Genomic DNA, 70858 nt, shown 5'->3' on the forward strand with positions numbered 1-70858 from the left:
GAGTCGGGGTAACAGAGGAGCTGAGGAAGAGGGAAGTAATTGCTGGGAAGGAGTCTTGGTGTGAACTTGGAGGGTTGTTGGGTGTGGGTGGGAGAAGTACAGAACAGGTTTTGGGGTGGTGGGGAGGGATTGTTAGGGAGCCTTCCCCGTGCAGACCCTGGCTGATCCCCCAGCCTCTCCCATTCAGTCAGATACATCTGCCCCGTCCCCATGTATCCCTGCAGCCCCCTCCATTCCTGTATGTCCTTGCACCCCGACTCAGCCACCACTTATCTCCCATCCCTATGTGTCCCTGCAGTCTTCCCCTGTCCTCATGTTCCTCCACCCCCCAGACTGTCTCCCTGTGCTCCCACCCAGCCGCCCCATTTCTTCATGTATTTCTGAACCCCTCCCCCTGTCCCCATGGGTCTGTGAACCCCCACTCAGACACCCCATGTGTCCCTGCACCCCTGTCCCCATGTGTCCTTGCACCCCCACTCAGCCACTTCTCCTCCCCATCCTTATGTGTCCCTGCACCCCTCCCCCTGTCCCCATGTATCCCTCCACCCCCACTCAGACACCTCCACTCAGAGACCCCCATGTGTCCCTGCACCCCATCCCCATTTGTCACTGTGCCCCCACTCAACCACCCCCTTCCCTATGTATCCCTGCATCCCTGTTCAATGAGCCACATTCCCACATCCCCATGTGTCCCTGCACCCCTTCCCCTTGTCTCCATGTGTCTCTCATACCCCATTCAGCTGGACCCCCTAGCCACATGTGTCCCTGCACCCCCTGTCCCCAGTGTGTCCCCATGTGGCCCTGTTCTTCCACTACCATTCAGCCCTGCCCCAGTCTGTCCTCCCCCAGTAGCCCTTATGAATCCGTCTGTAACTCTCCAGCAGCCCATGTGCCCCATGCTGTCTGTCCCTGGCCCACAACTGTGAGGAAGACAGCCCCTTCTCTTCCCTATTGGCAGCTGGGTTTGGCCCAGGAATGGCTGCTCTGTTCTGGCAACACAGCAGCCCCTGGTGGGCAAAAGGCATAACTGCAACAACTTTGCAGCAGAATTTATTTTGGAGGGAAAAAATTCTGCTCGACACATAAATTATGCATGTGCTCAGTGGTGCCGAATTTCCCCATGAATAATGAACCTATTGTGATAGATGGGGTAATTTTCAAGGGCAACAAGGTTGTAATACCAATGAGCCTCCAGAAACAAATGCTATAGAAGATCCAGGAGGATCACTTAGGAATTGAGAAGTGCAAACAATGATCATGAGAGGTGATGTTTTGGCTGTGGATCAATCACTACATTATGACTGGAGTAGGAAACCACTTTTCATACTTGAAATAAAAGCCATGCCAACAGACAGAGCTGCTGACACCTCACCCAGTTCCACAAAGGCCTTTTGAGAAAGTCGGCACTGACTTATTTACCTGGCAATGAAAGGATTATTTAATATTCACATTTTATTATTCTCTGTATCTAGAAATTTGCACACTGCACAGTAGTAATAGTAAGTCAGTGACAGCCGGCATGAAAGGAATCTTCTCCAGACGTGGAATTCCAGATGAAGTCTTTAGCAATAAGAGGCTGCAATTTTCCAGTGCAGATTTTAAGTAATTTGCCATAGATTGGGATTTTCATCACAAAACATCAAATCCAAATGATCCCCAATAGAACAGACTTGTGGAAAGGTCTGTGTGGACAGTAAAAAACCTTATGAAAAAGACTTTTGGTGGTGAGGGTGATACGCATACAGCTATATTGATTTACTGCATTACAGCTCTGGAGAATGGCTCTTCTCCAGGTCAGCTGTTAATGGGAAGAAGGATCAGATCTCATTTACCAATCACTGATAACTTGTTGAAATCTCATGACAATGAAACCATATGGAAGATGAAAGAAAATCAGAAATGGAAGCAGAAATATTATTTTGAGAAAAGGGCCTATGATCTCCCCAAATAACAGAATGTTGGGAATCGTTAAGAAGGGGATAGATAAGACAGAAAATATCATGTTGCCTCTATATAAATCCATGGTACGCCCACATCTTTTATACTGCATGCAGATATGGCCTATCTCAAGAAAGATCTATTTTAGTGCCTAAGCCTTAACCCTGTCCTGGCACTGGCCTGTAGTGTCTAGGCTTTCACCCTCCCCTGGACAAGGGCCTATAGCACCTAGGCCTTAACCTTGCCCCGGGCATGGTCCTATTAGGCCTAGGTCTTAACTCTTCCCTCAGGAATATCATGTCATTTCCAAATGACCTTGGATGGGCTCAGAAGGGAGGTCTTGTTGGGTGCATGGTCCTGATTGTTATGCTCCCCACATATACAGAGGTGTGACATAAAATCATAAATCTTCTGGCTGGCAGCTTTGCAGCGTAACACGGTTTTAATGCTCAGAATCCAGAACGAGGACCCAAAAGAGAAAGAGACAAAGGAGGGCTGCTCCCTAAGACACAGAGGCCCAGGTCATCCTGCCTTGCTCTAGCCTGCTCTGTGTAGAGCTGCCTGCTGGACCCAGATCACACACTTCACTACAGAGCCCCCTGCCTGCCAGCAGGATCAGGAAAACCCCCATTTACAGTGACAGCTTACAATTCCAATACAGTTTTCAATGCACCATGCACATGATGGACAGGCTTGGAGGGAGCTGGATGTGAAACAGAAATAGCTGCACAGATGCTAAGGCCAGAAGAGTCAATTGAGTCCATCCAGTCTGACCCTGTGTACACAGGCCGGAGAATTGGGGGGAGAATGTCTGAGGCTCTGAGCAGAGCTGAGACAGCCCCTGATGACCCTAAGTGTATCTTGTTGTAATGTCTACCGATGTGATGGTCTTCTGTTGATGTCAGAGGAGGGGGAGCAGGTACCTGACAGCACCCCCTGGTGTCTGTCACAACCACTGCCAGCCCCATCCCTGTCACTTGGCAGCATCACTTACACAGGTGGATGACTTCTTGTCAGTCTGACCTGTAGAAAGGTGCCCAGATATCACCCAGTGGCCAGGGTATGAGACGGGTCCCCTCTGGGCCTGGTCCACACAGCACGTGACTGAGAATATATTATTGCCCTTATATAAATCGATGGTACGCCCACATCTCAAATACTGTGTACAGATGTAGTCTCCTCATCTAAAAAAAGATATACTGGCACTAGAAAAGGTTCAGAAAAGGGCAACTAAAATGATTAGGGGTTTGGAACGGGTCCCATATGAGGAGAGATTAAAGAGGCTAGGACTCTTTAGCTTGGAAAAGAGGAGACTAAGGGGGGATATGATAGAGGTATATAAAATCATGAGTGATGTGGAGAAAGTGGATAAGGAAGTTATTTACTTATTCCCATAATACAAGAACTAGGGGTCACCAAATGAAATTAATAGGCAGCAGGTTTAAAACAAATACAAGGAAGTTCTTCTTCACGCAGCACACAGTCAACTTGTGGAACTCCTTACCTGAGGAGGTTGTGAAGGCTAGGATTATAACAGCGTTTAAAAGAGAACTGGATAAATTCAGGGTGGTTAAGTCCATTAATGGCTATTAGCCAGGATGGGTAAGGAATGGTGTCCCTAGCCTCTGTTTGTCAGAGGATGGAGATGGATGGCAGGAGAGAGATCACTTGATCATTGCCTGTTGGTCCACTCCCTCTGGGGCACCTGGCATTGGCCACTGTCGGTAGACAGGATACTGGGCTAGATGGACCTTTGGTCTGACCCGGTACGGCCGTTCTTATGTTCTTATGTCACAGCCCCAGCTGCGCAGCCTGGTTCTTTAGCTCACACTGTAGAGCCGCATGCAGTTAGCTGTGGAGAGTCCCGGGTCACACATCTGCTGTGTTATCCCAGATGGAGGCAGGCACAGAGCCAGGCCCCTTCTGCAGGGGGGACAGTGGTGTGGGTACCACTTGGGTTACTTTGGAAGTGGCCCTGATCTGCTGCAGACTCACCCTGCACTGGTCTTGGGTGGGCACCTGCACCAGTGGCTGATCAGAGAACCGACGAGGGGAGGAAATGGGGGTGGATACACGGCATGTCCCGGGCGTGGAAATTCCTAGTGCCAGGCCTGGACAGGCGGCAGGGCAGCCTGGGAGGGGTGAAATCCTCTCCTGTCCCTGGGGAGCTGCTCTGCCTGGGAGCAGAGTGGGTCAGGTCAGACAATGAATGGGGCATGTTCCCTGCACTGCTGGCCCCTCACGCAGCCTGGGGAGGTGTTAACCATCCCTGCTCTCTCCTTACAGATCCCTGCCTGGGGTGTCCCCATGGCAACGTGGTGGCGACTCTGTGTGTGCAGCCTGGGGATCCTCCTCCTGGCGCCGTGTTCTCTCTCTGGTAAAAACGTTTGAATCCCAATTATTTCCTTCCCTGTCCCCCATGTACGCAGACCCCTGCAGGGCTGGAGTACGGGCATCTGAGGCCCAATTACACCCCCACCCTCTGGGACCGCCTCAGTCCTGCAGAGTAAAAGGGTCCAGGTCCAGGAGGCTGTGGGTTGGGGATGATGTTGGGGTGACCAGGGCATGTCCTAGCTCTGGGTGTCAGGATTGTCGGATCTTGCAGCAAATCACCCAGCTCCTGTTACCCCTGAGAGAGGTTCCTAGAGCCCCCCAACACTGATCCCTTCCTGTCCTGCCATGGCACCCGAAGGCACCGTGCTGCCAGACCTGCCCCACTGGGAACCTGGATTCTCATGGTCTGCAAGGCTGAGATCTTCCCAGCTGCCTGAGGGATGGGGGTGCCCAGTTCCCATTAGGATGAATGGGAGCTGCAGCATCGCTTACTCCAAGCCTTCAGCCACCATGAGTCAGGAACCAATAATCAGGAGATTGGCTAAAAAATCATCAGATTAAAAAAAAAAACCTTTTGGGGATCTTCTTGTTTCCTTTAGTTTTGAGCCTTCCATCACCCTTGGGTCCCATTTTCATGCTTTTCTCTGCAATCACTAGAGCTAGAAACTGATTTTTGTTTTAAATGAAAGCTGAGATTCTCACAGAATCACAGGCCTCCAGGAGCTGGGGCTTTATGAAAAACACATAGTAGCTCAAGGGTTGGCACCCTCTGCTCTTTCTGATCATTCAATCTGCTCCTGGGATTGTCTATTGCAGAGAAGTTCTCCCTGGCTGGCTCCTCGCGTCCCGTGGTGGGGGTAGTTGGCCGGGATGTGGTGTTACCTTGCCAGCTCACACCCCCAGCCCGGCTTCTCGGCATGGAAGTGCTGTGGAGGAAAATTGAACCAGGATTTGTTCTGATTCATGAGTACTCAGATGAGGGTACCCAGGGCCTTCCAGGGGAGGGTTACCAGACGCGGACGGAGCTGTTCCCGCAGGAGTTCAGCAGCGGGAACGTCTCTCTGAAGCTGAAACGGCTCCAAGTGGCAGATGCTGGGACATACCAGTGCCTTGTGAGGAACTCAGAATGGACCCAGGAAGCCACCACCGAGCTACAGGTCGCAGGTGAGACACAGAACTAAGGGGCAGCCAGAGCCTCCTCTGCCACTGGGGGTGCCCCCGCACTGAGCCCAGCACTGCAGTAAGGGTCCTGTGCTGTAGGGAGTGGTGTGCAGGACTCGGTAGGGGGCCCTGTCCCCTGACACTCAGCACTGACCCCACTGTGGTGCTAGCAGGCTCAGTGCTGCATTAAATGACCTCTTTTAAATGAGACATAAAGCTACGGCTCTCAGCTCTCATGCTCATTGCGGTGCTGTTTGAGGGAGTGGGACCTTTACCCCCATGTTCTGCCCAAATCCCAGCTCAGGTGATAATGAAATTTGACTTCCCTGAAACTCCCCCTGCAGTTTCCAAGGGCTGGGATATTGTTTTTTATTCCCTGGACACTGACCCCACATTCAGTGCTGCACAAGGGCAGTGGAAGGGACGGTCTCTGCCCATTGAGCTCACTGAGTAACCTAGCCCCAGACAATGCAGTTCAGAAACATCAAGCCCCTGGTGAGGGGCCCTCTTGTGATAATGCAGAACATTGAGGTTGTTTTAAATCATCTCCCATCTTCAGTGGCTCCTAGTCCAAAGGCTCCACAGGAGACATGTGTTTTTAGGGAGAGATTTAAAAGAGGGGAGGGTGGTTGTGTGCAGCACAGGAAGAGGGAAATCCAAGCACGAGGGTGGCTTGGCCTGGGGCACTGTTACCAGTGTGAGAGGAGGACACCAGAGGGGACAGTTATTAGAAGAGTGGCATAGGAGGAGTCATAGCAGTGATGTAGGCAGGGTCACTATTCCTCACCTTCTGCTCTGTACCAAAGTGCAGTGATCCTGACAGCTGCTGGGCTGCACCCCAGATGTAGCTGCATTTCAGCAGCGGGAGCAGTGATCTCTGTGTAGCTGTATAAGCCTGCACCTTCCTCTGTGAGCCTGCAAGGCACAGTGCTCTATGGAAATGGAAGATGATATTATTTAATTTCCCCAGTCGTCACAATGAGGGATCCCAGGGAGGTTTTGCACGTATGGGAATGGAGCTTTCAAGCCACAGCCCCCTATATCCAGCGGTATCTGAGGACTCACATGGTGCTACCAAAGACACGATTTCCTGATACACAAACTCTCTGTCTCCTCACAGCTGTGGCTCCAGTATTGATTGATGTGCTGGGCCCCCGGGGCCAGGGCATCGGGCTGATCTGTAGAACCGCAGGCTGGTTCCCCAAACCCGAACTCCAGTGGGTTGGCAAGAATGGGCAGAACCTGGGGATGGAGATTGTGACCGACATGACTCAGGAAAGGGAGAACCTGTATAGTGTTGTGAGTCACGTCACTGTCACAGAAGGAGAAGACAATGGAGACATCAGCTGCATAGTGCGGAATGCCCTGCTGGTGACCGAGCGACAATCGGCCATTCACCTCTCAGGTGAGAAGGGGTTGTTGTTAGTGCTGTGGAAAATTGTTAAAGTTGCTAAGTTGTTACTGCTGCTAGTGTTGCTGTTCTGGGAGCTCCTATGTCAGCTGCACCAGCAGATGGTGCAGTGTGTTAATTCAGCCGACCCTGACGTTATTCATAAGAAAGATCACAGGCTCAGTTCAGTGGTGATGGCACTCGGCCAGGTTTATTGTGGACAAAGCCTAGAGCCCTGTAGAAGCCACAGTCACACTAATGTGTGTATGCCTACAACAAGGTACCTGCTCAGCCTGTGCACCAGGATGCTGTCCCGTCAGCTGGACAAAGATGCCTCACTTATCACTTCTCCTTTTAGACACTGATACCAACAAGTTACGTATTACAGTCCAGATATTGTTAGTTATCACCCTTATCCTTGTACCTGCCAGCTGGAACAAAATATCCTCATCCATTAACCTGTCATCCCATCTTTATCCTACAAGGGGTCGGTGTGTTCCTGTACCATCTCTTAGGAATGCGTTTACATAGTTACTTGAGAGATCCATGTGTTTTTATACTATCCTATTGAGTCAGGAATGTGCTTTCTTGGTGCTAGCTAATAGCTGGTGTATTGTTATTTTTCCAAGGCCAGGCCTACTCTTGTTCATAGTCTTTGGTTCACACTTTTAGTTATATCTAGGGCTCCCACAAGACCTACAGGGGTCACCACGGGAGTGCGGGGCCTGGAATTGCACTCAGCTAGCACCTCTTTCTGGTACTAAGACAGGAAATGTTCTTCTAACCTGATTTGTGGGGCCATTAGTGACGGAGGTTTCTGTGATCTGGACAATCTGCCTGTCAGGAGCTGGGGCTGAGTCTTGTGAAATGAACTTGATATTGTTCTTTGAGGAGATGTTGTGTTTGGTTGATAAAAGTAACTGGGATGACATAATAGACTCAGGGTGTGTCTACACTAAAAACACTACAGCTGCAGCTCTATGGTTTAAACACTTACTACAGCGACAGAAGGGGTTCTTCCATGGCTGTAGTAAATCCACCTCTCCAAGAGGCAGTAGCTAGGTTGACAGAAGAATTCTTCCATCAACCTACTGGTGGCTACACTGGGGGTTAGGTTGGCTTAAATACATTGCACAGGGCGTGAAATTTTTCACAATTCTGAGCGATGTAATTAAGCCGACATAACTTTGTAGTGTAGACCAGGTCTCAGACTCCGTGGGGGTTTGAATTAGTTCTGCGTAAAACTGAGAAAAAATATTAGCACTGTACACACTCAATGTAGTCCATGCTATATGGATTAAAAACTGGCTAACTAATAGATCTCAAAGTCATTGTAATGAGGAATCAGCCTCAAATGGAGATATTTGTAGTGCTGTCCCAGGGGGATCTGTTCTGGGTCAATGCTATTCAATAGCTTTGTCGATGAGCTAGAAGGAAATGTAAAATCATTGCTGGTAAAATTTGCAGATGACCCCAAAATTGGTGGAATGGTAAAAAATGATGGGGACAGGTCAGTAGTGCAGACTGACCTGGATCGCTTGGTAAGGTGGGTTCACTCTAATAACATACTGTCAGTGATCCACACCCGTGCTGTGGCTCCAGCGAAAATTCCCATTTTGTCACACGTGCATTTCAACATGGCCAAATGCCAGGTCACACATTTATAAACAATGAGTGTAGCTCACACTTACAGGATAGGAGACTGTAACCTGGAAATCTGAAAAGGATTTGGATGTGAGCTCCCAGAGTGAAGACGGTGAATGCAACCCTTGTATGTATAAATGACAATATCTATCAGGAGAAAGGAAGTGACATTACCCTTGTGTGTGGTGTTAGTGTAATGCCGACAGACCCTGGTCGTTGGCAGGCAGGATCGAACCTGGGGCTTCTGGAGTTTAGTGCATGAGCCTCTACCACATGAGCTAAAAGCCAACTGGCTGATAGCTAAAGCTGTAGCACAGACTCATTTTATCTCTCTCTCTCTCAGTGGTCTCGGTTCCACTAGATGGGACAGAGCACCACACCCAGATGATATGTGGGTTACATAAGCAAGACCACTATGGATACTGTGTCCCGTTCTAGTGCCCACACTGTCAGCTGGGGTAATGACAAATTGGAAAGTGCTCAGGAAATAGCTACAAGAAAGATTAGACGTCTGGAAACCTGCCTCACAGTGAGAAACATAGGAGCTCAAGTTATAGAGCTTATCCAAGGGAAGGCTAAAAGGTGACTTGATCATAGTCTGTAAGTACCTACTTGGGGAGGAGATTTCTGACAGTGGATAGGTCTTTAACTTAGCAGACAAAGGCAGAACAAGTTCTGATGGCTGGAAGTTGAAGCTAGACAAATTCAGACTAGAAATAAGATGCAAAATTTTAACATTGAGGGGAATTAACCGTTGGAACAACGGACCTAGGGACGTGGTGGATTCTCCATCACTTGGAATCTTTCAACCCAAACTGGATGACTCTTTTGATAAAATCTGCTGTGACTGGACTGGATGCAGAGATCACAGGGGGAGGGTCTCTGGCCTGGGTTATACAGGAAGTCAGACTAGATGATCATAATGACCCCTTCTGACCTTAACATCTATGAATCCATAACACACTGAGGCCAACTAGGAAAACAATTGTTCTCTGCTGAACTTATCTGGACTGGACGTGGTGACTGAGAACTGGAAGCTGTGTGACAGGGACCATCTGAACAGCCAGGCAGTGCTGGGCAGGCTGGGTAAGGAGTCTCTGACTGTTAGCTTGTAACAGCGGGAGGGATTTGGGCAGAGTCCTGGCTCTTGGAACTGATGCTGTCCTGGCTTCTCCGGTTTCAATGGCTCCCATTAGTGGCTGTGATTTGAGCCTGGAGGGGACGTGCCCTTCAGTCCTGGGAATTTCTGAGGATCTCTGATCCAGAACTCAGCTGTCAATCCACATGGCAAACCCCGTTCTCCAGCTCCAGAATGGGACCATGCTCCTCACACACTGCGCTCTCTGTTTCCCAGGTGACGTCTTCCCCCGTGTTTCTCCCTGGCAGGCTGCATTCTGGGTGATTTTCACTCTGTTTCTCATTGCTGCTGGAGCTTGTGCATATCTTGGATACACAGGTAATGGGAATGTGTTACTTGCATGTTTAGAGCCTGGTCCTAGAGGGAACTGGGCTGGGGCATGGAAGTGTCTTATTGTTCAGATATTGACCTTGTTTTGGTTTTAGGAAATAAACCAAACTAACAAACACACTGAGGTCTCCGGCCCCACGTGTATCAGCAAATTGCTCAGTGTTTCCCCTTCCTTTTCTGCCTCACTGCAATGTCTGATTCTCTGTCTCACAGCGAAACGAAAGGCCTCTCAGAAGAAACGCTCTAAAGAGGAGGCTAAATTATTTTATGGTAGGTCTCCTGCCGTATCTCTTATTGTGTCTATTGAGATGAGTGAGCTTTGTGACTGCTTGGTATTACCTGTGGGCTCAGTGCAAAGAAAGGGATGGAGCCAGGAGGTTTTTGCCTAGTGGTTCCTCATCTCCCCCACATTCTCACACACGTTGATAGTAACAGGTTGGTAAATGTGTATTTTGCAGCAGATACCCAAGTGTCTGTGCTTGTGAGATTCCCTGTGTGTGTGTGCGGCATGATGACAGTTTGCAATGACAATTCTGGGTCAGATTCTGTCCCTATCATCCTGGGCAATTACTCGTGATTCTATTCTCCATAAAGGAAATGACATTGGAAGGTCAATGATGCTCTGTGAGATGATTCCATCCTTGTGACTGTCGAATGCACAGGACACAGGGAGGGTGATTAACCACTGGAGCAAGCTCCCCAGGGCAGTGGTGAATTCTCCATCTCTTGATGGCATCACATCCAGACTGGGCACCTTTCTGGAATGTGCTGTAGCTAAACCTGAGTTATTGGCTCAGTGTCGGGGGAACTGGGTGGGATTCTCTGGCCTGCGATACACAGCAGGTCAGAGGAGATGAATTAATTGATCTGCTTGGCCTGAAACTCTATGAATCGAGCAATAGACACAGCAGCACCACGTGTCTAATTTATTCCACTGTGAACTTTTCAGTATTTAAGAACAATATTGATTTTCATTGTGATGGTGCTTAGTGGTGCTGACCCATTCTACTGGGCACTGAGCTCACAAGCAGGGAAATACGGATGACAGGTGGAGAGAATGGGTACAACATGCCAGCGCGGTGGCTGGGGTTCTCACGGCAATCACAGCCCGGAAGAGCCCTGAGGCTCCCCCTCTTTCATCTCCTTTGCCCTCTGCCATGCCCCCTTGTGGCCACCATTCCTCCAGCTGGGGAGGGCTGGATGAGACTTCCCCAGCAATCAGTGCTGTTCTGTAACTAGCCAGGGGGGTCACTGTAGAATAACTGACCCCACCCTATGGTTCTGCTGGCCCTGCTGCACCAGCCCAAGACCTGTGCCACACACAGCCCTGCACCAGTTCAACTCAAGGAGTGTTTTGTAACCTAATTAGTTAAACTCGTGTAAGATTGTGTGTAGAAAAGGGCTAAGGAGTGAGAGACTCCCCCAGGTCTCCTGCCTGTTGGTGCATATCACTAACCCCCAGCCCTGCTCCTGTCAAACCTGCCGGCTCCTGCACTGGGGCTGGGAGTGCGGGTGTGGGATGTCTGTGACTAACCCCAGTCATTAGGGAGTGTACAGCAACACCCAGTGTGTGTCTCTGGGTCTGACTCTTTTCTCTTCCCCATTTCAGATCCTGAAAAGACTGAGAAGAAGACCTTGGAATCAGGTATTTTGCTAAACCCCTAATGAACCTGTGTCTGCGCTTTCACACTATAATGAGATGGGAAAATCACCACATGCGCTGTATGGACTTCAGTCACCTTCATGCTCATTTCCCCCCTGCCCTGGAAACAAACACTGCAGAGTTTGTAGCTCACATTTCAGTATCATCCGAAACAACAGAGACTGAATTTAATGCACGTGGAATGGTGGGCCTCAGGCTATGTCTACACTGCCCAATGGTTCAGATTACAGGGGTGTGAATAGGAATGTGCACCAAAGTGCTGCCCTGTAACAACCCTGTGTGGATTCCGTGGGTATGAACTAAAAGATTCTTAGTTAAAAATTTAACGTAGTCCTAACTGAAGAGAGACGGGTGAGTGCGCACCGGCAGCATCCACACGTAAGAGTCCCAGCATAGCACTTCCGTGCATGCTGCAAATCACACCCCCGTAGGCTGTGTTGCCCAGGGTCATAAATCCAAAGCAGTGGTGTCAGGAATAAATCAATGGGAACATAGCACTTCCAGCTGATGAAAGCTTGATACAAATAAGTGTGGTCTTATCTAAAACGACTATTTATTAGATTTAAGCACAAACAAACATACACAATAGGTTTAGAACATCCCAAATAATTACCTACAATCTGAGATGGCATTGAGTAATTAACAGCAGGACAACGATGGCCAGTTACTTCCAAGACGGAGAGAAGGAAAAAGTCTCTCAGTATAGCTCCAGAGAACCGCTCCAAAATACACTCTATTATCTGCTCTTTTTATAACTAGCTTTTACAAACCACACAGCTCATAGTGACCCCTATTGGGTCATCACTTCTCCTCACTTCAATAAACTACTTATCACTAAAACAATCCTAACAATCTTAGCCATAAGAAGCTTCTGTATCAAAGATGCCCAAACTCAAGGTCTCCATCCACTTATTTCATTTCAGTCCCATCATTTGTTGACTCTTTCCTCCCCTCCTCCCTTTCTAATTAGCAGAAATCACAAGCCTGCAGCTAGTATTTGACCTTGCCTACAAAAGCCCTGCTTGTCCAAATTAACCCTTAATTATGTGGTGTTCTATTTGATTAATTCCTGGTGGCTGAATGCACACTCTGGCTGTTATTAGCTAACTCAAGTTCTGGGGTAACACATTCCTCAATTCTGGGGTAACAGCCAAACAATGGGGCTCTGTAGACAAAACCTTAGTCAGGGGCTGGGCAAACTTCCTCCATGCAGGTCTGTGGATTTATCTCAGTTCTGAACTGCAAAATCGCTGCTATGCCAATGCTGGACTCCACAGTCCTGTCCTCTTCCCCCTCCCCCCGAGGCTAAGCCTTGGCTGCGAAAGAACACAGACTCTGTGTCTGGGCTCGGTGAGGTGCATTCTGATGGGCCCCACCACTCACATTGTTCTCACAAGAGCTGGGGCAGAACCTGACCCCACATCTCTAGCAGCGGACAGTAAATCCACTGCCACACAGTGCTACGGAGCTGTTCCCAAGTTACGCTCCTGCCAACCACTGACCCTAGAGTTACACACTTGTGCAAATCAGCAACACAAAGGGATTGCCCAGCACAGGAATGGGAGGTCTGAGTCTGGGTGAGCCTCTCTCTATATGATACATGTTCTGGCAGTGCTGTCGGGGGGAGGGGGGGTGATGCCCCCATTGGCCATTTGTGGGCTCTGTTTAGGGCTGATCTGGGACCTTGTTTGTTGTTCATTAACAACAGTTTTGTCTGACGTGTCCTGTCAGTTCTGAGACCCTTTGCGCATTGGGTCCATCTACACTACAGGAGGAAGTGAGCATCCCAGCGCGGGTAGCCAGACACATGCTAGGTGCCGGGGGTGGGGGGTGGCTCAGTGTACCTACCCAAGTGTGTTCCCGGGGGTCTGAGCGGGTTTGTACTTGAACAGCCAACCCAAGCTGCTGCACCTGCTACCCCCAGCTTCCCGGCTACTTTTAGTGCACTGGCTCAAGCAGAGCTAGCGTGTCTCTGCCTGTCCAAACTGGGAAGCTCACTCCCAGCTGCAGTGTAGACGTACCCAGAGTCTGGAACAGCCCCATGTCACTCTGATCAGAACCCACGATGGTCTCCTTCTCTTCTCTCCCCAGAGTGCCAGGAGCTGCGTGAGAAGCTTGGTAAGTTCATCCACCTCCCCACTAGAGCCCCTGGGCAGCAGCTCCCAGCCACACACGGTGCTGAGCAGATCCAGAAGCACCGACACCACAGGGCAGGGCTGAGTGAACAATTTGGGCCAGAATCAGAGTCACATTAGAGTCACCCAGTCCCATGGCAGCACTGTGAGCTCTCTGCAGCAGACACAGGGTCACCTGCTCTCATGTCTGGATAGACAGACAGGTGTCACCTTGGCTTGGACAATCCAATGCAAATCCCATTGTTATGGTGCAGGAGAAGGGGGCCAGCCACTTTCTATAGATGACTGTGGCAGTGCAGGCTGTCCTTTCCCAGAACATGGAGATGAGCAAGAGACCAGATTCACGCTCACATTTCCATGCGTTGTTGCCAAGACTGGACCCCAGGTCTGAGCTCTAATCCTCTCCAGATCTGTCTATGCCCCGGTTACACCTGGAGTGTGTAGCTTTGTTGCTCCAAAAGGTTATTAGTAATTCTCTTTAGATGATAGGGTTGAGAATGTCAGAGCTGCATAGATCCAGACATGCATGTTCCATCTAAGTTAAATGTTTTGCAAATCCCAGCCTGATTTTTACCTGTCAGTGTCCCTTCAAAATCCCCCAGTCTGCTGGGGGCCTCAACAACCAATCAGCAGCTTCTTACAGGCCTGGATTGTGCTCTGGGTGACACTGGTGTCAATCCAGATTCGCCCCAGTGAAGCATCTGGAGTTATGGAGTTACAGCAGTATCACTGAGAGCAACATTTTCTCCAGTCCCCGATACTAAGACACAATATAAAGGCATCCCTGAGAGTCAGTCGTTGCTGTCAGCAGAGATCTCTGGGGTGAAAGGGCCTGTCTCTCACTTCACACAGCCGGGACATTTCTCCTTCAGCAGTGAGGGCCCAAGAACCACATGTAAAGTGATCACTCCACAGCAGCTCCCAAAACTGAGCCTTCTGCCTAAATGACAGGGAATAACTCCGTCTCTTTCCATTTCAGACAAGGCGGTCACACAGCTAGGTAAGAGGACATGTTTCCATGTCACATTTCACATCACTCGGTTCCTTTCTATTTGCCAATGACCCTCTCCCAGAACAGCCTCTCCTGTGGGAGCGAGTTCCCTGTGGTTGCCAGGCCCCTGACCATGTTTGTTCCTCTTCCCTTGCAGAGTTCAGGAGGGCTCGGAGCTACATGGGTGAGTGGGGCTGGGAGGGGCTGAGCAGATGCTGCACTGGGGTTAGTGGTATCGGCATTACATAGCTGAGCTGGCAGAGGTGTGGGGTCCCCATGGGGCAGGTGGGGAGGGCGGGCGCTGGCTGCAGAGCCATGGGGCTGGATGCCATGTATGGTCCTGAACACGCTGCTCTGAGCTGTAAGTCTCACCCACGGGCAGGTCCCTCACAATCCCCCCTCAGCTAGTCCTGATGACCCCCCATCTCCCTTTGGCCCTTCAGTGATGATCCATCCCTACCCCGTCATCTGCCCCTATAGCCCCACTCAGCCCTCCCTCTGCAGCCTGCACAGTCTTCACCCCCTGGACACCTTCCATGGCCACCCAGAGCCCTAATGCCTCCCAGGGACAGATCCCGTGCAGGGGGGAGTGAGAAGATGCAAGGAGCCCAAACCCCACTATCTCTCCCCCCACCTCTCCACCAGCTCAGGGACCAGGCCCAGCCACAGCCTGGAGCTCCAACTAGTCACCGCAACCCTTAACACTCTGTCCTTCGCTCCGGCTGTGCTGGCTGGAATCTCTCCTGTGGGATCATAGGGTCCCTGGCTGACCTGTGGCTAATGGGGTTATTCTGGTTTTTCTCCCTAGTCCTCATCACCCTGGATCCAGATTACAAACACCCCGAACTCACCGCGTCTGCGGATGGCAGAACAGTCCAGCACAACCCCCCATCACCAGGGCTGGCTGCCCCCTCTGCGGCTCTGATCGCCGTGGGGAGGGAGAGTTTTGTGGCCAGGAAGGATCACAGTGGCGGTAGTGGATTTTGCAGGGGGTACTGGGAGGTGGAGGTGGGGGACAGTCCGGACTGGGAGCTGGGGGTGCTGAGTGAGTCTGTGAGGGACAGAGTGAGACAGGAGAGGCTGGAGAAACTCCCTGAGGGGGGGTGCTGGGCTCTGGGGAGATCTGGGGAGCGGTATCACCCCAGTGAGGCCGACACAGTGATCCAGAACTGGGGTGTGAGGCTGACAGTGGTTGGGGTGTATCTAGATCTAGAAAGGGGGAGTCTCTCATTTTATAGTGTCAGTTCAATGGCCCTTATCCTGGAGATTCCTGTGGAAACTTCTGAGAGATTGTTCCCGTTCCTCAGCCCTGGGCACGCTGCAGGGAGGAAACCCCTCAGCATCTGCCTCCCCAGCGACTGGGATTTCTGCCAGGAATTAATGGTTAGTGGGTCTGTTAGTCAGGGAGATCCAGGAGCAGGAAACAACACAGGGCCACCTGCAACGGGAGAAACAGCCCCAGCGCCTGGAGACAAGCAAGTGAAAGAAAACAGCGCAGGACCAACTGTGAGAGAAAATGTCCAAAAGCCTCCTCCCACCAACTGGTTCTCCAAGTTGTGGTATGGGCATAAAACAGAGCAGGAGCATCCACAACTGCAAACAGCCCCCAAAGAGAAGGGGAAAAAGAAACATCAAAATCCTGAGGTCTGAACCCCTCCCGTGGGGCAAGGGGAATCACACAGAGAAAAACGCTCAGAACTTGACAACCGAGGGGTCTCTGGAGATGACTCTTGTTCCAGGGATACCAGGGCCAGGAAATAAGATGGGGGAATCAACCCAAGCGCTGACACCTGGGAAAGAACCTCGCCGCACAGGGAACGTGGGGAAATGGCGACACGTCAGATTTTTCCTCCCCCTGAACTCAAAGGAAAACCGCAGCGATTCGTGATAACACTTTGACCCGACCCCCAGTTACATCGGAATGTGCTGATTGGAGGGAACTGCGTTAACGCGACTATTAAATGTAGGAAATTCAATACACACCAGTCGAGGGATGCAAAGGGGAAGGGTCTCGCAGTGACACTGACTCACTCCCATTGCAGACACACACATGCTGCTCCTGCCGGCCTCAGGCACAAGGCAGGGGCTTTACGGGATTAAGACAGGGGCTTTAGGGGCTGCAGCCCAGGGCCCTGGCTCAAGGGGGACCCCGCAAAAATAAATCACAGGGAGCGATCTCTGGAGTGCTCAGGCTGCCTGCCCTGGCCCCACGCCGCTCTGCTGCTGGCACGTCTCTGAGGCCCCTGGCCCGGGGGGAGGGAGAGGCGGTTCCACTCACTGCCCTCGCGCTGCCCCCAGCCAATGGGAGCTATGGGGACAGCGCTTGCGGGTGTGGGCAGCGCAAGGAGACACACTGTCCTCCTCTCCAAAGGGGCACACAGAGACGTACCAGCAGCCAGCCGCTTCTGGGAGCGGTGTGGGACTATGGCAGGCAGGCAGCCTGCCTGAGCCCTGCCGTGTTGCCAGCCAGGAGCCATCTGTGGTAAGTGCCTCCCAGACGGAGCCTACACCTCACACCCCCTCCTGCACCCCAACCCCCTGCACCAGTCCGGAGCCCCCTCCTGTACCAAACTCCCTCCCAGACCCTGCAACCCCTCCTGCACCCCAATCCCCTGCCCCAGTCCCCTCCCGTACCAAACTCCCTCCCAGGAAAAATACTTGTATACAGGGGACCCACAAAATCTAATAGCCCTGGGCACACAGGAGAGTTAATCCGGCCTTGCTCAGGCAGTGCGAGTGGGTGACAGGATCAGGCCCTCTATTGTCAGACTGGATTGTGATAGCACCCTGAGGGCTGAGCAGCACCCTGAAGGCTGAAGCCGCCTCCCAACTGCTGGAGCCCTCCCCCGGGCTCTAGCAGGGCTGGCTGGTCTCACGGGGCAGCAGGGATGATGGACGATGCTGCAGAAGCTTCTCGTGGAACAAGGATGTGGGGAAGTTCAGATGATGTTGGAAATTGTAGTGAGGGGGCTGGGGTGCAGGAGGGGAACAGGCTGCCAGCTGCAGTGTTGTGAAGTCTCATGGTATTTGTTGTTTCCCTTAAAGCCCCAGCTCCTGGAGCCCTGGTATTGTGGGAGAATCTCAGCTTTTGTTTAAAGCAAATAAAAAGTCAGTTTCTAGCCCATGGCTGTGGTGTGGAGCTGTAAAGTCTGACCCCAATGCTCCTGTGCGCCGTGTCTGGCTTTACTGCTGAGTGTGCTGCATTTAAACCCTAGGGCCTGGCTGTTGGTTTAGTGCAGGGCGTGATGGGACCCAGCAGCTCATGGGGGGCTGGGAGCCCTGGGCAGTGCCGCCCACAAACGCTGGGTCCGCGCTCAGTAAAAGGTGTAAGTGCAATGAGCTGGCTGGGCCCAGGCAATGCTCTCAACGTCAGATCCCAGTGGAGACAAGGCCGCCTTGGTGCCGGGTTATTTTACCTCCCGGTAGCTGGTGGAGGGGAACCCCAGGGAGGTGTTAACCATACTTCATAGCACAGGAAATATGCCCCAGCCTGGCACACTCTGTTCTGGCTACTCCCAGCCCCGGAGGTGTTTTGCCAGGCACTGGAGAGGAATCGCCTGAGCTTGACCATGCTGAGCTTCCAGGAACTGCAGCCAAAAGCCAGCAACCAGAGGGACAAAAAGAACCCAGTGCGAGCTAGAGGCATTTGCAAGAGTAATGGGGCCATTCCCGGAGCCCCCGAGATCCCTCCAGACCCCATTTCCACTTTACTCCCTCTTCCTCCAGGCCCTTCCAGGCCAGATCCGCCCTCCAAGGAGAACTCCTTCCAGGCCTCATCATCGCTGTACACCCCATATCCAAGGTCACCCATGCATATCCCAGGCACTGCCCCCGGGGACCCATGGGTAGAGCTGCTCCAAAGGCTTGTCCTTGCTGAAAGGCGGGGGCAGGGGGGGGAATTCTCAGAAATTGGATGTGTCTTTGGGATTTTTCCTTTTCTTTGGAGAAAACTTTTTAAACATTTTGACAGGCAATTCCAGCCCAGAGCAATAGTTGGTGTTGATTCAGGTTTTGAAAACAAAAACGCCTGGAAATTTCAGGTTTTGTTTCCCCTTCTTGTTCTCATTTTCAGGGCTGAAGGCAGCTGCAGCAGTGAGGCCGAGGGGGCTGCGTTCCCTTTGTGTGACAGGCCCCCTCTGGCGCCCTGGTCCTGCTGGTCACGTGCCTCTGGGGTGGCTCCATGTCTCTGTGCTGCCATTATGGGGCGGGGGGGGGGGAAGAGGGATGAAGCATCTGAACCATCCAATGAGGCTCTGCAGGACCTCACCTGTCTCTGAGACTCAGCCAGCGGGAGCTCTGGGATCTCTATATCCATCGATCTGGAGTATGGCCAACACAGAGCTTAGAGCGCGCATCCCGCCAGGCCCACGTACACCTGCCGCGATCTATGTCTCCCCCCAGAACAGCAGTTTGAGGCTCCTCCAGGTGTCACCATGGATCACAGCATCCTCCCAGCCAGAGGGGAAAAGCTTTCACAGCCCAACAGGCCAGTGCCTGTTAACTCCTAAGAGGTCGCAGGGGGCCTTGTGTAGGGCACAGGGCAGGAGGGAGGGTGGCAGATTCCCCAGGGTGCTGCCATGCAGGGGTAATCCCAATGAGCCTGTTGGGGATAGGGATCAGTTCCTCATGGCCAGAGGGGGCCTGGTGCTTTACAGACCCCAAACACCTCATGGTTTTATCCTTTTCAGGCGCCATCACAACAGAAGATGCCCAGGGGCCTTTGGTCTGAGCCCAGTGGGACTCGCTCACTTTCCCGCACTCTGTGAGGGCGGCTCTGTCACTGCTCAGACCCCCAGCTCTTGGGCTTCAGAGCCAGGGTCCCCTGGAGAACGTCAGAGACGCAGAGAAAGAGTCATAGAGACACCAGCTGGGCCAGAAATATCACAGTGTGAGAGATTCTTCAATCCCACATCACAGCCTGTGACCCCCCCCCCGACCCCGCTGGGCTGCTAGCTCGGCGTCAGGCTGGGCAGAGCTCACTGCTGGGCAGGGAAAGAGACATCTGCACAGGGGACTCTGCAGATGTTCAGGGCGCTGTCAGCTCATCCTGTGGTTCCCTCTCTGTAGAGCAGCTGGACTGGGTGTGCAGAGAGTGGCTGAGCAGAAGCCGCTGCTCCTCTCCCTTCGCTCTCCTGAGCAGCACCTGGTCGCTGTCTAGTCCTGCAGTGTCTAATTCTGCCCGGGGGTTGGGCTGGAGGAGGGAGGCAGGATTCAGCCCAGGGTCCAGGCCCAGCAGGGGGTGGGACACTCTGTGAGATCAATGAAGCCCCTGCAGCCTGTTTCCCAGCCTGTGTCTCTGACACTTGCCCTGTGTTTTCGGGCCCATCCCAGCCAGGCTCTCCCCACACTGGGACACAAACAGCCCCTGTGCGTTGGCTTCCAGGGCCAGAAGGGACGTTAGCTCAGCCAGTCTGACCTGGACAGCCCAGAGACTCCCCCAGCCCCCTGCATTGAGCCAATACCTCGTGTGGGACCAAAGCCTCTCCCAGGAAGGCTCCAGCCTGGCTCTGACACCATCAGGTGATGGAGAATCCCCCCTGCCCTGGGTGGTTTGTCCCAGTGTTAATCACCTGCCTGGCTAGAAATTGGGGCCTGTTTCTCACTGGGACTTGTCTGGCGTCAGCTGGGCCCAGGTTCCCCAAGGCTCAGCCTGTTCCCAGCATTAGAGGGGGGAGGACCGTGATGGGAAGGGTTTGTGGGAGGTGGGAGCTTTGGGTGAATAGCCCCAAGTCACTGGAGCCTGGGCTGTGGGCTCAGCTCTGACGTAGCATTGTCAGCCCTAGAGCTCAGAGCCCATCACCAAGGGGGGCTGGACAGGTGGGGACTGGCTGCCCCAAGCGCCCCCGTGAGGGAGCAGGGGGTGGATGGAGCCCAGCTCCCCTAACGCCTGGGGACTGGACAGCGCCACCTCCCCAGAGGCAGCAGCGTGTGGCCCAGAGGTGACAACTAAGGGCTCCTCAGGCGACACACGGCCACAGCTGGTGTCCCAGCGGGTGACCTCCCAGCGCCTGTGCAGGACATGGCTCACACGCGAGGGCAGGCAGCTGGGGGCTGTCTGGCCCCACTCTGCACGGAGAAGGAGCTGCCCTTTCTCACCTGCTCCGGGTCCTTCAGCACCTGGGGCCAGATTCAGGAGCCCAGTGATGGAGACGGGCCCCTCGTGTGACTGACAGAATGCGCAAGGGAGTGAGGTGCCTAACTCTCATTGGCTGCCAACAGGAGTCAGGTGCCCAGCCTGCCTAGGAGCTCTAGTGAATCCCACTATGTGCCTGGCTTCAGCGCTAGGTGCCTAAATGCCTTTGTCACCCTGGCTCCTGGTGCAGAGAGGCAGGATGGCCTAGTGGACAGAGCACTGGCCTGGGAATCAGGTGTTCTGAATCCTGTTCCTGGCTCTGCCCTGCTGGGTGACCTTGAGTCAGTGATATTCCCACCTTCCTGTGCCTCAGTTTCCCCATCTGTTTCCCTCCTGCGTAAAGCACTTTCACATCTCTGGATGAGCAAGGTATGATTATTGTTAAACCCTCCAGCCAGGCCAGGCCTGTGCTCCCCTCTGTTACTAAATCAGGGGACTGTTTTTACTGATGTATTTGATGTGTGTTTGATTCTCAGGCTTCCAGCGCTAAATAAAGACGCTGTGGCTGGTGGGGTGTATGTGTATGGGACAGGAAACGGGGAGCAGTGATGCTCAGACGTGAGGACAGGACGGGGCAGAGCAAAGAGGGGACGGAACATACCTGCAGCCTAAGCCATAGGTCCCTGATGGGGATTCAGACAGAGACAGTGTCTGGGTTCACAACCCAGCCCTGAGGGGCTGACGGAGACTTTGAGAAGGGAGAGGAGCCTTCCACCCTGAGCCCTAAGACAGAGCACGGGGGAGAGGGGGGAGGTTGTGCTCTCCCCTCAGTGTAAGGAGCAGAGGGGGCAGGAGTCACCGCAGATTGTCCCCTCCCGACCCCGTCAAGAGCAGAAGCTGCTGGCTGTTACCACCCTGATCCAGTCCCACCCACTGTCCCGATGATCCTGTCTCTGTGTGTCTTGCTGTCCGGTGAGTATCTGGGACCCTGCGCTAATTCGTAGGGCGTTGGGAGGAAACAGAACCGAGAGCAGCCCCTGGCCCAGACTGTCGGCAAATCCCCTTTAGTGGCAGGAGGGTTGTTCTGTTGCGATGTTCGGGGGAATGGGACTGTCCCAAACCAGCACAGGGCCAGCACTCGGTGCTGGGGATGGCCGAGGCTAGCAGTCAGCCCAGGCTGGGGTTACAGTCACAGCTTCATAGAGTTTAAGGCCAGGAGGGACCATTAGCCCATCCAGTGTCTGACCCCCTGTTAGCCCAGAGCAGAGAACTTCCCTCAGCTCCCCTGCACTGAGCCCAGTCACTTGTGTTTGACTAAAGCATCCCCCAGAAAGGCCTCTGGCCTGGCCGTGACTACCCCACTTCCCTGGGGAGCTGGCGCCGGAGGTTAATCCCCCGCATGTGGAGAAACTGCTGCCTCCTTTCTCACTGGAGTTTGCCCAGACTCTGCATCCAGCCCTTGGGTCTGGTTCTGCCTGTCTCTGGTGCACTGAGGAGCCTGTCAGCACCTGGGGTTTCTCCCCTGGAAGGAGATTGGACACCGTGATCAGCCCAGCTGTCTGACCAGCTCCACACACGGAGCTCCCCCGGCCTCTCCTGTGAGGCCTCTTCGCCAGCCCTCGTAGCATTTTTCTGGCTCTGCTCTGCTCCCGCTGCACTTTTCCAACAGCCTTTTAAACTGGGGTCCCAGAACCAGACACGGGATCCAGTATCGGCCTCACCAAAGCCACACGCCGGGGGAAATCCCCTCCCTGCTCCTGCTCCCTGCTCCCCTCCTTACACAGCCCAGGGGCACATCAGCCCTGTTCCCCAGCGGCGCCCTGGGAGCTCATGTCCAGTTTCTTGTCCCCTGGCACCTCTAAATCCTTTCCCGGGTCCTTGCTGTCCCGGCCCAGGCCCCAGGCTGCAGGTCTGGCCGGCGTTCCTTGTTGGGAGCTGTGACCTGGCATTTGACTGTATTCAAACCCCTGGCGTGTCACTGGGCCCAGCTCCTCATGCCAGGCACAAGGAGTCAGGACGGGCTGGGCTCGGGGGAGGATGCTCATGGGATGGCAGCTCAGGCTGGAGGCAGAGAGAGCAGGGAGGGCCATTGCCATTGGAGGATGAAGGATTATCGGGGTCCAGACCCAGGGCTCCTTGTTACCAACAGGCCAGAGACACTAAGCTGGGATCCAGGCTGGGCTCCGATTCTGGATTCCCCCAGAATTCGGGGTTCTGGGGCTCGGGGTCAGACTCTTTATAGAGTCAGGCCCAAGTCACACAACTTGGATCCACCCCCAGATCTGTGTTTTTGGGAGAGGACCCAGGGGTCAGGGCTCTGCACAGTGCCTGGCACAGCCTCATGGAGCAGGCGGGGGTGCCCCTGGTGGGACGGGAGGAGCTGAAACCGGGGCCTGTGCAGGGGAAACTCTAGCCCGGTACTGAACACACATCACCTTTCTGTTCCCAGCACTGAGTCCCAGCAGCCAGGAGATCTGCTCAGCTCCCGGTGAGTCCATCTGTCTGTCTGTCTGTGCCAACTCTACCCATGGCATTTACTCCTCTGTCTCCAAGGCATCCAGCCACACCCCTTGGGCTGCTCCTTGCTCAGTGCAGTGCCAGCGGATGGGGCTGTGTGGGATCCGAGCAGGTCTCCTGACCATCCCCTCCCAGCCGTGTTGCCTGTCAGCTCTGCTCTGTCCAGGGGCCAGTGTGACACGTGGGTGAGAGAGTCATGTCCACAACCCATCCCACCCTGGGCACTGGCCCTGGTAAGCAGAGAACTCCACGGCTTTAACCCCAAGGTATTTACCTTCCCATGGCCCCAGCTTCCAGCCCCTCACCTCTCTCCTGGCTGTACTGCCCTGACTGCATCAGTGGGGTGTCCGCACTGGGGCCTTTTGTTCTAGGAGAGTGCGCAGCGCCAGACAATGGGAACCCAGCCCAGCCGAGCCCTTAAGCTCTTATACAACCCAAATTAACCCACTTAATAAAGCTTCCGGTCACCAGAGAGAGCTCGTCCCCACATCGGCCCAGCTGGCTGTAATCAGAGCCTCCATGTGAGACATGGCACAGATCCGCCTTCCGTTTACCTCCTGCCCCACCCACAGCGCTGGGCATCACTGACAGTTCTGAACCATTCCCCTTCCCAGGCACTCTCCGGGGCCCCATCCTCTACCTGAGCCAGATGTCCGCCCGGCCAGGGGACTCCGTGCGGCTCCAGTGCTCTGTGTTCTCCAGGGCCCTGGCCACCCGCATCATCTTCTGTAAGGACGGGAAGGAGGTTTCATCCCGGAGGGGCATATTGCGAAAACTCACCTACGACTTTGACCATGTGGTGTCTGGGGGTAGCACCGGGAATTATTCCTGTGGGTACGAGATCAAGGACAGCAACAACCGGGTGATCAGATCCCAGCTCAGCCCTGCCCAGCACCTAAGTGTCACTGGTAAGGCGTGTGTGTGTGTGTGTCCCATCTCAGCCCTGCCCAGCAACTCAGGGAAAGAGGAGTTCATGGCACAGTGAGAACAATTACATGAAAACCCCCTGAAAATACAAATGCTGAAATTCATCCATTTTCAAAACCTGAAATTAAAAATTTCTAATAAAACATCTTTGTTCAAAGCTTGTCACAGGAAACTGCCCCCGCCCTCCACCCATCTCAGCTCGGATGGCTCAGCCCTGGCAGCTGGGAGATGGGAACATCATAGAAATGTCAGGCTGGAAGGGACCTTAAGAAGTCATCGAGACCAGTCCCCAGCACTGAGGCAGCACCAAGTAAACCTAGACCATCCCTGACAGGGGGTTTGTCCAACCTGTTCTTAATAAACTCTGACAATGGGGATTCCACAACCTGCCTTGGATGCATGTTCCAGAGCTTAACTTCCATTGTCATTAGAAAGTTTTTCCTTCTATTGAACCTAAACCTTCCTTGCTGCAGATTAAGTCCATTACTTCTTGTCCTACCTTGAGTGGGCACTGAGAACAATTGATCTCCATCCTCTTTATAACAGCGCTAAATGTATTTGGAGACTGTTATCAGGTCTCTCCTCAGTCTTCTTTTCTCAAGATTAAACATGACCAGTGTTTTTAACCTTTCTTCCTAGGTCAGGTTTTCTAAACCTTTGATCATTTTTGTTGCTCTTCTCCAGACTCTCCAATTTGTCCACAACTTTCCTAAAGTGTCACACCCAGAACTGGACCCTGTACTCCAGCTGAGGCCTCACCAGTGCAGAGCAGAGCGGGACAATGACCTCCCGTGTCCTACATACAACATTAGCCCTTTTCACAACTACATCTCACTGCTGACTCAGATTCAGTTTGTGAGCCACTCTAACCCCAGGCCCCTTTCAGCAGCACGGCCACCAGCCAGTTACTGCCCATGGTGTAGTTGTGCTAGGGCAGCGTATGGGCCTGGAGTGGGGCCATGCTCTGCTCTGATCTCTTGTGTATTTATTGCCTAGGTGATAACTCCAGCAGTGGTGGTGTCGGGGGTTCCTCCCCACAAGGTAAATGCTTCTGAGGCATTTCTTTATTCTGGGGTCTCTATTTAGGGAAAAGTGGAGCCTGAGCTGGGCAAAACCCAGTCTGAGTGTAATCGCCGTGACGATGTCTCTTTGGTATTTATTGCCTAGGTGATGACTCCAGCAGTGGTGGTGTCGGGGGTTCCTCCTCACAAGGTAAATGCTTCTGAAGTGTTTCTTTATTTTGGAGGCTCTATTTAGGAGACGGTGGGTCCTGGACTGGGCAACCCCCAGTCTGAGTGTGATCGCTGTGGCGATGGATGTAGAGGAAACACACAATGACAAAACAGGGTGACAGGCTCGTCCAGTGCGGCACATTCTTCCTGCAGCTCTCCCAGGCTTTAACCAGCATTGCTGAGCTGGACAACATTGTTGCAGGGCAGGAAAATGGCTCTTTCAAAGGGGAAATCCCAAACCCTTCTGATGGGAAAGAGTTTCCTCTGGAGTTCACTGACCTCCTCTGCTAAACCGGCAGTCAGTGAATTATTTCCTCCCTCTGCATTCACTGTATTTGTTGTTGTTCTGAGAGGAGGCACCAGAGGCATCATCACACCTGGGCTCACAAGTTCTGTCTCTCTGTGTAATTAGTTATTTACGATCTGTGCTCCAGTCCTGGAACAGAGGTGTCACAAACAGCATGCAGGCAAACCCCTCTTTAAGGAATCTCATCCCAGCACCAGTGCCCAGTTCCCAGGCAGCAACCGTGTCCCAGGAACTGACTGTTTGCCCCAGCTGCCCCCAAAGCACCTGCATCAACAGACCAACACCCAAGGGGTATGCCTGCAAAGGCTGAGTGCAGCGCTTGTATGGCAAGGAAAAATGGTTTAGTAATAGCATGACCTAGTGACTCCTGCCAGGGTGACACTAATGTTAGCTGTGCCTCAAGAGCTGCTGGGAACACGGCATTTCTGTCCTGTGAGAAATCCTGAATCAGGATGAAAAGTCAAAATTTCAGATTTTTCAAGGAACAGAAATTCAGCAACATTTTGATTCTGAAAGACTGAAGAGCCGTGTCAAAAGGCTTTGATTTTGAAGAAACAGCCTTTTCTGATAGAAAACTCTTCCGCTGGGTATTTGTAGACCAGCTCTGCACACGGCTCTGCATGCTGTACAGATCTCTGGCCCTCACTCAGGAAAGCTCTCAAGTGTGTGCTCCAGTCCAACCCTATCCAGGACAGCACCTATGTATGTGCTTAACTTTAAGCACCTGCTACAGTCCTTAAAATGGTTGTTTGAAGTTAAGTTTGTACCTTGGTGCTTTCCTGAATAGTGATACTTCCCTGAAGCAGGGCAGTTCCCACAGGGATGTTTCCTGCCTTGAGGAGCNGATTCTCAGTGAAGCCCCTGACTCTCAGACCTGGGGCTTTACGTAGAACATGAAATGCCATCAGATTGCCACTAAAATTGTCAGACTTGGCCACACCGCTCCCAGGGCAGTCACTGGGGCTCGTGGAGGAGAGAGCTGGGCTGGGCTATGGGGACAGTCTCTGTGTTAATATGATGATAAATTTGGGCTGTATCTCTCAGTTTCCATCTCTCTCTCTCTCTCTGCCCACGAGAAAACGTGTCCTCATCTCTGATCACATTGTCTCACTGCTTCCAGTTGCGTCTCTACCAAGGGAACAAAGGTAGGAAGAGATTATTCCCTCTCCCATCTCATTTCCTTTCTGGGTCCCTTATGTCTGCCTCACGGAAGGGCCGGCAGCTGAGTAGCTCAGCTCTCCTGATGCTGGGGGTTTCAGTCTGTTCTGCAAGAATTTTTGAAAAGGCCAGGGAAGGATGAACTCCCTGGTTGTGGTGGCATCTGGGGGTTAGGAGGAGACACTTTCAGGAAGGGGTTTGCCAGAGTGACGTGTTCCCATCTAATTCACTGGCAGTAGAGTGAACGTGTTGAAAGTGACCCTGCTTCACACTCAGGGGGTGTTGGGGCTGATCAGCCACAAAACGACACCTACCGAACCAGCCAGTTCCCTAGAACCGGGTCTGTTCTTCTGGGGCAGGGCTGGGAGTGGCCAGGCCTGGCTGGGAACCAAGGGTCTCCAGTCCATCCAGCTGCTGTGGGTAACACCCAATTATAACTCCATCAGCTGCATCTGGTTTAGTGCCAGGCTTGCTGCGTCCACACACGGACTTGCCCCAAAACACCCACAATGGGTTCCCAGCTGGACACAGAGAGGGAAAGGTGCATGGGGAGACTAAGGGCAGTTTCCAGGCTCTGCCAGTGTCCGGCCCAGCCTGGATTCTCAGTGCAGCGACTCTGCCAATAAAACTGGTGGGGGCACAGGGAATACGACTCACAGACCCTGGATACTGGGAGCACTCACCCCGATTCTCAACAGTGTATGTTCCCTGCCTGCCTCCTGTGCCCCATCCTATAGGGCTCCTTAGCTGCCTCTCCCCAAATATTCCCTCCCTCCCTCCCTCCTCCTGACATATAACCAATCTCTCCTCCCAAACACCCCCACCCTGTCCCCCTGGGACGTGGGAGCTGGTTAGCCGACTGGGCCAGAAGTGGGGTCTGAAGCTGCATTTTCACACTGTGCAGAGTTGAGCCTTAACGATGAACATTCCGTCTTTCTACATTGTGAGCAGCCCTGGGCCAAAATTCCAGTTTTATTTGAATGAAAAAAATTCAAATAAATAATTTTCTTCAAAAATTTTCACAAAAAATGTTTTTCTGACAAAATAATTGAAAGTGAAAAAAAATATATTCATTCAAAAGAAATTAAAATGAGCATTTTGTTTAAGCCTTTTTCATTGAAAATTTCATTAAGTAAGATGGTTTTGGCCAAACATTTGATTTTGGTTAAACTATTGTTCATGAAATAAAATTCTGTGGAAAAATGTCACCCAGTTCTAACTTTGTGAAAACGACCGAGTTCTCTTCAACTTCTGTCCTGAGATGTCAGGGGTTTTCGGTTCCCCCCCAATCTTAACTCCATGCTGACCTAGTGAGGTTTTGGTTAGTTGGTTTCTTGGCCATTTTGCTGAAGTAGAACAGGATGTTCAAGTCTCAGTTTTATTAGACTTTCCCTGCATAAATAGTGAAGCCACCATGTTCTCTGATTACCCAGAAGTAGGGTTTGCTGCCTTTCCCCTGAGTGTGAGCTGAATGGAGATGTAAGGTCCTAACAGGAGAACCAGCCATGGGAAGAAATCTCCTCACAGCTGGATCTCTGAAAACAGACTCAGTGTCACCAAGGTGACCGAGAGAGCACGAGGTGTCACTGATACCCCCTGTCCTTATTACTCCCCACAGGGAACAAGTCCAGCACGACACCAGCAACACTCCTGAAGATCGTATTGAATGTAAGAGCTTTTGGAGAGTATTGGGATTACAGGGGTCACCTGCACATGAGGGAGAAAGGCGGGAGTTGGGGGTAAATGTGTTAATTGATGGGGGTTGGACAGATCCCAGGTCAGACTGTCTGGCCAAGAGTTACAACAACGAACTGCCTGTGATCAAAGTGAATGAGGAGAAAAAGTTCTCGGGCTCCCAGGGCTCGTGCATCTGAGTCCCTGAGGTTCCTTCGTCCCACCCCTTTGCCTGTAATCCCCAGTCCTGCATTGCCATGGCTTAGGGGACTGAGCCAAAGTGTTACCACTTCCTGTCCTTCATGGAAAGAACACATTCCAGGGAAAGCTCCCATTAGAAAGTGTTCCAGCCCCTTCCCTGGGAGCTGGGTGCAAGTGAGCCTCATGGGAGCTGTAGTTCAGATGCCACATGCTCCTGGTCTCTTTGAGCTGTGCCCTCTGGCTCTCCCATGATACACCACTTTCTCCCCTCTTGGAGAAGGGATGTAGTACAGACAGTTTCCACTGAACATCTTCAACAGCCGCATTAAATCCTTCTGCTTCAGTCTCCCCTAGCAACCCTGATCAGGATCAGGCTCCATTATGCTCAGTGCTGCCCAGGGGGAGCCCTGCCCTGGCTGGGGGAGAGGTGGAAGCCGTGGGGTTATAATTCGTGCTCAGCGAGGTGCCTTCCCTTACAGACATTTACACCCACGTGACAATGTGTAACTGTCCTTCTCTCCCCAGATGCCTCCGTGAATTGGCCGGGAAGCTCTGGGGTGAGTCTCAGCTTTTATTCATGACAAGGTGAAGTGATAGAAAAGAGCGATTTGTTTGCCTGTTCCAGCTTGGCAGGGACCCTTGGGCTTGGAACATGGATTTACTCAGGATTCCCAGGATTCAGGTTGTGTCTGTTACCCTGGTCTCACTGCTGCTGACCCAGATCTCCACCCAGGTACCAGGAGCAGGCAGCTGCCTCCCACATCTGCTGTTAGCCTGGCCAGTCAGGCTCTGACCACCACAGACAAGCATCCAGGCAAGAGGAAAACATCCTTCCCGAACTCCACACCACAGTGATAGGGGAGAATCCCCCATGGACTGAAAATCTATCCGGCTACAGAGGGGCTTCCCCCCACCAGCCTCTGCAGTCAGACAAACAACCAAGGCAGAGATGTTCAAGGTTTTAAAGTTCCCATTGAAACTCCTGGGAACTGGATGATGAAATCCCCCAGGCAGGTTTGAAAACCTCTGGAATGTTACCCAAGTAGGAATCAGCTCTAGTGAGATGGATCCTATCAGTGAAGCCTCAGCGCCACTCGCTGGTAACCCTCCCCACCATGGGCCTCCCAAAGGGGAAGGAAGACAGACAGTGGGTGAAATCCTGGGAGTTTCCCAGTGACTTCAATGGGGGCAGGATTTCCTCCAATGGGTCTCCGTGCGATGTAGGTGTCAGTGAGGCGTGCACGGTCTCACACTGCTAGCAGCAGCTGTGCGGTAGTGCACACACCCTGGGTATTATGTTAGTGGCAGGGAAAGCTGCTAACACAGAGCTTCTGTCCCCCAATTGCTTCCTTATGATAATTATTTAGCCACACTCCAGCTGACATTGGCAATGAACAATAACCCTGGATTTTTATTTCTCTTCCTCTAAAGATCCATGGGAGGAGTTTGGGTCACTGTCATAGTATTTTTATTATTTTTCATATGTATCATTTTCTTGAGTGTTTAAAGCAGTGTCACAAAGAGAAGAGCTGTGCGCTGCTATCATGATGGCATAGCTGGTCTCCTCGGAGTTAAGGTTGAAGTTAGCATTCTGTCATTGCTCTTATTTTCACACACACCTCCACAAACCCATTCCAGAGAGTATGACATTTGATTACCATGTCTCATCACTATGTAGATCTTGTCCTGAAAGTTTTGGGGAAACAACTCCAGTGATCTCAGAGAGAGGGAATTCCATTCACTTTCCAGAGATTTTCCTAGAATTACTTTGGCTGTTCTTATGCATTAATAATCTGGATGATGATTGCACCCTCAGCAAGTTCGTGGATGACACTAAACTGAAGGGAGAGGTAGATAGACTGGACGGTATGGATTAGGCACCATAGGGACCTAGACTAATTGGAGGATTGGGCCAAAAGAAATCTGATGAGGTTCAACAAGGACAAGTGCAGAGTCCTGCACTTAGGACGGAAGAATCTCATGCACTGCTACAGGCTGGGGACCGACTGGCTAAGCGGCAGTTATGCAGAAAAGGACCTGGGGATTACAGTGGAAGAGAAGCTGGATATGAGTCAACAGTGTGCTCTTGTTGCCAAGAAGGCTAATGGCATATTGAGCTGCATTAATAGGAATATTGCCAGCAGATTGAGGGAAGTGATTATTCCCCTCTATTTGGCACTGGTGAGGCCAAATCTGGAGTATTGCATCCAGTTTCCCCCCCTCCCCGCCCCCCGAAAGGATGTGGACAAATTGGAGAGAGTCCAGCAGAGGGCAATGAAAGTGATTAGGGGGCTGGAGTACATGACTTACGAGGAGAGCTGAGGGAACTGGGGTTATTTAGTCTGCAGAAGAGAAGAGTGAGCGGGGATTTGATAGCAGCCTTCAGCTACCTCTAGTGGGGTTCCAAAGAGGATGTTGCTCGGCTGTTCTCATAGATGACAGAACACGGAGCAATGGTCTCAAGTTGCAGTGGGGGAGGTCTAGGTTGGATATTAGGAAACACTATTTCACTAGGAGGGTGGTGAAGCACTGGAATGGGTGACCTAGGGAGATGGTGGCATCTCCATCCTTAGAGGTTTTTAAGGTCAGGCTTGACAAAGCCCTGTCTGGGATGATTTTGTTGGGGATCGGTCCTGCTTTGAGCAGGGGGTTAGACTGGATAACGTCCTGAGGTCCCTTCCAACCCTAGTCTTCTATGATTCTATGCTAACAAATGCTGATTTATCCCTTAGAGTTTGTAGTCGTTGGCTGTAGGACAGAGTACTACTTGCAGAGATTTTTGAGACTCATGTGAATTCCGAAGCTGGTTTAACCCTCTCAATATTATACATATTGGTTCTTGAAGCGTGGTAGTCACCCCGCTCCTGCGCGGAGGGGTTAAAAGCAGCCCTGGAGAGGGCTGTGGCTGGGGAAAGGCTGATTGGGGAAGCAGCCACATCAGGCCACAGCTGGCCCTATAAAAGGGCTGTGAGCCAGGCACTCAGGAAACACTCTCTTTAGCCTTTTGAGAGAGAAGGACCTGGCTGCCTAGGAGCTGAGCAGGGTACCTGAGGTGGAGCAGTGCTGGGGAAGGGCAGAGGGAGCTGGGGAGCTCCAGCCTAGCAAAACCCCAGGCTGCAGGACTAGTTAAGGGCCCACAAAAGGCACTGGGGCTGCAGAGGGGCAGCTCAGAAATATACAGAGAGAGCTGGTCCAACCCCTCTTGCCGATGATGAGTGGTTTACAGACTGCAGTCTGCCCCAGGGAGTGGGGCTAGATGATGACTGGCAGTCCTCACTGAGGTGAGGTGAGGTCAGGATAGGGGGTTGGGGGTTCCCCTGGGAGGGGAGACCCAGAGTGAGGGTGTGCTGCAGTGGGCAGAACCCCTGGACAAAGGGTACCGGGGTCCGGGAGGGACACGGGGGCCAGCAGCAGGTGAGACACCGACCTCCAGAAGGTGCTCTGGGCTGGAAGAGCTAATTTCCAAGATGCCCAGCAGGAGGCGCCGTGCCGGTGATTCATCACTCCGCCACAGTTCTCCTTTGACCCAAGCAGTTAGCCAATAATCTAGGTCTTGTGCATAGTAAGATTGAAAGGTGAAAGTGATGACAGAGACAGGTATGTTCATAGATCCAACTCCATTTATTTACCTAACATTTTCTTTGATCCCAGCTCAAAGCCTCTTTCCAGTCAGCACTTTGCCCAAAAGCTCTCTTTCCAACTCGGGGGCGAAAAAAGGGCCAGACCAAGGCTGGGGAGGGGGAAATCTGAGCTGCATGCCTCAGATAGGTTAATGTAGGAAGTGAGGCTGATAGTGTTTCCCAGCCTAGATGCCCCTTAGAACTGCCCCTGATGTACATAAAGCAGTGCTATCAGATGGACATTTTATGGATTCATTTCTCTGGTTTTAAGCTGGCTTAGTAGAAAAGTAACATTACTGTGTTTTATCTTAAAGCATCCACCGCGTCAGGGAGAAGAGACGCCAACATACACAGCGATCACTCTGCAGCGGGACAGATGTCATTAATGCTCCATTGCTGAAATGCAGTGCTCATCACAGCCCAGCCACATCAAAGACCCTCCTGAAATCAGAAGCAACTGTAGCAGCTGTGCAGTAAGAAAGTGAGAGACCTTCTCTGGGGCCACAGCTAGACCATGCACAGTGACCTGAAGTGCTGTAGGACACTAGAATATTCTTAGGGCAAATGCTACTTGTTTTTCTTTTGGAAAAAAGTTTCTTCTGAATAAAATTGGGGGAAAAAACCCAAACTCCATATTCCTACCCCCTGACTCTTAATATGGACAACTCACTCCGAAGTCCTCTCAGCTCTGTTTAGAGATTCCATTGCCAACCCAAAGTGTACAAAAATCATGAGGCAGCTCCCCCAAAATCCCAAGATTAACTCAAGAATTCATGAGGTGTTTCTTTTAATTATGCATTTTGCTTGCTTTTATTGGACTTCTGGTGTTTGACCTTTTGGAGGTCAGGTTTTCCAGGTGTTCTTCACAATCAGGAGGGCTAGAAATGTACATATTTCAACAAAACCCAAGATTTTCACATAATCCCAGCACCTCAGGAGTTGGGCTTTAAGAAAAACAGTGAATATTATGAGATGTGCTGTGAAATCATGAGAACTGACAACAGCGTCAGGGTCACCTTTGAATTTTCAGATGTGTTTAATGTCATGTTTAATTGTAGGGATGTGATGAAATATAAATGTCAGGCAAAAAGTATTAGTCACAAGCTATGGCTTTGTGAAACTGTTTGTTGGCCTCCTCCAGAGAGTGCAGCCATGTGGATGCAAGAGAACATCATGCCTGTATTTGGCTCCCTGGAAAGCAGTCACTGCATGAAGCAATTACATTGCTTTGGTGTATGGGTTTGAGCTGATGTTTGGCAGGAATTCTAGACTGACGGCCAGGTTTCTGTAAGTGCCAGCACCCAGCAGCTGATAAAAATTCTCATTTGAGAACAATGATTGACAGCTACTGGGTCCTGGGTGCTTTGGAAAATCTAGCCACTGCATTTAGGAGCCTAACTGAGAGCCGAACTCTGGAAAATTGGCTGTGTTGTGAGCTTTCAAATGAGCGACATAGGCCCTGCTGCTGGTACAATCAGAATCTGAGCAAGGTTGCTGGATCATGCTGCAGACACTGGTGGATTTGGGAATCGTTCTTTCCCTCTTGTACCTTTGTTTTATGTTGCTAGTTCAAGCTCTTTGAACCGTTGTGAGTGTGTTTAACTATCCAGAGAAGCCCTTTTCTGCAGGGCTTTGAGCTCCCTGGCACATTTCCATAGCACGCGGGGCAGCTTTCAACTTTCAGGTAGTTAAGAAAATGAATTGTGTCATGGGGAAAAAGAATCATCTTCTTTCTGATCGGAGTCTTCTGCTGCAGGTTCATGCAGACAATAACCCACCTCCTTCCTCCCTCTCAGCTGGCTTTTCTTTAGCTTTGCCACCCCTAGCGCTCAAAACTAAGAAATCAGGCCACCCAGATCATGAGATTGGCTTAAAAAACAAGAGACTTTTAGAAATGATCAGTGTTGGGTTCTTTGTATTTGCCTCCTGCTGTTGGAGCCTTTAAGGTTTTTTCTACACAAGGCTGCTCAGGAAAATTAATCTGAATTAACTAAAGGTATGAATTTAAAGTGGATTATTTAAACTGCATTACATTCTTGTGTGGACACACTTACTCAGAATGAAAGCCCTAATTCAATTGGTAGCTAAACTCACTTCCAACGTGAACTGAACTGTGAGTGGGAGAGTGGAGTGAGGTCTGGGGAGATACCACAGAGCAGTTCAAAGCAGGATGTCAAGGAGACACCATTGGCCAGTGCTGCACAAGCCCCTGTTGTAAGAGTCTTTGCCCAGGTAATTCCTCCAGCTCACTGGGGGCACGGTCAGTCACTTTGCCCTGAGCCTACAGACCTTTGCTCACTCCCAGCCAGGCCAGGGACACACCGAGCTCTGTCAGATCTTAGCCCTGCCATGAGCAGTCCCAGCCAGACAGCCTAGCCCAGCTCCTTCCTTCTGTACAAATAATCCCTCATTCCAGAGACACTGTATGGTTAGGGGGAAAGAACAGACTCAAGCTTAAGGCATCTGGGAGATTGAGATTCAAGTCCCAGCTGTGCTGCACAGTCCTTGGGCCTGTCACTTCATCTCTCTGTGCATCAGCTCCCCATCTGTGAAATGGGGATAATAATTCTGCCTTGTCTAAGGGGTCGATTTTCAAAGTCCTTCTGGGATTTAGGATCAGAAGTGCCTGACTGTGCTCTGTGCCCACTGCCTTTTGCTTCTAAATCCCTCAGGTGCATTTGAAAATCCTCGCTTAGATGGGGAACTCTTCCGGGCAGGGGCTGCCTCTCACTAAGGGTTCATCTGCACAGGGAAATGGACCAGCAGAACTACATTAGTGTAACTGACTCACTGCAGTTATCCTGGGCTAACTCCCCTTGGGGACTCTCTTCTTCTGGAATGAGAGAGCCTTGGGCAGGGTTAGTTTACACCATTTTCAAAGTGACATAAGATAAACTGGATCAAGCCCCTTGTACCCTGGAATAAGAGTGTCCCCTAGGGAGTTTTCCTGGGATAGCTGTAGTGGGTTACTTGGACCAGTATAGTTCTGCTGGTCAAATTCCCCATGCAGACCAGCCATTAGTGTCTGCAGCACCCAGTGCAAAGGAGCCCTGACCGTGGCTGGGGTCTCTGGTGGGTGTTTTTATATAAATAATAACAGCAAAATACTGACTGGCCTCAGCCAAGTGCTGGACAAGAAGCCAAGGAACAAGGTCTCTGTCCCTACTAGGGTTGCCAACTTTCCAGTTTCTGAAAATTGGACACCCCTGCTCCACCTCCTCCCGTGCTCCACTCCTCCCCGCCAGGCCAGCAACCACCACAGTCGCCCACCCCACCTGTTACCTGCGGAGGATGGGAGATTCTCTCTCCATAAGCCACTCACTCAAGTCAAACACAAATTCTGTGGAGGAGCTGGGACTAAAACTCAGGAGTCCTGACTTCCAGTCCCCCCTTGCTCTAACCCATTAGCCCCAACTCCCCTCCCAGAGCTAGGGAGAGAGCCCAGGAGTCCTGACTCCCACTTCCTCCAGGACCCCAATGCCAAAGCAAGGGATGGTCCCAAAGATGCCCAGCTGTCCCCTGCCAGTCTGAGCCTGTGGAAGTGAGGGCAGGGGGCTGCTCACTTCCATCTGGGGAACTTGCCCCATTGTTTGTAGTCACCCCCCGGCAGCTGTGACTTGCTCACCTGGGCTGGCTCCAGAAAATTTACATGGAAATATTGGTTCCAGGGTCTCCCCACTTCTCCAGAGAGGTTTAATAAGCCTCTGCTCTTGGTTCCTCTGCACTCCACAGTGAGGGGCTCCTGGGGCCCCAGCTACTGGGCTACATTGGCTGCAGCTGGGGCGGCTGGCTGCAAAGCGCTGGAGCCTGCCAACGTCTGCTGCCCAGAGTGAGCGGGTGCTCTAGTTCCCAGGGAGCGGCCCTGGGAGCACCCAGGATCCTACCTGGATGGTAATCGTGCCATGGGAAGCAGCCCTGCGTGGCGCACTGAGCCCAGTCCCCTCTGCAGTTGACAGGGGGTGAATGGAGCAGGGCCGGGACCTGCTCTTCCAACAGCCCATCTCCCGACATGCACACCCTGCAGGTAGCATGTTGCCCCCTTCCTTCCGCGACCTCTTTGGTGTGCTCAGAACTTGCCCTCCTCTTGCCCGCTCAGCTCGCAGTACCACTGCAAACCTGTGGGTGCTGCCCTTCCTGAGCCCTGGGCTGACCCCCTACTTAAGCAGAGCTGCTGCCCCGGGCTGTGAGATGCCCCCTGTAGCTACCACTGAGCATGGGTAGCAGTTATCATAGGCAGGGGGAGCCCATGCTCTACCCCAGGGACAGGCCCCTCCTACAGTTCCCAGTGCTCTTCCCTGGCTGTCCCAGGCCGACTGGGGCTGGCCTGCCTGCCTTCTGTAGGGACTCGCGCAGCTGGTGCTGGGGCCGTGGTGACCATCAGGCGCTTGGACTGCACCGCCCGGAGCACCACGACTGGGGGCACTGCTGCCTGGTGCTCTGGGGCTGGCTGCCCGGCTCACCAAGGGATGGGGGCCCTGGTAGGGGTGCTTTGGGCTCCAGTGGGGGAGGGGGGAGAAGGGGAGGGAGAGAGAGGGGCAGAAGGGGAGGGGCGAGGCTTCTGGCACAAGGGGAGGGACCGGGCGCTAGCCTCCCCCAAAAACTGGGTCACTGGCCGCCCATGTAGCTGACACTCTCCATCAATGGGCTGAGCAGCTGCTGGTCTCCCTCTCGGCAGGGAGGCTGATTACGGTTACTCTGGTAACCGGACTTTTAGTGCTGACCAGACACTGCCAGGTCCCCTTTTCGACCCAACATTCCAGTCAAAACCAGGACCCCCAGCAACCCCAGTCCCTGCTTCGTTATTCCGTACCCGAGCTGGGCATTATTCTGTTTCCAGTGGAGCCTTGGGATTCAGCTGTCAGACTGGGAGTGTAACCCACATGTCTAATAGGGAGATATCTCTGTAGAAGATCTAGAGCGAAGTGGGGAGAGGAATAAGTTGTGTCTGGGGCATTATTGCTAGGCAGATGCACAATTATCATCGCACACCCACAAGTTTTGAAATTGGGGGTAGTAGTTTGGAACATGCTCAATAGACTCCCTGTAGCTGGACTCATAAACTCCTTTAAAGCCAGTAGTCAGGGCAGCTGGTTTACAGAAACACGTGACCTGCCTGGGCTGGGAGAAGCTCAACTCCAAGAGCAAAAATCAAGCTCCTTTCTTGTAACTGAATTTTGCAGCAGGTTAGTGCTATTGTTAACTTTCCAGCAGAGAAGCACAAAGCCCTGTTATAAAAAAAGGGAGGGAAAACTAACATCTTTCCTTTTAATTTGATACCTTAAATGTTATTTAATTTTATTAAAACCAGTCTGGTTCACCAATTCACTTCTTATTTAAATGTAATAATAAAGAAAAAGTTCATCTATATTTTGGTATTGTCAATTTTTCTATTGTTTGTAACAGGGTTTTTCATTCATATACAGTACTTAATACTAATTAATTAATTTATTAATTAGGTAACTAAGTAATTTCACAGTCCAGCAGAGGTGAAGACATGTGCATGAATTCCAAGTAAAAATTTCTGCACATACGAGAAAAAGAAAGATATTTTCCAGTGCTTTTCAGAAATCTCTATAAAGTTAATAAACAAAGTCTCTTATGTAAAACTGAGGGGATCTCAATCTAAGCTTTTAGAACTCTGTTACTTCTCACTTTTTGTGACAACTAACCTGTTTAAATTTAATTTTTCTTTTATTTACATTTATACGTAACTAAAATTAATATGTAAATTAAAACACAGACTTTTTATTTAGTAAAAAAAATTGAGCTATTATTTTCATCATTATAAAATATTATAAAGTTAATTCCTAAAAAATGAAGTTCATTCCTTTTAAATGAATTGTAAAAAGATTAACCGAGTGCAATCATTTCTGAAAATTCTCAATAACTAAATTTTGGCTTTGCATGTGCTCTTCTATACAAATTGTGTTAAAACACTTAACAACAACACACACACAGAGATCCTGCCAGCACAGTAACTTGGTTATAGAATTTTGGAGATTCACACCATAATTTACAGATTATCATAATTTTTAAGTACAAAACCTGTTTCTAAGTGGGCTCCTCACTGTGTGAATCCCGCAAAGCCAGACTGCTATGATTCTGTTGTAGCACCTAGGACCCCAGTCATGGACCAGGATCCCATTGTGCTAGGCGCTGTACAAACCCAGAACATGAAGAAAGTTACCCCAGTGTAGATCAGCAACATGGCTTGAACCCTTAAGCATCAAATATCCAGTTCAGACCCTTGTTAGCTGAACCACATAAGTAATGACTAGATTCTTTTTAAACCAGCTACTGGAGAAGAATGTGACAAACCCTTTCTCAACGGGTTACACAAGTATTCACTTGTCAGCAGTAGAATATGGTTGATCAAGAATAGTGGCTTTTACTCTGGATCTAGGAGAGGAGTGTGGCTTATAATGAATAGAAATATGAGAACCCAGCCTGTTAGTCACTCTGAAAGGCGGTGTGGTGCAGTAAATGACAGAATGGAGTTTGTCTTTAGAGACCTGGGTCTTAGGCAGAGCTGTAATGAGGAATTTTAGTCCCTGGGGTGAGCGTGCCTCCCCCCAAGACGTGGGGGTTGATCCACCTTCACCCCTCTCTGGGTTGGGCACACAACCAAAAATTAGAACTACAGATAAGGACTGATTGAACTGGTACCTTGTCACAGGCATACATGTGATAGTGGTTGGGTGAAGGTGGTGTGCCCTCCTCTAGCCACCTTCACCCACCCACTAACACATGGACGCCTGCAACAAGGTACCAGTTCAATCAGCACACCAGAGTGCTGTGTGTGTCTAGACTAGTCCAAAGATGCCTCTCCTATGACTTAAGGAACAGGAGTACTTGTAGCACTCCTGTTCTTTTTGCAGATACAGACTAACACGGCTGCTACTTTGTCTCCTAGGACTTCTCCTTTTATACTCTGATATAAAGAAGTCACGTATTCCACTTTAGATCTTCTCAGTTACTACCCATATCGCCACCCTTATCCTTGCTCCTGCTGGTTCGAACAAACATCCTTATCCATTATCTTGTCATCCCCTCTTCATCCTTAGGAATGGTTGGATGGACAGGCTGGGATAGCTTAGGCAGTAGAGCCAGCACTCAGGGCAGCTCGGACGGGTGGGCGGGGCGAGACTCGGGTGGCTCAGGCCGGCCAGCCGGTGCTCCTCTGGCCTGGGTGGGCGAGAGCGGGGGGCGGGACCTTGGGCAGAAGAGATTAGGGAGGGGGCTAGACTCCCCGAATGGGGGGGTTCACGTGCCACCCATGGGCTGCAGCAAGACCTGCATCCACATGCCCACATTTGTGTCACAGGCATTCAGGCTAATCTGCATTAACTTCTAAGAGATCACAGAACAGAGCATTGGCAGATTCCACCTGTGATCCTTGAGGGCTTAAGCTTGGTGCACTCTGGAGTGGGACGGAAAATGGAATTTTTTCTGTGTGCAAAATTTACATGAATTTTCTTTGAAATTTTCAGCCATAAAATTTTAACTTTTGATGAAAAAACTGATAATCTAAAAATTAGCTTAAGGCAGGGAATATTAGGTTTTGGCCACTTCCAAAATATTTTGGGCTTTTGGTTTTCCAACAAAATAAAAATGGTCAACGAAAGGAGAGACTTCCACAAATAAAAAAGTAAAATAAAAATATTAAGTCAAAATCTAGTTTTCTATCCAAAAAAAGATCTTGATGTAAAATTCTCAGCTGGGCCTGGTGCAGTCATCATTGAATATTATCTTTCCTCAGTGCTATTGGTGGGTTGATACTGTACATTCAGGTATCATATAGCACGGCCCCTGCCCTGAAAATGTGCCATGGGTTGTACTTTGGTGCTGTCTCTATAATAAACTCAAAGAAGAACCCCAAGTCCACAACCCCAGACTTTGGGGAAGGTCAGATTAGGACCCACAGCAGGAGCTAAACCTCATGGCCCATCTCCAGTTGTTCTGTCCCAGTCCAGCATCTTCCTTCCCCCTGGTCCCCTCTTGCACTGATCAGCCACAGCCACCTTAGTGTTTAGAAATGTGAGCCGGCTTGGAGTCGTTAAACCGAGAGGAGACGTTTCTTTCTACCAGACAGGCTCTAGCACAGCCAGAATTTAGCAGCTCAATGCAGGGATCCCTGGGGGAGACTCTCTGGCCTGGGCTGTGAAACTGCTCTGACTAGATGGCCCCATTTGTCCTTTCTGGCCTTTAAATGTACGTCTATGAAAATAAACTGCCCCAGAAACCTCATGAGAACAGACTAAATGAGAGAAAGAGAATGAGGCAGGTTAACGTGTGAGGACAAAAATAACATTTTGAGAGTGGGTTCTTCAATCCCACATCACAGCATGAGATACACCCCCACCCCGCTGGGCTGCTAGCTCGGGGTCAGGCCGGGGAGAGCTCAGTGCTGAGTGGGGGAAGAAGAGTCTGCACAGGAGTCTCTGCAGATTCTCAGGACGCTGTCAGCTAGTCCTGCGGTTCCCACCCTGCGCGGCTGCATGGAGCAGCTGGACTGGGTGTGCAGAGAGTCGCTGAGCTGGAGCATTGACTTTCCTCTCCCTTCCCTTTTCTGAGCAGCAGCCGATTGCTCTCTAGTCCTGCAGCATCTGGCTCCATTAATATCCCCACCAGGGTTGGAGAGCTGGGTCTAATTCTGCCCTGCCTGCCCAGGGGTTTGGGCCAGGCAGGATCTAGCCCAGAAGCAACAGGTGGTGGGACTGTCTGTGAGATCAATTAAATCCCCTGGGGCAGATTTCCCAGCTTGTGTCTCTGATGTTTTCCCTGTTTCCCAGTCTCCAGGCGCTTCCCCTCTTTGGATGAAATAGCCCAGGGTCATTGGTCTTCCAGGCAGGTACCCTGTCCAGACAGGTATCACTGTCACCCAGACTATTGGGGCAGCCGGGGACTGAGGGGAGGAAGAACAATCTTATGCCTAGGCAGTGGACTGGTGCTCAAGAGCCCTGGGTTCAACCCCTGACTCAGCTGCAGACTCCTGTGTGCCTTGGGCTCAGTCACTTAGTCTCTCTCTGTGCCTCAGTTTCCCCATCTGTGAAAGGAGGATGAACTTCAGGAGTGTCTGAGGATAAACCCATTAATGATTGTGAGGGGTCAGATACTCCAGTGACAGGAGATGTACAAGGAAATGGAAAGCATTGATGGGAAGAGCATTTTATGCCAGGCCTTCTCTATAGACAGGGAAATTTACCAGTGTAATTAAACCACTCTACCTTTGCTGGTGTAACTCCCATGGGGAGACTCTTGTTCTCAAATCAGAGCCTTTGTCAGGTTTATTCATAGATTCTAAGGCCAGAAGGGACCATTGTGATCACATAGTCTGACCTCCTGTATAACACAGGCCAGAGAACTGCCCCAAAATCATCCCTGTTTGAACTAGAGCTTCTGTTTTAGAATAAAATCCACCCTTGATTTAAAAATTGTTGGTAATGGAGAATCCACCACAGCCCTTGGTAAGTTTTTCCCATGGTTAATTATCCTCACTGTTAAAAATATACAGCTTATCGTTAATATTGCTTTCAAAACAAGATATGATAAACCAGAAAAAGGCTCTTATACCAGAACCGGGTGTGCACAGGGACTTACACTGGTGTAACTGGAGCAGTATAAATTCACCCCTTAGCTGACACTAGATAACTTCCCATGAAGTACTATAGCGGCAGGGGTTGTATGTTTCACGGGTGGGTGCTGGATCTAATCCAGCTGCTTTGGGAACATGTCAGGGTCCCCACAGCTTTCACACAGCTGCCTCTATTGCCGCAGCAGGAAATGATCAATGTTCACCCTGCAGGGACTGTTGGGGCAGCTGAGAACTGGACTGGCTGCTCAGCATCCACGCAGTGTGGTTGTGCCAGAGGAGCTTTATCACAAAATCCCCATCACAACTGGCACTGATCACCCTTGACTGCAGTTTGACCCAAGGGACAAGGACAGACTGGGCCTTGGGGACGCAGCCCCTCGCACCCTTACAGCTGGTCTCACACACAAATTCAGCACATGAAGAACTGGCACAAACAATTCTGGCCAAACCTTCCGAAATGGCCAGTGGTTTTGGGAGCCCAAAGTGAGACACCTTAAGGAGTGACAGACAGACTGCACTGAGCCCCCACCTGCTGGAAATCAGCCCCTTTAAGGTGGCTTAAATGGGCCCCCCAAAATTACTAATCGTTTTTGAAAGTCTTGGTCTCTGTGCTTAACCATGTGATAAACCACGCACAATATTTAAAAACAATATTGTATCTATCTTCCCCCATATACATCCACTTTCTCTCTGTGTCTCTATCCATCCATCCATCTATCAGTCTCTCTCTCTATCGCAGGCTCTGTGCAGCTGACTCCTTTCAAGTCTCTGTTAAAGCACTAGCATAGAGAGGATCCCTGGTCATTTCTTCCCTGTGTGGAGCCGTCTCTCTGCTCCTCTCAGGGTCTGTGCAGTGAGGCAGCTGCAGGGTCTGTGCAGCAGGAGGAAATAATTCTGCAGATGCTCTTGCTTCATGTATCAGCTGCGTTTGGAGCTCGGGAGGGCGGGGGGTAGGCTGAGTTCCTCTTCTTCACATCTCGCTATGCACTGTTCATGATCCTGTCATCAACCTCCCCTTCACCCTCCCATGGTGGAGACTTTCCCTGTTCCTGCAGCGGGTCTCGGTTGGGGTCTCCCCAGGTGAAAGCCATTTCTGTACCACAAGAGAACCGACCCTATTACACAGCGGTCTGATCCCAAGATCAGTGAAGTCAGTGGAGTCTTTCCATTGACACTAATGGGCTTTGGATCAGGCCCTTTCTGGGCAGCATTGTCTGAGCTACAAGCAGGGCCTGGCTGCCACCCAAGGGTGCCAGCAGCTCAGCCTGACCCACAGCCCCGGGGATCACTCTGCGCTAGAGCCACCACAATGCTGTGATCTAAAAATGACAGATTTTATCAAACATTTTCATTTTTTCCAAAGTTTCCATTTTTACAAATTAAAAATTACAACTTTTAGGGGGCTGGGGGGCGGGTTGTAAAAAGAAAACTGGAAAATTAAAATAATTTTTTTTTTTTTGAAAAAAATATTCTTGTAAAAAAAGTTTTCAGGTTTTGAATTTCCCCTCCCTCCATTTTTACCATTTTGACACCAAGAGATGGAAAAAAAAATACTTTTCACAAAAGGTTTTGAAACAATCACTTTAAAAAACTTGCCACAAATATTTACCCTTTTTCACACTGGTGTTTTCTGGGCACTGCTTATGACAGATAGTGTCGAACTCTGCTCCTCTGACCCTCACCTGAGCAGTGCTGACCATCCCCTGAACATCTGACCTCCCCCCATGCACACCTGCCCTGTCCAGCTGCTCTGCAGAGCTGACTCCATCCCAGTGGTGAAATCTGCCCAGCCACCATCCCACAACAATCTGTTTCTGCTGTTATACCAATAGAATAAAAACCAGCAGGATCTTATTAAGAGGGATAAGCAAAGACCCAACATTTATTGTAAATATAATAATAAAGCAAAAGATAAAAGTAAACAATGTTGTTTGACTACTTATTCCTATCACTACTTATTCCTTATACACACACACACACACATACACACATATTCATTCATTCAAGTTCTGTATAGGTGTTATAGTTACCAGCCTAGAAGTTGTTCATGCCAAGTTACTGGCCAGGTATCTTGGTCATGAGGATGGATCCGAGTCCGTGTCAGGTGCACCTGATGCTCCTGGAGGTTGGCAGCAGAACCAGAGATTCAAAATCCTCAGTCTTGTGAGTCCATTCTTATAGGAATTAATTCCTATGTTAGTCTATGGGAGCTGTTTCATCCTGCTGTTGCTGACTCAATCAGCAGATGGCACATTCCTGGGCACATTCCTGGTGGCTCCACACTGTCCAAAGTTTGTGTTTCTCCTCCTTCCAGGTGATGCGGTGGATCCCAGTTTACCCTCCGGGGGTTCTGGTGGTCCACTTGATACATTCTTCGGCCGATGTATACTCCCTTTCTAGGCTGGCACCTCCTTAACCATTCATGTACATCAAGCATTCATCAATATACATTCCATATCTTAACCCTATTTTAATTTACTGTCTCCACCACTTTCAGGGTGTGTGCTAATTCATTTGAGACTCCCGGCCCTGTAATCACAGAGGGTGGGGGTCTGTTCCTAGGAGCCCTTGCTGTTACAATGAAGTGAAAGTCACTTACCGGCTCATAGCGTTTGTTTATATTGTATCAAGGGTGGTAACATAGTGTTCACTTCAAGAACAAAGTCAATTAACTTGTTTGTAAGTTTTACATAGTAATAAAGTATCTTTCACAGGACAGATACAATCAATGGTTTCTACAGACAGTAGCTTACAAGTTTTAACAGAAGATCCAAGAGATTTTTGTACTTGGTGAAACTGTTGGATTTTAAAGTGTGGGGGACAAATTGGGGGGGGGGTGTCACTGTCATTTGGGAGAATCACTGTTAGTTGGGGGAATCACTGTTAGTACCTTCTTTAATATCTCTACACTACATCAATTGCCCTGAAAAGTTGCTCTGCAAAACTGCTCTGCCTTGTACTCCTGACACATTTCCCTTGAAGCCCCTCTGCTGTTTGGCTTCCCACAGAGGTGTTAATGTCTGTTCACAAGACTTTCTTTCTGTAGGTAGGGAAATGGTCTGGCTATTGTGGGGAACTTTCCCGGGTTATTCACTACCCCAGTGGAACTGGCTAGCAAAAGGATTTGAGTCCTCGCTCCCACTCCCTTTACCCAAAGGCCTGCCTGACCTTGAGGACTCCGACTCTCCCATGTGGCAAAGTCCTTGTAAGCCCGACAAAGTTGGGGCCAGGATTCCTGGGGGGCTCCTGCCCATGCCCTGGCCGTGCTGCAGGGATGGCACGGATCGGACACTTACTCTGGCTGTGGCCACACGCCCTCAGGCTCGAGGTGGCAGAACCCTTCTTTCCAGTGTCAGCCCACCCCCCCCCCCCAGGGAAGGCTGGGAAAACCCCTTGACAGGTGGCATCTCCCCACGCTGGGCCCTCTGCCCAAGGGTCCCCATCGTACTTCCCAGCTGCTCACCACACCCGGCTCCAGACTGCCCCAGCTCCAGCCCCAGAGCTGCTGCTGCTCTACCTAATCTGGCCTCTCTGACCCTGGTTGCTGCAGCTGTCCTCTCAGCATGGATCTGCTCCCTGGGCTACTTCTCTGGCTCTTCTCCCAGCACAGATCTGTCCCCTTGGCTGCTTCTCTGGTTCTCTCTGGCTTCAGTTGGTGAGGCTCTGTCCCCAGATCAGCTCGGGCTCCTGCTCTCTCCTTAGCTCTGCCCCACTCTGACCCAGGGCAGTTCCATCTCACATGGAGGATGGGACCCTCCTGGCCTCCTGACTCCCTCATTAGCCTGCCTACCCTGTCATTCAGGCTGACCTGGAGCATTGGCCTCTCCCCATTGCTCCTGGGGACTGTCAATCTCAGAGTCTTCATTTTCCATCGATCCTTCCCCTTGGTACTGGGAGCTACCCAACCAAAACCAAACATCAGTTTTAATAAGTTTCCCTTACATTTCTATTGCACATGTTTCTTTGGCCTTTGCCCTGGTTCCCCCACTTGCTTAGTCACACTGATTCCAGCTCCCACCTGATCAGAGGTCACTTCTGGATACTCTTTCTCAACTTTCTTGTGTTCTTCTCCACCCGGGCAGTGCGGGGTGAATTGAGAGAGAACCAGGGTAGGGGGAAGGGACCTGGTACCTGTCTCAGCAGGGACAGCAGACTCCTCAACAGCCTGGAATGGGGAGCGGGGACAATCAGGACAGATGTGCAGAAGTGGCTGGAGCTGGTTGTAGAGGATGGGGTAGGTGGAGACTAAGCAGGTGGGGCAGCCAGTGCAGGCCTATAGTTGCTGTTCTCTGGGGCACAAATTCACCCCTGTGCAGAGGCTCCCACATGAAGCCCAGACCTCATTTATATCCCCTTAACACCAGAGGGTGAATTTCCCCCGGGGGGAGCTGGGTCCTTCTCACCAGGGACTGGAGACCAGGGTGGAAGCAAAAGGTTCAGACTCATCCAACATCCCAGGCCACCAAGTCACCCAGTGACCTTTCACCCTGGCCCAGCTGTGCCTTTAGCCAGGGGGCTGTATTGGTCCCCAGGCAGTGAGATGGGACAGGAGTTGTTTCCTCAGTGATATGTTTAGACTCAAATAAGCAAACCAGGCCCCTTCGGTTCTCAATCTTGCAGCCCTAAATAGAGACACTGTGGCCGGAGCACGGAAGGGGGGCGGCTCGGGGCAGGAAATGGGGAGCGATGATTATCAGACCCAAGGAGGAGACAGAGCAGGTCAGAGAGAGGCTGCAGCATCTCTGCTGCCTGAGCCCTGCAGACCCCAGGGGGCCTGGGAGCAGGGAGAGGTGCTGGCTGGAGCATCCAACCCTGGTAAGCAGACAGGGACAGATCGAGCAGAGATAGAGACTGAAGCTTCCTAGACAGGGCAGTGTGGGCAGGTGGGAGCAGGAAGCGACTACAGATTGTCCCCTCCCGACTCCGTCAGCAAAAGAAGCTGCTGGGCTGTTTCCATCTCAAGTGGTTCCCACACCGCCCTGATGCTCCTGTCTCTGTGCCTCTTGCTTCCCGGTGAGTATGTGGGAATCCTGTGCTAATTCGTAGCAGGTTGGGAGGAAAGAGAACCAAGAGCAGCCCCTGGCCCAGACTGTTGGCAAATCCTCTTCAGTGGGAGAGAAATGGGAACCAGTGTAAACACTGAGTGTGAGAGCTACTGGGCCAGATCCCCAGCTGGTGTAAATCAGTGTAGCTCCACAGGCGTCAATGCCGGTTTACACCAGCTGAGGATCTGGCCCTCTAGAGAGCTGAAGGGAAAGGCGGTTCCCAGCTCAGCCAAGGTCTGTGTGTGCGCGAGGAACCTGCCATGTCCCAGATCTAACGTCCTGCCTGGTTTGCTTCTTCACGGAAACAGGAATCAGGAATTTTTGTCCTATCTATTGAGGCAGTTTTTGTCTCTGAAGAGGGACCTCAGAAAAGGGGGGATTTTATCTCCAGCACTAACCACACATCTCCTTTCTGTTCCCAGCGCTGAGTCCCAGCAGCCAGGAGATCTGTTCAGCTCCCGGTGAGTCCATCTGTCTGTCTGTCCCCAATCTGCCCATTGCATTTACCCCTCCCCCTCCAGGGCGTTTAGTGATGACCCTGTGGGAGGCTCCCTGCTCAGTGCGGTGCCAGTGGCAATGGCTCAGGAAGGCAGATGGGGCTGTGTGAGATCTGGGCAAGTAGAGCAGATCTCTTGGGTGACCCCTCTCTGTCCTACTACCTCTCAGCTCTGCTCTGACCCGAGGCCAGTGTGACAGGCTGGTGAAAGTGCCACGTCCACAGCCCATCCCACCCCCGGGGCACTGGCCCTGGGAAGCAAAGAATACCATGGCTCTGACCCCAAGGGATTTACCTTCCCACCCACGGGCTCCCCTTGTGGCCACAGGTCTCTCCTCTGGAGCTCACCCCTGGAGCTCACTCAGCCTGCATCTCGTTCTTAAATGTCAGCAGTACCGTTAATAGTCAGCCCTGGGTGGGCAGACAGCATTCGAGAGGGTACAGCCAGAAGGGACCATTATATAACCCAGGTTGAGCTCCCGTATGACCCAGACCGAGGTGTTGGCTGGGCCCTAGACAACCCTCAATCACCAGGGGCCGGCCACGCTGAATGGTCGCCTCTCTCCTGGCCATACTGCCCGTTCTGGTTGAGCAAGTGCCCTCATCAGAGATGACAATGGGAGCCCAGCCCGGCTGACCCTCCGACTCTTCAGCAACCCAAATAATCCCACTTAATAAAGCTTCTGGTCACAAGAGAGAGCCCATCCCTCTTGTCTGCACAGCTGGGCTGGAATCAGAGCCTCCATCTGAGACATGGTACAGCCCCACCTGTCATTTACCTCCTGTCCCATTGACAGCACCGGGAACCACCAACACCTCACTAACAGCTCTGACCAATTCCCATTACCAGGCGCTCTCCATGCCCCTGCCCTCCACCTGACCCAGATGTCCGCCCGGCCAGGGGACTCCGTGTGGCTCAAATGCTCCGTGTTCTCCCAGCTCCTGCTCACCCGCGTCGTCTTCTGCAAGGACGGGGAGGAGGTTTCGTCCCAGAGGGGCTTGGAGAAGAAGATCACCTACTACTATAACCACATGGTGTCCAGGGGCAGGTCTGGGAATTACTCCTGTGGGTACGAGATCAAGGACAGCAACAACCAGGTGACCAGATCCCAGCTCAGCTCTGCCCAGCGCCTCAGCATCACCGGTAAGAGGGGGCATGTGTGTGTGTGTACATATATATACACCAGCTCAGCCCTGGAAGATGGGGTCAGGGACTTCATAGAAATGTCAGGCTGGAAGGGACCTCAAGATGTCATAAATTCCAGCCCCCTACACTGAGGCAGGACCAAGTAAAGCTGGACCATCCCTGAGAGGAGATTGTCCAATCTGTTTTATAAACCTCCAAGGACATGGATTCCACAACCTCCCTTGGATTCCTATTCCAGAGCTTCACTAGCCCTATAGTTAGAAAGTTTTCCTACTGTCTAACGTAATCCTCCTTTGCTGCAGATTAAGCCCATTACTTCTTGTCCTACCTTGAGAGGGCACTGAGAACAATTGATCTCCATCCTCTTTATAACAGCACTAAATGTATTTGGAGACTATGAGGTCTCTCCAGAGTCTTCTTTTCTCGAGACTAAACATGCCCAGTGTTTTTAACTTTCCTTCTATGTCAGGTTTTCTAAACCTTTGATAATTTTTGTTGCTCTTCTCTGGACTCTCTCCAATTTCTCCACATCTTTTCTAAAATGTGATAACCAGAACTGGACTCTGCACTCCAGCTGAGGTCTCACCAGTGCAGAGCAGAGCGGGACAATGACCTCCCGTGTCTTACATACAACGTTAGCCCTTTTTACAACTACATCACACTGCTGACTCAGATTCAGTTTGTGAGTCACTCTAACCCCAGGCCCCTTTCAGCAGCACGGCCACCAGCCAGTTATTGCCCATGGTGTAGTTGTGCTAGGGCAGCATATGGGCCTGGAGTGGGGCCATGCTCTGCTCTGATCTCTTGTGTATTTATTGCCTAGACGATGACTCCAGCAGCGGCGGTGTCGGGGGTTCCTCCCCGCAAGGTAAATGCTTCTGAGGCGTTTCTTTATTCTGGGGACTCTATTTAGGGAAAAGTGGGTCATGGGCTGGGGAACCGCCAGTCTGAGTGAGATCGCCGTGACGATATCTCTTGTGTATTTATTGCCTTGGTGATGACTCCAGCAGTGGCGGTGTCAGGGGTTCCTCCCCACAAGGTAAATGCTTCTGAAGTGTTTTTTTATTCTGGGGACTCTATTTAGGAGAAGGTGAGTCCGCGGCTGGGCAACCCCCAGTCTGAGCATGATCGCTGTGGCGATGGATGTAGAGGAAACACACAATGACACAACAGGGTGACGGGCTCGTCCAGTGCAGCGCATTCTTCCTGCAGCTCTCCCAGGCTTTAACCAGCATTGCTGAGCTGGGCAACATTGTTGCAGGGCAGGAAAATGGCTCTTTCAATGGGGGAATCCCAAACCCTTCTGGTGGGAAAGAGTTTCCTCTGGAGTCACTGACCTCCTCTTCTAAACCGGCAGCCAGTGAATTATTTCCTCCCTCTGCAATCACTTTATTGTTGTTCTGGAAGGAGGCACCAGAGGCATCATCACACCTGGGCTCACAAGTTCTGTCTCTCTGTGTAATTAGTTATTTATGCTGTGCTCCAGTCCTAGAACAGAGGTGTCACAAACAGCATGCAGGTGTAACCCTTCTGCCCATATAAGTTGGCAGCAACAAGGGCCGGGTTCTGTATCTAGGGGTTCTGGTTCAATAATGAAATGCAAAACCAGCTCGAGCCCCCACCCAGTGACCTGGGACAATTACATACCACCCCCTGGGCGCCTCTAAGAGGCAATACTTCCCCTCTCGCAAGCATTAAGTCTGAGTGTAGCAGAAAATGTTTAATAACATGAGGTAAACGATATCAGCATTAAATTGGAAAAAACACCACAAACAGGATTCATAACACAAACCAGGAGCAAAAGACCCACCCCAGCAAATTGGGCTGTGTCCTTTCCCTTTGGTTCTTGAATCCAGCAACCCAAAAATCACCCAGAGTCCCCAAAGTCCAACACCCCCAAAGTCTCTTGGGTCCAGCAACCCAGGAATCACCCAAAGTCCCAAAAGTCCAACAACCCCCAAAGTCTCTGTACCTGGTCAGTGCAGCCCCAGAGTAAAAGGGGGGGGCACACAGGGTGTTAAGGGGCGCCTTACGTGGTCCGAGGCCGACCGGCTGCCTCTCCGTGGGGTTCGTCCACAGCCTTCACCACGAGCCAGACCGCTTCCTGCCATCCCACGAACTGCTCTGCTCTACGAGCTGCTCCGCCCCGCTCAGCAACCTGTGAGCCGCTCCAGCTATCCTCGCAAAATGCTCCACCGTTCCTTGGGACGCTCCAACCATCCCTGCAAGGCTCCAAGCCATTCGCTGCTCCGCCAGCCGCTTAGCAATATAGCGTCAGGCTCCCCCACTAGTTAACACAGCACTCAGTGATCTCAGCTCTTAGTAACTTTAGCTCTTTTGTGATTTCAGCTCATAGTAGGGGAGCCCCAGCGCTGATGCACCATTGGCCCAAAGTGAACTCAGTGCAGCAGCCTGTAACTAAACTTCTAATGGAATCAAAGTTAGCTCTGACATTCAACAGTGGCAAGAGAAAATAGTGCAATTAGTGCTTCAGTCCCTCAAAGGAGACCCATACCATCAGGCACAAATACCTGTTCCCCTCCTCTCTCAATTCACTGGGTTTTGGAACCCATGTTCCTTGTCTAGCGAGTGCTACTTAGGTGATGGTGAGACCCTCTGTCATAAAACAGTTTCATTATCCTTGATTCTTAGAATCAGGGTAACAACACTTTATTCCTCCTGCCCCAATAACAGAGAAACTGGGAATCTGACCCCATCCAAAGTAACCACTTTCAGTTGCTGTTGTCTCATGCCAGGCGGGTGAGTGTGCCTATGCAAACAAGATCAGCCTCTGGAGTTCTTTTCCACATTTGCCATAATTCACCACCAGATGTCAGGGTAGAGCTCATCCTGACTCTGCTTACACAGGCAAATCCTTCTTTAAGGAATCTCAGCCGAGCACCAGTACCCGGTTCCCAGGAAGCAACCGTGTCCCAGGAACTGACTTTAGCAGAGCCCCAACCTGGCTGTTTGTCCCAGCTTCCCGCAAAGCACCTGCATCAACAGACCAACACCCAAAGAGGATGCCTGCAAAGGCTGCATACAGCGCTTGTATGGCAAGGAAAAATGGTTTAGTAACAGCATCACCTAGTGACTCCTGCCAGAGCAACACTAATGTTATCTGTGCCTCAAGAGCTGCTGGGAACACGGCTGTCCCGTGAGAAATCCTGAATCAGGATGAAAAGTCAAAATTTCAGATTCAGCAACATTTCGATTCCAAAAGACTGAAGAACCTTGTCAAAAGGTTTTGATTTTGAAGAAACAGCATTTTCTGATGGAAAACTCTTCCACTGGGTATTTGTAGACCAGCTCAGCACACGTATCTGCATACTGTACAGATCTCTGGCCCTCACTCAGGAAAACTCTCAAGTGTGTGCTCAAATCCATCCTTCTCCAGGACAGCACCTATGTATGTGCTTAACTTTAAGCACCTGCTACAGTCCTTAAAATGGCTGTTTGAAGTTAAGTTTGTACCTGGGTGCTGTCCCAAATAGTGATACTTCCCTAAAGCAGGGCAGTTCCCTCAGGGATGTTTCCTGCCTTGAGGAGCTCGCCCTCAGAGCTGGGGGAAAATCCAGGTTTGTTGCCACAAAAAATTGTGAAGAAAACTATTTCATTCAAAATGTGTGATGGGAAATTTCAGTGTTTTGATGAAAAAATATTCATGAAGCTGAACAAAAATTGTTCATTTGGCCTCATTTTGAGTAGACAGTTTCCTTTTGGGGGGATTTCAAAACCAAAATGAGACAAAACTATCAATTCAAAACTAAACTAAATACTATCTTTCATTTCAAAATTATGTTTGTGGAAAGACTAAGAAGGTCCTTGCGTGTGAATTGTTTCAGGGAAAGTTTTTGATTTCAGTTAAACTGTGTTTTGATTTTTAAAAAAAGTTTTGCAAAAAAATTTTTTGGAAAAACTTCAACAAACGTTACTCACAAAGGACAGCCAATAATGTCGTCCTGCAGATAACTGCGGGGTGAGCTCCCCGGGTATGTTCATGAGGACATTAGGGGTCACTCACCATAGGACTCAGCCAGCTCCAGCCAGTGGGGACTTGCTGGTGGCTGTTTGGAGAGGCCATTCACAGCGAGTTTCTTTCCTAGGGCTGGATCTCAAGCTCTTGCTGGGAATTACAATCCCTGCTGTCATGGTTCTGGCTGTGGTGCTTTATCTGCTGGGAAAGAAAGGTGGGTATGAGAGTGAGGCCAAGCAGTGTTAGCAAATGTACAGATAGGTGTGGCAGAGACAACCCCTTAGATCCCCTCTACCCAGGGTGTCTGGGATGGGGGAAGAGAGATGATCAAAGGCACAGTGAAATTGATCATTTGGTTTTGGGAAGCTGGCTGGGGAGAAAGATCAAATAGATGATGAAAGGGATTATCATTGTGATTAATTATTTGTATTGCAGCAGCATCCTGGAGCCCTAGTCAGGGATCACAGCCTCACTGTGCTAGGCACTGTACATTATTTATTAGGTATGTTACTGTTGTGCCCTGGAGCCATAATCAGGGATCAGGACCCCACTGTACCAGGACTGCACAGATCAGTAATGAAGGGGACAGCCCCTGCCCCATAGATGGTTATAATCCAGGGGCGTGTGTATGGATGGAATATCGACATGCAGGTACCTAAGGCTGCAGCTCAGGAAGGCATCCCCTAGTCAGGAAGGGCCCGTACGCCTGTGCCTGTGTGTAAGGGGTTTCCTGAATCAGGTTCTAAGAACTCTGAAAATAGAGCTCTGGACACAGCTCTGCCCTGCCAACCTTTCCTCACACAGCGTCCCCAGCCCCAAGCTTTCACAGCACTCCAGTCACCCCAACAATCTCAAGATTGGCTTTAAACTCATGGGATTTCCTGCAAGTCACCAGTGTGGGGTCTCTGTATTTGCCTGGGGGGGTTGATCTTTGCGGGGTCTCTCAGGTCACATTTTCAAGCTTTTCTCTCCAAACACGAGGGTTATAAATTTAGGGTTTTTTTAATGAAAGTCGAGATTCTCACTGAACCCCCTGACTCTCAGACCTGGGGCTTTATGTAGAACATGAAATGCCATGAGACTGGAGCTTAAATTGTGATACTTGGGGACAGCGCTCCCAGGGGCAGTCAGTGGAGCTGGTGGAGGAGAGCGCTGGGCTGGGCCGTGGGGATGTGTCAATACGATGATGAATTGGGGCCGTGTCACTCAGTTTCAGTCTCTCTCTCTCTCTCTCTGCTCACGAGAAAACGTGTCCTCGTCTCTGATCACATTGTCTCACTGCTTCCAGTCATGTCTCTACCAAGGGAACAAAGGTAGGAGGAGATTATTTCCTCTCCCTTCTCATTTCCTTTCTGGGTCCTTTTCTCTGCCTCATGGAAGGGCCGGCAGCTGAGTGGCTCAGCTCTCCTGCTGCAGGGGGTTTCAGTCTGTTCTGGAGGAATTTTTGAAAAGGCCAGGGAAGGATGAACTCCCTGGTCGGGATGGGATCTGGAGGTTAGGAGGAGACACTTTAAGGAAGGGGTTTGCCAAAGCAGCATGTTCCCATCAAATTCACCAGCAGCAGAGTGAGCGTGTTTGAAAATCGCCCTCAGGGGTTTGAAAGAATGAAAGTGACCCCGTTTACATTCGGGAATGTCGGGGTTGGTCGGCAACAAAGCGACACCGAGCGACCCAGCCAGTTCCCTAGAACCGGGTCTGTTCTTCCAGGGTGGGGCTGGGAGTGGCCAGGCCTGGCTGGGAACCAAGGGTCTCCAGTCCATCCAGCTGCAGTGGGTAACACCCAACTGGTGTTCTGTCCCATCTAGTCGCACGGAGACCACTTAGAAAGAGAGACAAAATGAGTTTATTCTACAGCCTTAGCTAAGCGGTAGTTGGCTTTTAGCTCAATCGGTAGAGGCTCATGCACTAAGCTCCAGAGATCCCAGGTTTGATCCTGCCCGCCAAAGACTGGTGTCTGTCAGCGTTACATTAGCTTCATCAGCTGCAGCTGGTTTAGTACCAGTTCTCGGCGCGTCCACACACGGACTCGCTCCAAAACACCCACAGTGGGTTCCATCACAGCGGCTGTGATTTTGGTGCAGGTCTGTGCATCTGGCAGTCATAGCACTCCCCTGCCTGCTAGGGAGAGCCGGGCAGCAGGGACACCCATGGGGATTCAGAGGGCACCGTACGTGTGACCAATGCGCTGTGCAGAAGGGGCTCTGAGCTGGGCACCTCTGCGGCATGGACCGGGGGACCAGCTCATTGGGGCTCCAGGCTACCCCCAGTGCTGTTGGCTCGCTGTCTGCCCACCACCCCATCAAGGGGTTTTGTGGCACCCCTCCCCTCTCTCCACACACAGAGACCCTGCAGGGACCCCTCAGACTGTGTCTATGGGTCGCTCCCCATTGCTCTGCAGCCAGCACCTGCTGCTTCAGCCCTTTTGAGGGCCACAAGGCCCATATGCTTGTTCTAAACCCTGCCTGACTCATGACAGCTTCATGGCCCCAGAGCTCGAAGCTGATTCATCAGCTGCATATTGCCCTGAGAGGGACTTCAGGAAATCTACACGGCCCCAACCCAGATGGGAATGATGGTGGGACCAGCCAGGGAGTCCATGGGGTGACCGGCTGGGTGTCCAGTTGGACACAGAGAGGGAAAGGCACGTGGGGAGGCTAGAGGCAGTTTCTAGGCTCTGCCAGTGTCCAGCCTGGGTTCCCAGTGCAGGGACTCTGTCAATAAAGATAGTGGGTGCAGGGGCAGGGTTGGAGAGGACATGACACACAGACCCTCCCTGACACTCAGCTGTGAATGTTCCCTATCTGCCTCCTGCGCCCCTCTCACCTGTACGGCTCTGAGCAGCTGCGTCTCCCCAAACATTCCCTCCTTCCCTCCTCCTGCCATATGACCAGCCTCTGCCCCCAAACACTCCCACCCTGCCCTCCTGGGATGTGGGAGCTGGTTAGCAGACAGGGCGAGAAGTAAAGAGGCTGGGGACGTGAAGTTGAATTTCCACACTGTGCAAAGAATTTGCAGTTGATCCTTAATGATGAATGTTCAGATTTCCAGCACTGACACATTGTGAGCAGACGTGGGCCAAAAATCCAGTTTTATTTGGGTGAAAAATATGCAAAGGAACTGAGTGTGAGCTGAATGGAGATGTACGGTCCTAGCAGGAGAACCAGCCATCATGGGAAGAAATCTCCTCACAGTCAGATCTTTGAAAACAGAGAGAAAACACACAGCATCACTGATACCCCCTGTCTTTGTTACTCCCCACAGGGAACGAGTCCAGCATGACACCAGCAACACTCCTGGAGATCATATTGAATGTAAGAGCTTTTGTAAAGTGTTGCAGTTACTGGGGTCACCTGCACATGAGGGAGAAAGGTGGGGGCTGGGAGTAAATGTGTTAATTGGTGGGGGATGAACAGATCCCAGATCAAACTGTCTGGCCAAGAGTTACAACAACGAACTGCCTGTGATCAAAGTGAATGAGGAGAAAGAGTTCTTGGCATCCCAGGGCTCATGCATCTGAGTCCCTGAAGTTCCTTTGTCCCACCCTTTGTCTGTAATCCCCACTCCTGCATTGCCATGGCTTAGGGGACTGAGGCAAAGTGTTAGCACGTCCCATCGTTCACGGAAAGGGCACATTCTGGGGAAAGCTCCCATTAGAATGTGTTCCACCCTCTTCACTGGGAGCTGGGTCTGCCCAGTGCTGACCAGTCCTTCCTACCCTCTGCAAATGTGGACCAGGATGTGACAACACAGCAATAAGTCCCAACATCCTGTGGACCAGGATGTGACAACACAGCAATAAGTCTCGACTGTGCCTTGGTGGGGAATTGGTGCCCACCTGTTGCTGTATTGTGAGGCCCAAGGCTGAAGTCTGAGATACGTACGTGGGGGATACTCTTATTTCAGAGTGTGAGAGGTTGGAAGTATAAATAGAGAAAACTCTTGTTTAAAAAGCCCCTAAATGTGCAAAGTGTTTGGAAGCCCTGAGGAGTGCACATCCCAGAGGGAGATTTAGCCCCCTGAGAAGCAGTCACACACAACCTGCCGGGCTCTGTTCCACTTAGAATAATAGAATCATAGAATATCAGGGTTGACTCAGGAGGTCACCTAGTCCAACCCCCTGCTCAAAGCAGGGCCAATCCCCAACTAAATCATCCCAGCCAGGGCTTTGTCAAGCCTGACCTTAAAAACCTATAATGATGGAGATTCCACCACCTCCCTAGGTAACCCATTCCAGTGCTTCACCACCCTCCTAGTGAAAAAGTTTTTCATAATATCCAACCTAGACCTCCCCCACTGCAACTTGAGACCATTGCTCCTTGTTCTGTCATCTGCCACCACTGACAACAGCCAAGCTCCATCCTCTTTGGAACTCCCCTTCAGGTAGTTGAAGGCTGCTATCAAATCCCCTCTCACTCTTCTCTTCTGCAGACTAAATAAGCCCAGTTCCCTCAGCCTCTCCCCATGTGCCCCCTAATCATTTTCATTGCCTTCCATTGGACTCTCTCCAATTTGTCCACATCCTTTCTGTAGTGGGGGGCCAAAAACTGAACACAATACTCCAGATGTGGCCTCACCAGTGCCAAATAGAGGGGAATAATTACTTCCCTCGATCTGCTGGCAATGCGCCTACTAATGCAGCCCAATATGCTATTAGCCTTCTTGGCAACAAGGGCACTCTGTTGACTCATATCTAGCTTTTCGTCCACTGTAATCCCCAGGTCCTTTTCTGCAGAACTGCTGCTTAGCCAGTCGGTGCCCAGCCTGTAGCAGTGCATGGGATTCTTCCTTCCTAAATGCAGGACTCTGCACTTGTCCTTGTTGAACCTCATCAGATTTCTTTTGGCCCAATCCTCCAATTTGTCTAGGTCCCTCTGGACCCTATCCCTACCCTCCAGCATATCTACCTCCCCCCCCAGCTTAGTATCATCCGCGAACTTGCTGAGGGTGCAATCCATCCCATCATCCAGATCATTAATGAAGATGTTGAACAAAACCAGCCCCAGGACCGACCCTTGGAGCACTCTGCTTGATATGGGCTGCCAGCTAGATATCGATCGAGCAGTTGATCACTACCGGTTGAGCCCGATGATGTAGCCAGTTTTCTATGCACCTTGTAGTCCATTCATCCAATCCATACTTTTTTGACTTCCTGGCAATAATTTAATTATAAATTAACCCAGTGGATCACTAAATCCTTGACCTGGTTGGAAAATAGGTTTTTTTCTGTGGAATATTTAGATAGAAATGATTTTTGTCTAATTTTTCTCAAAAATTTCTGTGGGATATTTCAACTTTTCAGTGAAATATCAAAAATTGAATTATTTCAACTGAAAAAGAAAATATTTTGATTCAAAAAGGTGCAGGAGTGCCTCGTGGGAGCTGTAGTTCAGGTGCCTCCTGTTCCTGATCTCCTCTTTGAGCCTGGATCTCTGGCTCTCCCAGGATGCACCACTTTCTCCCCAATTGGTGATGGTAGGCAGTACATCATGGGAGTTCCTGGCTGTGGTGCATCATGGGAGATGAAATCCAGCCATACAGCCCTGTCTGTAGAGGAGAATATCAGCACAAGCACAGACAATTCGGGACTCCCCAGGCTGGGGGGCACAATCTAAAGGGGAGGACACGACTCCCTCATGTGTCTCCTCTTCCCAGCGACTTCCCCTCCCTGTGCCCAGCCCGGTGCCGCCGCTCTCTCCCTTCCCCACGTTACTCACGGTGCTCTGTCTTTCTCCTGCTGCGCCTCCTCCCTGGCACGATTGGCCGGGTTCCCTGGCAGCCGGGCCTGGGCAGGGAGCAGGACGGAGCCACGTTTTGTGTGGCTCAAGCTGGCCACTCTGGGTCGCTGACTCTTTGCAATGCAGCAGCTCCCTGACAGAGCCTGGCTGGGAGGTGGTGGGCCACCCCTGGCCCGGGTCCAGCTGCCAGGGACAGGGGCTGAGCGATCCAGAAACATGCTGGGAGGGAGAGGGGCTCACTCAGCCCCTATCCCTGGCAGCTGGGCCCAGGCGTTGGGAGGGCAGGTGGCTCACTGCCACCACCTCCCCCGGCAGGCTTTGCAGGCAGCCATCACGCCACACAGAGCAGTGACCTGGAGCAGCCAGCATGAGAAGTGTTTGGTTCCGCCCCTTCCACTCCACGCTCAGGCCCAGTTGCCAGGGACAGGGGTGAGAGTGCTGGGGGACAGGTGCAGGGGGAGAAGGACAGAGCCCCTCTCCCTCCCCCCCAGCAGGCCAATCTGGGAGGCACTTGACCCTATATGCCCTCCCCCCACTTGTCACCTCCACTGCACAAGGCCATCTACAAGTCCCATGCAACACCATGGTGGTATTTTTAATGACAAGATTCCTGGGGTTGGCCAAAACATTCAAAATATTTCAGTTTGGGACCATTCTTTTATGAGAAAATATTTTTTGAGAAAAAATTTAAATTTTCTGCCAAAAGCTGACCCTGTTTGTAAGAAAATAGCTCTGGTGAAACCCAGACAGACAGTTTCCACTGAACATCTTCAACAGCCGCATTAAATCCTTCTGCTTCAGTATCCCCTAGTGACCCTGATCAGGCTCCCTTGTGCTCAGTGCTGCCCAAGGAGATGCCTTCCCTTAAGGGCATTTACACCCAAGTGACAATGTGTAACTATCATTCTCTCCCCAGATGCCTCCGTGAACTGGCTGGGAAGCTCCAGGGTGAGTCTCAGCTTTTATTAATGACAAAGTGAAGTGATAGAAAACAGCAATTTGTTTGCCTGTTCCAGCTCGGCAGCGACTCAAGGTCTTCGAACATGGATTTACTCAGGATTCCCAGTCTTCAGGTTGTGTCTGTTTCTGTGGTCTTACTGCTGCTGCCCTAGATCTCCACCAGCAAATCGCTGCAAGCAGGATTCATAAACATAAAATCATGAGCCAAACACCCACCCAGAGTACGTTGGGCAGTGACCTTTTGCCTCTGGTTCTTTTGTCCAACAACCAACAGTTCCTTTAACAAGTCCCTCCCTTCTCCCTCCACCACAGCCCACTCACAGTTCTTGTCCTTGGTCAGTGAAGCCCCTGAGTTCAGGGGTGCATCTGCAGGAGTTCATCTCCCACCTTGGTGGGGGGAGGAGAAGGCACCTTGCTTGCTCTGCTATCTAGGCACTTGCTTTGGGGCCACTCAGCTCTGCCATCTGCCTCATGAGATATCACCAATGCACCTCGCCCCCTTCTGCTGCCACCTGCTTCCCTTCTGTGACCTCTGTGGGTTGGTTTCCTGACTTTCCACCCAACTTTTAGTGATTCTCAGCTCTTGGAGGGGGAATCTCAGTGCTGAAGCAGGCTGGGCAGAAACACTGATCCACAGTGGATGATTTCAGCTCTAGGGATCACTGGACAAAACAAACAGACTCCTAATGGAGCCTTGATTAGCTCCATCTTTGAACAGTGGGGAGGCACATGTCAAAGTATGCCTAGGTCTCCATTAAGCAGAGTCCCCCAGTCACCAGGCAGGAACATCTGTCTTCACCCTCTCTTGCCCTTCACTGTGGTCTGGTATCCGAACCCCCTGCTTAGCGAGTTCAGTTCAGTTGAGGGTGATCCCATCAGTCAGGGCAGGCTCTGCTTCCCTTTACTCATACAATAAGGATAAGAACATTTCATCACCCTGCATTCAGTACTGCAGTGATTTGTAACCCAACACCAGCCAAAGTTGGTCACCTTAACAACACAGCCCTGTCGCTCATACCTTGGGCAAGAGGGTGTGTTCATGTAAACACAGTGTGATCCTGAAGCCTTTTCCCCCTCCCCAGCTCATCACTAGCTGTCAGAAGAGAACATAAGAGGAGGAGGAATAAAAATCCAAGGTTATTGTTCATTGCCAGTGTAAGCAAGGTGTGAATGAGCCCTCCCCTCACAGCTAGTAATGAGCTGGGGAGGGGAAAAGGCTTCTGGATCACACTGTATTTACACTCTGCCTAGGTATGAGCAGACAGGGCTGTGTTGTCAAGGTAACCAACTTTGGCTGGTGTTGGGTTACAAATCACTGCAGTACTGAATACAGGGGTGATGAAATGTTCTTATCCTTACTGTATGCAGCCGGCCCCCCCCCCCCGCGAGTGCAGCAGGGGAGGGCGCTGAGCCCGGCCGCGGGCTGCTCTCCCCGTCCAGCCGGAGCGCCGGGGGAAGGGCGGAGAGCCCGGCCAGGGCTCTGCTCTCCCTGGCGGCCAGAGCACTGGGAGGAGGGCGGAGAGCTGACCGGGGCTCCGCTCGCCCCGGCGGCCAGAGCGCCAGGGGGAAGGCGGTGAGCCCGCTGCGGCTCCGCTCTCCCCAGCGGCTAGAGCGCTGGGGGAGGGCAGCGAGCCCACTGCGGCTCTGCTCTCCCCGGCGGCCGGAGCCAGAGAGCCGCGCCGCGCCGCCCCCGTCCAGGTGCCGCCCCAAGCACAAGCTTGGTGGGCTGGTGCCTGGAGCCGGCCCTGATTGTATGAGTAAAGGGCAACAGAACTGTACTTAGCCTGCCCTGACTGATGGTGTCATCCTCAACTGAACTGAACTCACTAAGGAGGGGTTGATGTAGGAAGTGGGGACATAGGTGTTTCCCAGCCTAGATGCCCATAGAACTGCTCCAGCTGTACATACAGCAGTGCTGTCAGAGGGGTATTTTCTGGCTTCATTTCTCTGGTTTTAGGCTGGCTTAGCAAAAAAATAACATTACTGTGTTTCATCTTAAAGCATCCACCACCCCCGAGAGAAGAGACACCAACGTATGTGACCATCGCTCTGCAGCGGGACAGATGTCATTAATGCACCACTTGCTGCAATGCAGGACTCGTCAGTGCGCAGCTGCATCAAAGACCATCCAAAAATGGGAGGCAACCGTAAGGGCCATGCAGCAAGGAAATGGGGGACCTTGTCTGGGGCCACAGCTGGACAATGCACAGTGACCTGAAGTTCTGTTGGGGAACTGGAATATTCTCAGAGCAAATGCAGCCTCTTTGCCTTTTGGAAAAAATGTTTCTTCTGAATAAAATTGGGAAAATACCCAAACTCTGTATTCCTACCCCCTGACTCTTCATATCAACAGCTCAACTCCCAAGTCCTCTCATCTCTCTTCAGAGATTCCATTGCCAACCCAAAGGGTACAAAAATCATGAGGCAGCCCCCCCAAAATCCCAAGATTGCCTTAAGAATTCATGAAATTTAAAAAAAAATATTATGTTTGCATCCTTTGATTTGCCTTCTGGTCTTTGGGTCTTTAGGGGTCACATTTTCCAGCTTTTTGTCACAACCAGGAAAGCTAGAAACTTAATTTTTTAAACGAAAGCAAAAATTCTCACCTAATCTGAACACTCCAGGAGCTGGGGCTCTAAGAAACACAGCAAATATCTTGTGACTCGCAGTTAAATCATGAAAACAATGAGGAGTCCGGTGGCACCTTAAAGACTAACAGATTTATTTGGGCATAAGCTTTCATGGGTAAAAACCCACTTCTCCATGCGTCTGAAGAAGTGGGTTTTTTACCCATGAAAGCTTATACCCAAATAAATCTGTTAGTCTTTAAGGTGCCACTAGACTCCTCATTGTTTTTGTGGATACAGACTAACATGGCTACCCCTCTGATACTTGTTAAACCATGAAAACTGACAACAGTGTTAGGGCCACCTTTGAATTTGCAGGTTCTGTGACCCTGTTGAATGCCTTATTGGCTTGTAGGGAAGTTATGAAATTCAAATATCAATACAAATATTTGTCACAAACCATGGCTTTGTGAAACTATATGTGTTACCCTCAGCCAGATACTGCAGCCATGTATGGTTGCAAGAGAACATGATGAGAGCATTTAGCTCCCTGGAAAGCAGTTACTGCATGAAACAATTACATGACTTTGGTGTATGTGATCCAAGGACCTCTGGAGGCCAACTAGCAGAGGGCCCAGGGGCACACAAGGGTTACAAGGAGCCCTTAGGTCTGGGATTTACATTTCAGTTAAGAACATAAGAACAGTCATACTGGATCAGACCAATGGTCCATCTAGCCCAGTATCCTGTCTACTGACAGTGGCCAATGCCGGGTGCCTCAAAGGGAATGACCAGAACAGGCAATCATCAAATGATCCAGCCCCTGTTGTCCACTCCCAGCTTCTGGCAGACAGAGCATGGGGTTCCATCCCTTGCCATCCGGCTAATAGCCATTGCTGGACCTATCCTCCAGGAACTTATCTGGTTCTTTTCTGAACCCCATTCTATTAACTATTTTGAGTAATTTTGTATCCTTTGCAAATTTTGCCACCTCACTGTTTACCCCCTTTTCCAGATCATTTATCAATATGTTGAACAGCACTAGTCCCAATACAGATCTTTGTGGGAGACTCCACTATTTACCTCTATTGTGAAAACTGACCATTTATATCTACCCATTGTCTTCTGTCTTTTAACCAGTTACTAATCCATGAGAGGACCTTCCCTTTTATCCTATGACAGCTTAATTTGCTTAACAGCCTTTGGTGAGGGACCTTGTCAAATGCCTTCTGAAACTCCAAGTGCACTATATCCACTCGATCACCCTCATCCACAACCTCCCTCAAAGAATTCTAATTGATTGGTGAGGCAAGATTTCCCTTTGCAAAAGCCAGGCTGAGTTCCCCAACAAATCACATTCATCTATGTGTCTGATAATTCGGTTCTTTACTATAGTTTCAACCAATTTACCCAGTACTGAAGTTAGGTTTACCAGCCTGCAAAGAAGCTTCTGGGTTCTTTTTTAAAAATTGGTGTCACATTAGCTATCCTCCAGTCATCTGGTACAGAAGCTGATTTTAAAATGTTAGGTTACATACCACAGTTAGTAGATCTGCAATTTCATATTTCAGTTCCTTCTGGTCCTGGTTGACTTATTACTCTTTAATTTATCAATTTGTTCCAAAACCTCCTCTATTGACACCTCAGTCTGGGACAGTTCATCAGGTTTGCCACCTAAAAAGAATGGCTCAGGGATGGGAATCTCCCTCACATTCTCTTCAGTGAAGACTGATGCAAAGAATAGACTTGTCTTCCTTCAGCGCCCCTTTAGCATCTCGATCATCCAGTGGCCTCACTGATTGTTTGTCTGGCTTCCTGCTTCTGATGCACTTAAAGTTTTTTTGCTGTTAGTTCTGAGTCTTTGTCTACTTGCTCTTCAAATTCTTTTCTAGCCTGACTGATTATACTTCTACACTTGACGAGCCGGAGTTTATGTTCCTTTCTATTTTCCTCAGTAGGATTTAACTTCCAAGTTTTAAAAGATGCCTTTTTGCCTCTAATTGCTTCTTTTACTTTGTTGTTTAGCTATGGTGGTACTTTTTTTGCTCCTCTTACTATGTATTTAATTTGGGGCATATATTAAATTTGAGCCTCTATTATGGTGTTTTTAAAAAGGTTTCCATGCAGCTTGCAGGCATTTCACTTTTGAGACCATACCTTTAAATTTCAGTTTAACTAGCTTCCTCATTTTTTCTGTAGTTCCCCTTTCTGACATTAAATGTTACTGTGATGGGGCTTCTTTGGTGTTATCCCCCCCACAGGGATGTTAAATTAAATTATATAATGGTTACTATTACCAAGTGGTCCAGCTATATATTCACCTCTTGGACCAGAGCCTGTGCTCCATTTAGGACTAAATTAAGAACTGCCTCTCCCCTTGTGGGTTCCAGGACTAGCTGCTCCAAGAAGCAGTCACTGATGATGTCAAGAAATTTTATCTCCCTTCCTGAGGTGACATGTACCCAGTCAATATTGGGATACTTGAAATCCCCCATTATTACTGAGTTTCTTGTTTTTATAGCCTCTCTAGTCTCTCTGAGCATTTCACAGTCACCATCCTGGTCAAGTGGTCGGTAGTATATCCCTAGTGCTATATTCTTATTATTCAAGCATGGAATTTCTATCCATAAAGATTCTATGGTACAGTTTGGTTCATCTAAGGTTTTTAGGACATTTTACTCTGGGCTTTCTTTCACATATAGTGTCACCAGCATGACCTATTCTGTCATTCCTATATATATTGTATCCTGGTTTTAATGTGTCCCATTGATTATCATTGTTCCACCAAGTCTCTGTGATGCCCATTAGATCAATATCCTCATTTAATACCAGGCACTCAACTTCACTCATTTTAGTATTTAGACTTCTAGCATTTGTATACAAGCACTTATCAAATTTCTCACCTTTTTAGCTGTCTGCCATTATGTGATCTAATTGAAGGGTAGAGCCCATCCTTCCTGTATAGGCTCCTCCTTTCCCAAAAGGGCCCCCAGTTCCTAATAAATCTAAAACCCTGCTCTCTACACTATTGTCTCATCCACACATTGACACCCTGCAGTTCAGCCTGTCTAACTGGCCCTGTCTGTGGAACTGGAGGCATTTCAGAGAATGCTCCCATGGAGGTCCTGGACTTCAATCACCTACCTAGCAGCCTACATTTGGCCTCCAGGACCTCTCTCCTATCCTTCCCTATGTCATTGGTACCAAAGGCTCCTCTCCAGCACTACACATAAATCTGTCTAGAAGTCTTGTGAGATCCACAAATTTCTCACCTGGCAGGCAATTCACCATGTGGGTCTCCTGGTCATGGCAAACCCAACTATCTGTTTCCAATGATCAATCCCCCATTACTATTACCTGTCTCTTCCTAATAACTAGAGTTCCCTCCCCTGGAGAGGGCATCCTCAGAGCGAGAGGACACCCTGACACCATCTGGAGGGAGGGTCCCAACTATGGGATTGTTTCCCTCTGTTCCCACTTGGTTGTTCTCCTTCCCTGAGACTTTCATCCTTCTCAACAGCACAGAGGCTGTCAGACTGCAGGTGGGCCTGCTCCACTGTGTCCTAGAAAGTCTCCTCTATGTACCGCTCTGTCTACCTTAGCTCCTCCAGGTCAGCCCCTCTGGTCTCCAAAGCCTGTACACAGTCTCCGATAGCCAGGAGCTCCTTGAACCAGATGCACAAACACACCACCCACTCACAAGGCAGGTAATCCTACATGCTGCATTCAATGCAATAAACTGGATAGCCCACACTCTGCTGCTGGACTTCTGCCAGCCTTCATTTTACTTCTGCTGAATTTTGTCTTTTTTTTTGGGGGGGGGGGGGGGTTTATTGACCTAAGTTTAGAGACCGTTCACCAAAGTGCATCATGTGAGGTTTCTACTGAAAGCCTGGGTCCCACTGGCCCTCATAATTTTTGGCTCCCAGATAGTGGCATGAATGAGTGACTGGAAACAATAGGTAAAATGGAGTTTTCCAATGGGATTGGTACAAAGCCCTGTCTAGTGGGTGGGAAGGTGCCTTCACCTGGAAAAGACTGTAGGGGTCAGAGATGAAATATTTCCAAGGGTTTCATGTTATCTCTGCTGCCCTATTTTAAGAATTGCACATTGTCTATAAACCTCATAATGGAGCCCTGGTGCCACCATCGACGTTCCGGGATGTGAAATGCAGCTAAGTGCGTATTGCTGAAGGCCCTGTATAGACATGGGACATCCAAGGAGACATGTGTCCTTCCAGTGGTGGGAAATGCCCCGGCATCACACACAGATTAGCCCCAGTCTCTGTTTTCTGACCAGTCATCCGGTGATTCACCTGACGGGAACCTTACACTGACGGGTAAGTAAAACTCAGGGAAACGAACAGGAGAAACCCAAATAATTAAAGACAGACAGGACCTTTCACCCGGACTCTCCATTATTATGATGTAACGTTTCTATTGTGGTAGCACATAGAGACTGACTAGGTGGGGCCCCCGTTGTGCTGGGCACTGTACAAATAGAAAGCAAATGGCAGCACATGCCCCACAGAGCTTGCGTAACTTTTGGTTGGGCTAGAGTTTACTTACCGCTTGCACACAATTTTTTTTAAGAAAGGCACATGGAGACCCACAATTGGAATCAATGAACAGTCTCCACTCATCTGGATTGTGAACGATGTTGAGGGCTGCCATCACACCATCGATGTTGTTGCAGGCTACAAGATCACCTTCCATGAAGAATTCAGAGTAGCAGCCGTGTTAGTCTGTATCCGCAAAAAGAACAGGAGTACTTGTGGCACCTTAGAGACTAACAAATTTATTAGAGCATAAGCTTTTGTGGGCTACTGCCCACTTCTTTGGATGCATTCCATGAAGAAGAATGGGACAAGATCCTTTTGACGGTCACAGAACATGGAAACCCTAACATCACCTGCCAGGAGATTCCACTGCTGTAGTCTGGAGCTCAACAGCTCTGCCTTACTCTTGGGTAGTTCCAAATCCCTGACAAGGTCATTCAGTTCACCTCGTGTTATGAGGTGTGGTTCAGAGGAGGAGGATGGGAGAAAATGTGGGTCTTGTGATATTGATGGTTCAGGACCAGAAGTTTCATCCTCTTCCTCTTCCTCGTCTGACTCAAGTGAGAATGATTCTGGTGCATCAGGAACCGGCAGTCCTTCTCCATGGGGTACTGGGCGTATAGCTGATGGAATGTTTGGATAATGCACAGTCCACTTTTTCTTCTTTGACACACCTTTCCCAACTGGAGGCACCATGCAGAAGTAACAATTGCTGGTATGATCTGTTGGCTCTCTCCAAATCATTGGCACTGCAAAAGGCATAGATTTCCTTTTCCTGTTCAACCACTGGTGAAGATTTGTTGCACAAGTGTTGCAGCATATGTGTGGGGCCCACCTCTTGTCCTGATCTCCAATTTTGCAGCCAAAATAAAGGCGATAGGCTTTCTTAACCATAGTGGTTATACTGCGCTTTTGTGATGCAAAAGTCACTTCACCACAAACATAGCAGAAGTTATCTGCACTGTTCACATAAGTACGAGGCATCTCTGCTCACTTTGGCTAAACAGAAATGTGTCCCTTTGCAAAATCAAACACTGACAAATAAGAGAGCACGGCACTGTATGATTTCTAGAGCTGATATAGGGCAATTTGTTCAGCAGAGTGATGTAAGCTTCGTTATGATTGCATCATCCATGACTTCTAGGAATAACATGATGCAATTCATATCATGTATGACACAATACCAGCTTCAGATTGCATCATTCATTGTTTTGCCTAAAAACCAAGTACTGTCCAAACCCAGTCATAGATTTATTCATAGAACCAGTCAAAGATGTATTTTAGTCATTTCTGGTTTAAATTGAGATCCCTTCCCTTTATAACTCACTTATCCTCCGCCATTCCCAAGTCAAGGGTCGTATATACTGATCCAATAGCATATCTTGAAAACTAGAGCCAATCAACAATTTTAAGCATCATTTTCGTTCTCAGTGACCCAGAATTAGTAAAGTTTGACTACATTTATTTCAGAAGCATTTTGGCTGTAGAGCAGTGTTCATCGAAGACGAGTCTTAAAGCTGTTTTACTGCATAATGGCAATGTTTTGCCCTCAATTCCAGTTGGTCATGCAGTCCATATAAAAGAAACCTATGACAACATGAAACAACTTTTGAGGTGCATAAACTATGACCAACATCAGTGGCAGCTTTGTGGTGCTTTGAAGGTTGTTGCTCTCTTGCTTGGTCAGCAGACTGGATACACAAAGTACTGCTGTTTTCTCTGCGAAAAAATGGGATAGTTGTGCAAGAGATTCCCATTACATCAAGAAAGATTGGCCACTCCGACAGTCATTGGAGCCTGGGAGGAAAAGTGTTCAGCATCCACCACTTGTTGAATCAAGGAAGATTTTGTTACCACCATTGTTACATCAAGCTAGGTCTGATGAAGAACTTTGTCAAGGCCATTGACAAAACACAAGCAGCTTTCAAGTACCTCCATGGAAAATTTCCAAGGTTAAGTGAAGCTAAGATAAAGGAAGGTGTCTTTGTTGGTCCTCAGATTTGTGAACTTCTTCGAGATGATGCCTTTGACCATGCACTGCGTGGCAAGGAAAAGACGGCATGGAAAGCCTTCCAGTTAGTGGCAATAAATTTTCTCAGAAACAACAAGGCAACTACAGGTCCTCAAGGCATACAAAAGCCTTGGTTGCAACATGTCACTAAAGATATACTTTTTGCACTCTCATCTAGATTTTTTTCCACCAAACTGCGGAGCAGTGAGCGACGAGCACGGCGGGCGATTTCACCAGGACATTGCAACAATGGAGAAACGCTATCAGGGCAAATGGAGCCCATCAATGCTTGCAGACTATTGCTGGACAGTGACAAGAGATGCTCCATTTAATGAATACAAGAGACAAGCCAAGAAGTGCCGAGTAGACACTGAATAGGACTAAACTATGTACATAATAGTTTTTGCCTTTTGTTTCATAATAAATTTTATTTATATAACCCTTTTGCTGATTTTTAAAGTGTTACATAAACAGGACAGGTGAAATATTATCATGTAAAGCAACCATAAACACATGAAAAGACCTAGGTTTACAATTTATGATTAAAACTCTATCATCTACACAATATACATAGACATAAAATGTAAAAACTTAAATATCTTAGAAACAGTAGCTAATCAGTTGTTTTAATTGTCATATTTCAATTCAGCACATCAAAATACATAATAAATAGCACATTTTATCTCTGAAGCAGACGACTTCTCAAAAATTGTAGACCAGTGTTATTTGTACAGAAGGAAGGAGCTGGGCTGAGCTGTCTGGCTGGACAGTTCATGGCAGGGCTAAGATCTGACAGAGCTCGGTGTGTACCTGGCCTGGCTGGGAGGGAGCAGAGCTCTGAAGGCTGCAGGGCAGAGTGACTGACAGCATCACCATCCGGGGAAGGGAGGGGGAAACTGAAGGAGGCTGCAGCAGTTACCTGTTACAGCAGGGGCCTATTGTGCAGCACTGAGCAATGGTGTCTCCTCAACACCCTGCTTTGAGCTGCTCATTGGTATCTCCCCAGGCCCTTCTCCACTCTCCCACTCAGTTTAGTTCACTTTGGTAGTGAGTTTAGCTACCAGTTGAATTTAGGCTTTAATTCTGAGTAAGAGTGTCCACACAGGAAATTAATGTAGTACTTTAAATTTATACCTTTAGTTAATTGGGATTAATGTTCCTGAACCTCTCTGTGTTACTTTAAAGGCTCCAACACCAGGAAGCAAATATAAAACCCCAAACTGATAATTTATAAAAAGTCTCTTGTTTTTTAAGTCTGATTTTTTAGCGCTGGGGCTGGCAAAGCTAAGGAAAAGCCAGCCGAGAGGGAGGAAAGGCGGTGGGTTATCGTCTGCATGCACCTGAAGCAGAAGACTCCAATCACAAAGATGATGCTTCCCCCCACCCCTTCCACAATTTAGTTTCTTAATTACCTGAAAGTTGAAAGCTGCCCCGAGTCGCTGTGGAAATGTGTCAGGGAGCTCAAAGCCCTGCAGAAAAGGGTTCTCTGGATAGTTAAACACACTCACAATGGTTCAAAGAACTTGAACTAGGAACACAAAACAAAGGTACAAGAGGGAAAGAACGATTCCAAAATCCACCAGTGTCTGCAGCATGACCCAGAGACATTGCTTAGGTTCTGATTGTACCAGCAGCAGGGCCTCTGTCACTCATTTGAAATCTCATAACATGGCCAGATTTCCCAGAGTTCAGCTCTCAGTTAGGCACCTAAATGCAGTGGCTAGATTTTCCAAAGCACCCAGGACCCAGCAGCAGACAATCACTGCTATCAAATGCAAATATTTATCAGCTGCTGGGTGCTGTCACTTACAGAAATCTGGCTGTCAGTCTAGAATTCCTGCCAAACATCAGCTCAAACTCAGCCCGTGGACAGTGTGAGGCCGGTAGCGGCCCCCGGAGCACCGGGACTGGGTCTTCTTGGAGTCGGGTTGCTTGGGAATGCAGCCCAAAGCTGGTGGTAAACTCCATCTAAGGCTAAATACTGGCACGAGACCGATAGTCAACAAGTACCGTAAGGGAAAGTTGAAAAGAACTCTGAAGAGAGAGTTCAAGAGGGCGTGAAACCGTTAAGAGGTCTACACCGTCCTGGGCCACACCATCTTCGACAACTTGTATCTGGTCCGGGACCTCTTGGAACTTGGGTGTAGGGATGGTCTGTCGTTCGCCCTCCTGTCCGTGGATCAGGAGAAGGCGTTCGACAGGGTGGACCATGCGTATCTCCTGGACACTCTGTGAGCGTTTGGCTTCGGGCCCCAGTTTGTGGATTTTCTCCAGGTGCTGTACGCCTCCGCAGAGTGTTTGGTCAGGCTCAACTGGACCTTGACCAAACCAGTC

General features: G+C 50.3%; 1 protein-coding gene and 2 long non-coding RNA genes across 3 annotated transcripts in view; all 3 read left to right on the forward strand.

The window, feature by feature from the left end:
• Nucleotides 1-4214: 4214 nt before the first annotated feature.
• Nucleotides 4215-17843, forward strand: LOC117880107 (butyrophilin subfamily 3 member A1-like). The gene is made up of 10 exons (XM_034775843.1): nt 4215-4315; nt 5089-5436; nt 6554-6838; nt 9822-9923; nt 10149-10205; nt 11545-11580; nt 13690-13716; nt 14713-14733; nt 14882-14908; nt 15533-17843. Exons 1-10 carry the CDS (start codon nt 4246-4248, stop codon nt 16372-16374), a joined length of 1815 nt encoding a protein of 604 aa, XP_034631734.1. The 5' UTR covers nt 4215-4245; the 3' UTR covers nt 16375-17843.
• A 10713-nt stretch (nt 17844-28556) lies between these two features.
• LOC117880109 lies at nt 28557-33184 on the forward strand. Its single transcript, XR_004646478.1, has 3 exons — nt 28557-28606; nt 29339-29370; nt 32748-33184. It is a non-coding gene; the product is annotated as an uncharacterized LOC117880109 (long non-coding RNA).
• A 37244-nt stretch (nt 33185-70428) lies between these two features.
• The window catches only part of LOC117880108, a 7973-nt gene continuing 7543 nt past the window's right edge, over nt 70429-70858 (forward strand). Inside the window, exon 1 of the long non-coding RNA XR_004646477.1 lies at nt 70429-70597. This is a non-coding gene — a long non-coding RNA (uncharacterized LOC117880108). The remainder of the gene's footprint in view (nt 70598-70858) is intronic.

The sequence above is a fragment of the Trachemys scripta genome, chromosome 7 (assembly GCF_013100865.1).
Source record: "Trachemys scripta elegans isolate TJP31775 chromosome 7, CAS_Tse_1.0, whole genome shotgun sequence".
Taxonomy (NCBI): domain Eukaryota; kingdom Metazoa; phylum Chordata; order Testudines; family Emydidae; genus Trachemys; species Trachemys scripta.

Coding starts and splice junctions, on each gene's coding strand:
- LOC117880107 (XM_034775843.1), top strand. CDS start 4,246: ATGGCAACGTGGTGGCGACTCTGTGTGTGCAGCCTGGGGATCCTCCTC. Junction 4,316..5,088: donor GGCGCCGTGTTCTCTCTCTG/GTAAAAACGTTT, acceptor TGTCTATTGCAG/AGAAGTTCTCCCTGGCTGGC. Junction 14,734..14,881: donor CAAGGCGGTCACACAGCTAG/GTAAGAGGACAT, acceptor CTTCCCTTGCAG/AGTTCAGGAGGGCTCGGAGC.